The sequence below is a fragment of the Carya illinoinensis genome, chromosome 1 (assembly GCF_018687715.1).
Source record: "Carya illinoinensis cultivar Pawnee chromosome 1, C.illinoinensisPawnee_v1, whole genome shotgun sequence".
Classification (NCBI taxonomy): domain Eukaryota; kingdom Viridiplantae; phylum Streptophyta; class Magnoliopsida; order Fagales; family Juglandaceae; genus Carya; species Carya illinoinensis.
In genome coordinates this window covers 12,206,133-12,278,221 of record NC_056752.1, presented here as the reverse complement: position 1 = coordinate 12,278,221, position 72,089 = coordinate 12,206,133, and positions in this window count along the sequence as shown.

Genomic DNA, 72,089 nt, shown 5'->3' with positions numbered 1-72,089 from the left:
CTCTACGATAGAGTCAAGCTCTTCGGCACCATCTGGATGGAGTTGAGTTCTCTCTTTGACACTATCGAGATTTCGATGGAGTCGATTTCTTCTACACCATCTCGACGGAGTCAAGCTCTCTTGTTGACACCATTGGTGTCGAGCTCTTCGACCCCATCTTGATGGAGTCGAGCTCTATGACAGAGTGAAGCTCTTCAAAGCCATCTCAATGGACTCGAGGGTTTGGAGTCGCACTCTTCAACACCAACTCGACAAAGTTGAGCTCTTCGACACCATCTCGACGACCCCTCTCGAGCCAGAAGCAGGAACTACACTGCAAAGAAAATTTAACGTAAAATTAACCATCAAATGAAGAGTCCTCCAAGTTTTTGAAAGACAACTGATAATTGGTTGACTCTCCGGCCTGATCAACCTCTTCTGTTATAATCTTCTGGTTTTGAGATTGGTTTACGCTCTCTCCAGTTTCTTTAATAGCAATATGTTTTATGATCGCATTTTCCGTTGTTTCTGTTGAAGGATGAAGTGTCTGCTCATTATCCATTTAAAAAAAGGGGAAGGAGTATGGGTGAGAAATTTAAGAGGTATGTATTGACGTACAGAGTGAGTTGAGAAACAGAGTATGTTTAAACTACCACGACTAGAGAATAAGCGGTCTTTGCACAACCCAAGCCCTTTGTGCCCTCCAATTATGGAACTACACGTCATTATGCCTTCCAATTACGAAACTATACGTCAGCTTAATATAACACTATAAAACTATAAGAGAATTGGAAAAAAATAAGATTTTCACAACCTCCCTATACTCCACACTTCATATTTTTTTTTAATTTTTATTATTTTATCTTTTATCAAATATTTAATATATAAATAATGAATAAAAGAATTAAATTAATTTAAAAAGAATAAATTCAAAAAAAATATTAAAAAATATTAAAAAATTGAAAAAAAGTAGAGTGTGAAGTGTTGAGAGATTATGTAGCATTCCTCGTGTTGCAAATCTAAGGTGGGACCAAACTAATCTAACAATTAGGTTAGTTCGGTCCCACCTTATTAGTGTTGGTTCCCACCTTGTATTGTGGATTGAGCAGACCCTTAGACTGAACTACCTTTCATATCACTTGACTATGTGCACGGTTGAAAGAACATAGTAGATTTATAATTAGGGCTATCAGGAATTGTGGCAGGATTAGGATGGATTTAGGGGTTAATTCTACTGTTATTGCTTTAATTTCTAAAGTAAAAGAGCCTTATGTTGAAAGACTCTATGTAATGTTTTATTTAAATTGGTTTCCAAAGCATTAGCTAACAGGTTGAAGCATGTATTGCATCTCATTGTATCAAGCAATCAAAGTGCTTTTATTCTCAACAGGCTCATCACTGATAATAATAAGTTCGTGTTTTAGAGCTTCAAAGAGCTTTACTAGATCAACAGTATGGAAAAAGTTCAAACTTCAAAGCCCTGTTAATAATAAAGGTATACTTCTTAAATGTAGTAGATTGACATTCACGAATCGTATGGGGGGCATTGCATTTCCTCTTTTGATCCAGGTCTACCGGCTGACCAACAATAATCTTTTAGAATGAAACTCAAAACTAAGAGGGGATTAGGAAAGGGACCCTTATACTTTCCTGTTACTGCTCACCTTGCTCGTTAGTGCAATCTCACTTTCTTCAAATCTTTTTTAAACATCGTTAAATATATTTTTTTAAAATATAAAAATTCACTAATAGTAATTTAAAAAAAAAAAGAAAAAAAATTAAAATGTACTACCGAACAAACCCGGAGGCAAACTAGCATTTTCATTTGGAAAGAGTAATATGTCAGGAAAAATGATATTTACATTCTTAAGATATGCAAATCTTAGAATATGCAAATCTCACATATTCATTTTAAAAAAAATATATAGATATAGGATCCATATGAAAAAATTAAAATTTTAATAATAGACCAAAATATTTTTTAAAATGAGTATGCGGGGGCTTATATAGGTTTACAGCTTTAACCTGTTATAGTATTACTCATATATTAGATATAATTTTAAAGCGTCTAAATAATATTAGTATTGTGCAAGTCACATGCATGCCTTTTGAAAATACAAATAAGTGATGAACAAATAAAAAGAAAAATATCGGCTACAAAAACTGATGAAGTAATTGTTGGGTTCTCAAGATTGACTCGAACTCAACCCATAAGTTCATAACTTCACCTTTCCATTGAAAAAAAAAAAAAAAATCCAAATAAAGTTGATACAATCGGTGGCTGGGAAGCCAGGAAAATGGACCAAAAATGCAAGGAAGCTTAGCTAAAGCACATAGAATTTGAGGTGCAGATTAAAAGAGATCAAACCTAAGAGAAAGAGAGTTACAGGAATACAAATGTTAACAGTGCATTTTCTGGGAGAAAAAACCAATTGAACCAGAGATGTTAACAGGCTCTTGGAGGGGACTACCGATGCCAGAAATTCAAGAACAAGATTCACGCGCAAGCGTTTAGGTGTCTTGCTGACATGACGACAAGGTTGTGACACATCATATATTATACTATTTTTTTTTAAATATCACTCTTTTATTATTTATTAATGTAAAATCATAAATAAATAATAAATAATTTTATAATTATTTAATATTATATTAGAGATAATAAATAAAATGATGATGATAACATTAATCGTTCTTGTTTCATTAGTATGGTTTCTATATTATAGGTTAGATTATTTCATATTTTAGATATATATTTAGTATATCATATAGATCAATATATGTTTAATATGTTTAATTCTAATTGCATGTTCAATTACAAAACAATAATTCACATGTTTAATTCTAATGGTACAAAAGGTGAAGATTTTGCAAATTCACATGTTTTGGGAGCTCCCATCAAGTGACAATAATTAAACTACTTAGTTATGCACATTATATGTGTATTCTATCAAATGAACATGTCCCATTTAAATCATAATAACACACTCTTTTAATTTACTTATCATATTCAGATTGACCTATAAATTATTCAAAATCAGATGACCAATATGAGAAAAGTATTAAATAAAGAAAGAATAGTTGCCACATAATTTACAAGAGTTGCTAATGGCAACCACATTGATGGACAAGCTGAAGCAAAACTCAAGATAAGACAGATTGGCAGCACGAAAGTTCAAAACCAACTAGCCCCTTGGCTAACCCAACTGCATATTATTACAACCATACATATCTTTTTTACAAACCAGAAGAGTCCATCCTAATGCTAGGAATCACTCTGAATGCACCTCGCGATCAACTTTGAGGAGATCATTGCAGAAGATATAATAATTTTAGCGAAAGTCAAACGCTTCAAAAATTTGATAATATGATCTGAATAATCGCCTCATACGATTCAGTGTATTTACAAATACTTTCTTATATTTGTCCATTGGATAGAACGAAGCATCACAAAGAAAACATAGCATTTTTTTGCCTTGCATTCAAAGCAAACATTGTCCATGTTATAAGACAACTCACCACAGTAAATCTCAGCACCACCCACGTTGAAGGCTTGTTATTGTTGTATATATATTTGTGCAACCTCTAATACAAATGTCAAAACCGCGATAATGCAATCTATAGCTTCTATTTGAGCATTCAATGATCAACTTATGAACTCGTAATTAATTATTAATACTATTATTCTATATCTTATTATTCTTCGTCATACTTGCGGTTGTGACATATTTTAAGTAATTTGCCTATATCAACTAATTATATAGGCAACTATTAAAAATGCACCATTTAACAGATGTGATTAAAAACCATAAAATTTAATATTAGAACAATATTTTCCTAAACTTCTTTTATATAAAATCAATCTCACCACAGGGTATGTAGACCTCCAACGAGGACTTCGTAGGTGATCTTGTCTTGCTACTATATCAACATCCGAATGAATACTTGGGCTCCCACCAATGGAATTCAGATCAATTTCTTGAAAATTATGATTTGAAGTTTTTGGAAGACCATGGTCAAGTTCTAAATCATCATCTATTGGACAACTCAAAATCTCATCACTCTTGTCAACTGAGTTTGCCAAAGTCTCATTTCTGTCAATAATTTGTCTAAGTTTAAACAAATATATGTGATACTAAGAACATATGTGAATTGAAAACAATCGAACTCAATTTTTTATGAAAATCAGTTTACACAAACAGTCTATAAAAACCAGGAAAGCTCTACAACTCCGCCTCGATCGAGTCGAGATTTATGAGAGTCATGCTCTTTGAAACCACCTCGATGAAGTAGACTTCTTCGACACCAGCTCAATGGAGTTGAGCTCTCTGGTATTGAGCTCTTCGACACCATCTCGATGGAGTCGAACTCTAGGATAGAGTCATCAGTCAAGCTCTTTGGCACCATCTCGATGGAGTAAAAATGTATATATCATTCATATATATTTATATATATATATATCAAAAGTAAGTTTATATTAATAACTTAATATTAAAATTTATATGTTATATTAAAAATTATAAAATTAATGTTTTGTTATTTATATTAATTTTATGTTACAAGATTAATAGACTTGAATAATAAAATTATAATTTCATATTATATTAATTAGAAATTTAGCATATAATATATACAATATAATATAAAAAATTGTAAATATATATTGTTTATGTTCAATTTAATATTATATTAAAGATAAGAAATAATAATAAATAAAATGTTGATAATTATAGTTCTCGTTTCATTAGTATGGTTTATGTATTATAGATTAGATTATTTCATATTTTAGATATATAATTAGTATATCATATAGGTCAATATCTATTAATTATATAAAAGCCAAGTTTTTAATTGATGTCTTCGCATTTAGCCCATGCTATTCGGCTTGACCGCAAAGCCAAGTTTCATTTGACAAACCAACAAAACCATTAAATGCAAATTCAAGCGGTGAATCAGAACTTAACGTTAGACAATAGTCCTCTGTGCTCGAACGGAACCACCTTCTGAAACATTCGATTCCTCCACTCCCAAATCTCACAAAGCCTTTTCCCTGAAAAAGTCCTCGGCCCCAGTTCGATAATCTCTACCAACCACATCCCCCCTCTTCTTCTCTCATTTGATCTCAATCGGACCCTTGATAAAATCCTCTTTCAAATGGCTCGGGACGTCGATAATGATGTACAGCGATGGAAAAGAGGGAGAGGAAGGGAGAAATCTCACGGGACTTGACAAATAAGGGGTTATTGTATGAATTTTAGAGAGTCGAGCGACCACCTCTCGCATGTATTTGGAGATAACTCGACCAGATCATGTGGATGAAGGCTGAAGAGAGATAAAATAGAGGGAAAAAGGGTATAAGTTGGATAAAAGCTTTTTCTTTTTGTTTTATTTTTCCAAACAGTTTTTTATTTTTGGGTGAAAAAAACAGAGAGAGAGAGAGAGAGAGAGAGAGAGAGAGAGAGGAGGGGGGGGGGGGGGGGGGGGGTGGTTGGGAGAAAACGACTCGAGGGAACCGGTAAGAGGAGGCTAGGTGGGCCAACATGATTGGAGATATCCTCAAGAATAGAGGGGAGTATGCAGAGACGCTCAAGTGGCTGCGAGATCAGTAAGATGTAAGAATCTATCTTTCGAACTCATTCAGTTTTATTGCAAGAGTAGATTAATTTTTGGTCTTTCTGGCTTGCGGTAGTTTGCTAAGACTTCTCTGCTTATTCTACTTGCAGCAACTTGTCTTTAATTCTCAGTTTCTAACTTTATGTAATTTTTTTCTTAGAAGTTTTTGCATTTTCCTCTTATTTTTTCCTCGCATCATGATACATTTCCCTCTTATTTTTTCTAAGAAGTAGTTTGCATTTCACACAAGTCACAAGTAATATTGATGAAACTTGGCCTAAATTTCTATTTGTGCCTGATTTACAACCATACCACTTTTAAAAGTTGCTTTGTGGATCTTAAAACTGGCGCCATATAATGAATTTATTGGCTGTACCATTGATACAGGAACTATGGAAAGTTAATGGTGGAAAATGTGCCAACTTAGATATCTCTGGGCTGTTATTATTCATAGTTTGTATGAATATCTCCAAATGTCGGTTTGTGGTTTTTTATTGATAATTATATGTTGATTCGTCCGTTAATATGGGGGTGGGTTTTTAAAGTGTTATTTTTTCCTCATTGTTTTAGCAGTTCCTTTCATATTCATATAAATATTATTAGTAATTTTTGTTGTTGGTTTTGATCTTTGTGTTATACAATATTCGTTTGTGGGTAGGTTTGGATAGTGTGTTATGTTAGGGATCTCTTATATTAATTAAAGTCACCATATATCCTATTCAACACACACAGTGGCCTTTAAATCTCTGGATGATAGAGACCAACCTTACAATGTAAACTCCAACATTCCGAACCAATTCATTTTCCAATATGTTAAGAACACTTGCAACCTGATCAGATAAAAAGATTTGTGTCCATAGATTGGGAAAACTGGAAAATAATTTGTTATAAAACAACATATGAACATAACACAAAGTGGAAGAAAATTTGGAGAAATCTGAAAATATGTGGCCTGAAATCTGATACAGGGTCTCACTAGCCTGAAACAGAAGTCATTGGTGTTTTCACTTAGATCCACCTGGAAGATTGGTTATGAAAAGGTTTCTCTATAGATTGATTGGAAGTGTTGATTGGACTCTTTTAAATAGAATGCCATACATGTTTCCAGGACGAAGCCTTGAGGTTAAACTCACTAATGATCCATCAGTTTTGCAAAAAAGTAGGTAAATATAATAATTTTCTTTTATATTTTTCTCTGCATTTTTCTCATCCCTTACTTCATAGATGTGATTTCCTCACCGTGAGTGTTAGCCATAATGGGGCTCTATCATGGTTATATTGATCTAGATTAGCTCACATAGGTGTTAATTTAGTCCTTTATTAGGGATTATGCCCAGTGTTAACTTCTTTATATATTTCATTGATAGATCTCTATTTTTAGATGATAGCCCACCTCATGGTTTTTCTCACAAAAGGTGCCAACCAAGTATACTGGATGCATCCAAGAGAGTCACCTATCTAGGAGGAGAAAAAGACTCCTCATAGTGAGAATGCTATTTTCCACTATGTTTCCTGCTTTCCTGTGCGCCTATGTTGGTCTTCTAGGTACACATCTGAAGAGTTTGCCAACTGCCCCGAACTCTGTCTCCAAGCACCAAACCGATGTATATAGATCATGTCCCAATATTAAATTGGAAAATGTTGAGGGGGTAGATAAGAATGATGAATCATACTAAACATTCAATACTGCATAAAACAAATTAATTTGTATGCAGGTGGCCCTTCCAGCAACATATGCAGTTTATTGTTTCACATTTTATTGAGTAATTAAAGCTAATAATCCTCCAGGATAATTTGGCATTAAGATACTGAAAATAACAATAATGCATGCATGTAACCAAATTTGTTATATATATATATATATGTATATGTATATACTCAGTTTTACTTTTTATTATCTAAAATTGAAAAAAGAAATAAAAAACACAAACCCATGAGCATAAGCAAGTGCATAATATCAAAATTAGACGTTTTGTTTTTTCCTAATAAATTAACTTCTGCTTTAACACTGTCATGTGACGAAGTTAAATCAATAGAGTAAATGAAGGTTCTTAATGGATTCCAATTTGAGGTTGAGTTGTTTATGAAGAAAAAATTATAAAGATTAGGTTCACTCTGAAATGTCTCCATAGATGCTGGAGACTATTCCTGCACGCAGCATGGCTGAACATAGTTTGGCATAAGAAAAAGCAAGAAGACATTGGATTCTTTTTGAGTATGAACCTTGCCTACATTTCTTATTTTTAGTGAATGTTCCTGCCAAACTTTAGGGCCTTTTCAAGTGATTTTGTATTTGGCTTCAGTGTTTGTGCTTCTGTGGACTGTACCAGAGAGTCACCACCTAAAAAGAGCCACCAAAAATCATCAACTAGGTACAGAAATAATTGAATGTTTGAAAACTTCATGCCACAAGCCAAAAGAAATCTAAGAACCGTATGATACACTACCAGATTCCCTATATCATTTTGACTCTAAATTGATAAAATCCAACAACAAATTAAATTTAAGATCATTTTTGCACCATATATTTTCCAAAGATTCTACTGTCCATCAAGAGACTCACCGCTGACCATTTGAAAAATCAAGAATAGAATAAAAGATTTTTACTGATTAGTTTCAATAGATGCCTCAGATAGTTTTCAAACAATCCATTCATTTTCAAGCCCCTTTGAAAATTGAAGCCTGATATGGTGGTTGATTTGCTACAAACCAGTTTAATTTGTACACCTTACAAACCAGCAAACCGTTTAACTGCACAGGGTAAAGCGCCGGTACTGCATACCAAAGTTTCAAACCGTTTATTTGCAAAGAGAGCAGAGGTGAAATTATTCTGGATATTTTTTATTTGAGTGGAATATTGTCAAACGAATTTGACTTCTTATTTATTCTATAATATTTCAAAAAAATTTTGTTTTACTTGTAAAATTGGTAGGCTGCAAGAACTCATATTTAATTATATTTGTTGACATATACTGAACAATATATGCAATAATTTGGTACTGTCTTATACTTATACAGTACTTTCCAATCTCTTTCTGTTTTATTTAATTATTTTTCAAGATTACAAAAAATATTTTATATATGTAAAATTTTTATTAGTAAAGTATTTTATATTTTTTAATTGACTATAAAATATTTATTGATAAAGTGAACTCTTTTATATATGCATGTTCTATTACATATATTGATATACATTTTATTAATAGTTGTTGAATTATTTAATTATAAAATTCAGCATAAATAACTATCCGCGCATTGCGCGGGTTATAGGCTCGTATGTATAATTCAGATGTTTTGGTACAAAGGGTGAAGATTTTGCAATCTCAGATGTATTGGGACCTCCCATTAAGTGAAAATTAAACAACTTGGCCCAGTTTTGAATACAAAAAGTGTTTCATCTCATCTCATAATTACAATTTTCTCACATTTCTACACAAAATATAATAAACAATTCAATTTTTTTAAATCTCAAAATAATAATAATATTAAAAAATAATATTTTAACAATATTTTATTCAACTTTCCTCCCATCTCAACTCACTATCCAAACACCTTAGTTATGTGCATTATGTGTATTCTAGTATTTTATTTCGGTATAAATTTTGTTGTTAAATAGATTAATTTTGTCAATGTCAAGTCAATCTATCAAACAAACGTATCGTATTTAAATCACAATAACATACTTTTTTAATTAATGTATCATAGTTAAATTCAGAAGAATGATATGAAAAATGTAGTAGATCAAGAGAGAATAGTTGTCACATATTTTACAAGAGTTGCTAATGGCAGCCACATTGAGGGACAAGCCGAAGCTAAACTCAAAGATTGGCACTCTGAAAAAACCAACCAGCCCAGCCTCGGCTTACCCAAGAACACATTATTACAATCATACATATCTTTTTAACAAACCAAAAGAGCCCGACCTAACAGTAGGAATGGCTCTCAATCGAGGCAAACTTTGAGTAGATTATTGCAGAAGATATAATAATTTTGTAAAAAATCAAACGGTTCAAAAATTTTATATGATTAACAAAAATAATTGACAATATAACTTGAATAATTTTTCAATATGATTCTATGTATTTACAAATGCTCCTATATATCTACGGATAGAAAGAATCGGCCAAAAGAAAACCCAACATTTTTAGGCTTGTTATTGTTGGACATAATTTGTGCAACCTCTAATGCAAATGCCAAAACCCCACAATGCAATCTATAGTTTCATCCTGGACATTCAATCATCAACTTATTAACTCATAATTAATAATTGAGTAATGTTATTATTCTCAATCATACTTATTATGACACATTTTAAGTGATTTTATAACAATATTTCTCTGAACTTTTTGATACAAAATCAATCTTACCATGGGGCATATAGACCTCCAAAGATGACTTTGTGGATGATCTTTCCCATCTTCTATATCAACATCTGGATTAAATACATGGGCCCCTACTAACAGAATTTGGAACAATTTCATGCAAACTATGATTTGGAGTATTTGGAAGACCATGGTCAAGTTCTAAATCCTCTATTGGAGTATTCAAAATCTCATCACTCCTGTCAACTGAGTTTGCCAAACTCTGTCGTCTGTCAATAATTTGAAAAAGTTGAAACACATATATATCATATTAAAAATATATCTTACTAAATCCTCATTGAACAAAAAAAAAAGATGAAGGAAAAGGGAAAAAAAATATATATGTAAATTGAAGATCACCAACAAAGAAACAATCCAACTTACTTTTTTATTGAACAAGTACACGAGCAACGTTAAGGTGAATGAAAACCAGTTCAAAACATACAGTCTATAGAAATATAACAACGTAAGCAATATAAGCCAACAAATACTAGAGACTATATACAACAAATACATAGAAATTAGCTGTAGGAGAACTAGCTACCTACTACACCTTGGACATAAGCTAGCTAGAAATAGGAACACTCTACAACATAAACTATTTTGCACCAGTAGCTCGAGCATCTCCTTTAGATTCGTTAGGATAGTAAGCTAGTTTATACAAGTTTCCCGTAAAATTTGGATATTTTGATATCACATTCGGTACATAATATTACAATTGAGGCATCAAATAAATTTTTTCTTGCTTAACGAAATTTAAAGGATAAAAATTTTCAACTATTTCTTTATACAAAATATCAACTTTAAATGATTCTTCTGGTGTTTATTTCACTTAGATTTTTATTGGATTTGATTTGATAATTAGGATTAAGGTGGATTAATATTTTTATGGATAAAGTATAATCTATTTATATAGTAATTTGCCTAAATAGTTTATGGGACCATGCGCTATTTTTTAAAGTCGAGTCGAGTCCCATTAGTTTTTATCATATACTCGATTCATGAAAATATGGACAAAACAAAGAGATTTTTGGACTGGCCCAACCGTGAGACCCAAGGTTCAGTTTAGTTATAAACTACCCACCACCATGCATATCTTCCATTTCCGCTGGGATTAGTATTTGAGTGCTCATCTCAGATAATTGGTTGTGAGAATATATTGAGATGAATTCAGTTTAATTTAATTTTAATTTTAATTTAATATTTAAATACATAATTATTAAATTATTGGATTCATTTCAATTCAAAACCTCTTTACATTTATGATTCATAAATTTTTTTAACTTAAAACTTATTTATACGTAAAATTCATAACTTTTTTCAACTTCTCATAAATAATACTAAATTTATCTTAATATTTAAATACATTTAAACTCATATTAGATAAATTTCAGATAATTCACTTCATCATCTCAATTTACTACTATTTATAAAAAAATTCATATGAGCTCTGGTAAACATCCAATGCAGCAGATTCCTGACCCATACCAACTACTATACCCACGTCCTCATTTCTCTCCTCACCCTCATTTTGCTCAAAAACTCTTGTATCTCACAAATCTCTCCGTAATTCTCGCTTTATACTTCGTTTTATTTTTTTTCACTTCGAGAAGCAGCAGCACCGAGCCTTTCACCACCACGTTTCTGTGAGCAGTGTTGCTCCTTCACAGCAGCCCACTAGCGAACCCACCACGTTGCTTCCGTCTCCTTCCCAAACGGCCAGCCTCCATCTCACGTCGCTACGACTGCCCAGCCACCACGTTCAACCCCCGAGAACCTCTACCTTACACTGTCACCTGCACCAAGAATTTCCACAAGCCTCTGTTTTTAGCAACCTTAACAGAGCAAGCTGAATACCACAAGACCAGTAACTGCCACCTCCGTGAACCACCCTAAGCTACAACCCTCTCAGCCACGGAAACCACCCAGAAAAGCCACGGAAGGGCCGCCGAGTAGCAGCACATCACCTCCAGACTTCGCACGCATCAGTTTCGTTCGAAAGCTTCCAGCCACGCCGCACGCATCCTCCTCCTTCGGTAACTCAACCGCCACTCTCTCTCTCTCTCTCTCTCTCTCTCTCTCTCCGTGCGTTCTCTCTCTCATTTCTCTCTCTCTTAGCTGCACCACCACGCGAGGGCCGCCGTCGCTGACTTGGTTTGGTCACCTGGAACAGCAGCTGACGGTGCCCCATCTCCCAGAATTTCAACGTGTCTCTGTTTCTTCCTTTTTTTTTTTTTTTTTTTTTTTTTTGAGCCAGTGGCCGCAATACTCTCTGGTTTTGGAAAGTTAGGTTGCTTTAGGTTCTCCTTTACTACATACACGTGTTATTAAATTACAAAGAGGTATTTTTTTTTAAGTCCGGTTTGGTTCAGATATTCAACTCACATCAATTCAATTTAATATAATTTTAAATTAAGTTTAAATATCTAAAAATCTAATTTCTAAATTATTAAATTCATCTCAATTTAAAATCTTCTTATACATAAAATCCTAACTTTTTTTTTTTTTTAATTTTTATACATAAGACTTATAATTTTTTTAAATTTTATATAAATAGTAGTACACTCATCTTAATATTCGATCATATATAAATGAGTTTTGCTACTCATAAGCCCATACACCACACACCACATAATTTTTTATTTTTTTTATTTTTTAAATTTATTTTTTAAATTTTATTTAGTTTTATTCTTTTTAAAATAATAGAATTCTTCTATTAATCATTCATATACTACATATTTAATAAGAGAAAAAAATTTAAAAAATAATAAAAAGAGTGGTGTGTGGTGTATGAGGCTTATGAATAGAATTTTTCTATATAAATACATTTTAAATAAATCTCACGTAACTTACTCCACTTATTCAATTTATAAAAAATTTAATTCATGTCAACTTCTAAATACAGCATAAACCTTGCAACATTTTTCTTTCGGTAAAGCCTCCTTTTAAGTTTTTGGTATAATTATAGTTTTGTCCTCTAATAGTTCTGTGGGTTGTTTTCATCTCTACGACTTGGACGCTTGTGGGTTTGAGTTTTTGTTAGATTGGTTTCAGTTGTTTCTTTTTAATGGGTCTCGGTTAATGCCTAAGAGGATTGGGCTTAACCAGTGTTAGGCGTATTATTTTTATTTTTAAGGCTGCGCTCATTTCAAAAGCTTGTTATAAAATGCCTTAAGGTTTATTGGACTTGTGTTTTAAAATTAGTTTAAGTGAGTTTGCAATTTTTACAAAAACTATTCTAGTGATTTTTAAGTGGTTATTGATTAATTTAGAAAGTTATGGTATTTTTGTATTAGGAGAATTTTAAGTTTTTGAGGAATTAAAATAAGTAATTTCAGGATTTCAGGTATAATTATGTAGTAACTGTTCAACTAGAGATTTACTTAGGTTAGATGATTTTCTATAAGTGATGATTGATTTTTCCGTTAGCATTGTTATGAGGAAATTCCAAGAATCTAAAAAGTACAGTTAAGCGTGGTTCCTATACTAGACTTTGTATAAAAGAAATGAATTGTGGTTGATTTTAAAAAATATACATGTTTTGTTATGAAAAGAAATTTGAAATAAGCTCAGTTATTTGTTCTACATTACTAATGAAATCTGTATGAAAGATAAAAGTATTTTTGTCATGATAGATGTAGACATGAGCAAATTTTTGACATTTTGTTTCTAAATTATGCAAAAAGAGCAAACATGAAATTTATGAAAATTTGTGCATGTGATGCGAAAATGTTCTAAATTTGTTTTTGAAAATGTGAAATGATCTAAATTTGTTCAGTATTATGTTTTGATATGATGTGGCCTTTGAAAACTTTGGCATGAATTTTTGATTCTGTATCTGAATATGATCTGGTTCTAATGAAGTTTCTATTCTGTTTCCATTAAGGCCCTGCCATGTGTATAATAGAGGTATAAGACCTCGCCATGGGTATAATAATTACATACGGCCCTGCCATAGATAGAATAGTGGCAAACAGCCCCATTATGGTATAATAGTGGCAGACGGCCTAGCCACGAAAAGAATGATGAGGGTTAAACATGAAATACAACCCAATCACTAGTATAAAGGTGGTTTATGACTCTATCATGGGGGATAAACCACGGGTATAATAGTAATTTATAACCCTATCATAGGGGTTAAATATGGTATTTGTCCCAATGTGATATTCTAATATGATATAAAGATGATGGCTCAGATTTTGATATGGCAAAGGATTTTTGAATAAGAATGTTTCTGAAAGTTTCGTTCTGATATTTTGATAACATGTTTTGATTCTGCATTTTGAAAAGGTAAATATTATGTTCTATATTCTGAATTATATAAATGTTCATAGTTACATACTAGTATATGTTTTCTGCTTACTGAGTTATTGATAATTCAACTTTCATGTCTATAATATTTTTTAGATATTTTAAATATTTTAGCTAAGGATCAAGATTATGGAGCATGTGTGAGATGATTTAAGCATAGTGGATTAAGCATATAAGGTTTTTATGAGTATTGGCAAATTTTATTAAGTGATTTTGTTGTGTTTCTAATGACTCGGTATTTTGGGAAGTTGATTATACTGAGTTAGTTGGTTTGAAAAAGTGGTTTATATGTGTAATTAAGAAATTAGAGTCTATATATGCATTATGAGATGTGAATTTAAGTAACAGGAAGTAACTCTTCAACCCCTGTGGGACCTGGGCATTACATGAAATAACTGAAATTGAAATCCTGAAATCAAGAGGTGAAAAGTTTCCATCTTTTTGGCTTTGCATTCTCTACATTGCACGTTGCTTCCTTGAACCTTTCATTCCAATACGTAGATTCTCTAGAAACAATTCCATTTTATTGCCAAAAATCTTTCAATATTTAACGGGTGTCTTCCAATGGCCAACTCACATTAAATTCCTAACAGTAACAATCGGTCAAAAGTAGAATTTGGTGAGGGATTTGAAATGATTAGTACCCGTTGTTCCAATTTCCACGACACACATAATCTCATTCTTGTGCTCCTATTCCTCGTTCACCCATGCGTTCATAAACTAATGAGCCAGGTACGCAAAATCTAGAATACAATAGCAAACCGAACCAATGTCGTGAAGGTTTCGAACTCCATGAGTTAAACTAATGAGCTAGGGACGTCTCTTGCGAAAAAGAATTCATAAACTCCATGAAGAAGAGTTTCTACTCCACCTTCAACTTGGAGCAGCATTTGGAGTAGAACACCAATCAATTTTCAGCATTTTACATTTATTTTGCATACAAGCCTAGTGATGGGTTTTATATGTTTTTAAGCAAAATCAGCTTTATTGATTAATCCTTTGTCATCAAGGAAAGAATACATTCCTCCATGTGAACAATGACATCTTAAATAAGCAATGCATTTTTTGCCAAAGTATGAGCTACTTTATTGGTTTCTCTTTCTCACATGCTTCACTGACCACTTGTCATAGCTCCCTAGCTTCTTCTTGACATCACCAACAATCATGCCAGCACTAGTCTAGGATTCCTCTTATTTAGTAATATCTTGGATAATGTGTAAAGAATCTCTCTCTAAAATAACATGTCTCACTCCCAACTCCAAACCAAGAATAGTAGCTTGAAGTGCACCATAAGCTTATGCTAGTTTAGGATAAAAAAGTAGAGACCAATTCATCCTTATAGCAGTTATGACACTAGCACTCCAATCTTGAGTTATGATTCAAATTCTTTTTTTGTAGTGAGTTTATCAAGGGCAAGATCCCAATTAATCTTAAAAAACTCTATGGAGGAGGGGATCCCATTTCTGTGCCACATTGCTAGATGTTCCAGCCTCGTCATTTCTTTGAAGTCTTGCAGAATCTCATTCAATTGCTTCATCATTGCATTAGGATGTTTAAATTCTGATTGGAAAACAAATTCATTTATTCTTTGCCATATTCTCTGTGCTAGAGCTGTTATTTCCTCCAATTCTTCTTTATTAAAAAGCAATACACATAGCATCTATTGTTTCCAAGAAAGATTTCCTCCAAGTATTGCTTTTTTAGATTCTTATGGAATGCTGACTCTAAACATCTTGTGCTATTGTACACTTCCACAAAGTTTAAACTACACATTCTTCTTCCTCAATACATATTGGACATTTTGGCTTATCCACCACTTTCTTCTTGAACAAGCTCAAGTTGGTAGGAATTGCTTCGAGACATGCTTTCCACAGAAAAATCTTATCTGTTATAGGAATGTTCAACTTCCAAAGTCCAAACCATAATTGTCTCTACTGCTACTAGAAGTCTGCCCTTTTGAATGTTCCTGCGATTCTTTATGCCTATGGTAAGCACTTCTTACTCTAAATTGGCCATTTGAAGTTCCTTTCCAGATTAACTTATCCTGACTATTGCAGTGACTTATTGGGATCTCTTTAACAATAGCAATCTCATCATTTGAAAAAATTCTTTCAATCAAATCAATTCTCCAATGACTTGTATTAGGATCAATGAGTTCTTTCACTATGGCAATTTCATCAAGAGTCTTCATTGCACTTTGGATTTTGAATGACCTAGGTTGGGATCCATTTGTCTTTCCATATCTTTACCTACTGGCCATTCCCAATTCTGCACAATGAATTTTCCTGTCATGCTCTAGCTGTCCCCACCAAGAATTCTGTATTACTCTATAGATATCTTTGATGAGGATTTTTTATATATTGAGATGCGAGAGAAGTAGCTTCGTGAGTAATATTTTCTACTTTTTACAAAATTTGATTAAAGCCTTTATAATTGAATTTGATCTTTTGATTCAAATCCTATATCTTATGCCAGGAAAAAAAATTGACTAAAAAAGATCCAAGTCAATTGGGAGGGCTGAGATTATCTTGGAGGCCTAGTGATTAGCAGTACTGTCGGCCCATGAATTGTGCAAGGAAGCAGAAGGCCTAGAGCCTACATGGGTTTCTAGTTGACGTGGAAAGATAGGATGCCGCCTACCCTGACACAACCATGCAGACCTATGTCGTGACAGAGCCACTTCGCATTTAAGGATCGAACATGAGACATGGACAAAGATCACGACCAGACCTCCTGTCCCTGAAAGAGTGCACGGAAGGTGGCCAAACCTACCCACTTGCCCCTGAGCCACACCTCATTGACGACATGGTATCTCTTTGTCATTCTTTTTTTAAAGAAGAGGACAGTACCCAATTTTATTGATTTCCCTCACTTATAGTGGAGGAATACAGTGGTAACAAGCAGGACATGTGAAATTTACAAATATTCAAGAAATTCATCCCAAGCATCAAAATCCAATAAAATAAAAACAACCTATACATTATACTAAATAAATCAATCAATAAAACCAATCTAAACATGCCTATTTTTAAACCAAAACCAAGTAAACCACAACTTTACGTGTAAACAACCTACGTCAAAGGCCAATCCTAACAACTCTCAAGTTTGGCAACCCACAACGATCCATTCACAAAATTCCTATAAGCAGGTGAGGAATATTTCCTTGTATAAACTCTTCAGTACATCCCCTACTACCCAATCACACAAGCCAATCAGCTGCAGGATTTCATTATCTAAAAACATTTTGATATTACACATTCATCCCTCTAAGAAGATCTGTAATTTCTTCCCAAAATTCCTCCAAGTATGAAACATTACATCAACCTTTTAGCCAATTAACTATCAAAAGCGAATTCAATTCAAGGACAAAATTATTAAAACCAAATAACTTACAACGTCTCAAGCCAAGAGGAAGCACCATCAACTTGGCACGAATATTAGAACCAATACCAGTAGATGCTGCAAACACAAATTGAGTAATGCCCTCATGGTTTCGTAACACACCACCTGCACCAGATTCACCTAGATTATTAAGACTGCTACAACTCACATTTAATTTAAACCATCCCGAACGTGGCTTATACCAAGAAATTGCCTGCACCTATTTGGGATGAGCATGAGCAATCGGCAACTGCAACTCTTGCAAAATAGAAATGTCCCTTTTATTCAATCAGTAAGAAACTCTCAGTCTACTACTAGCCCAACCAATCCAGTAATTAACTGACATCCATAGAGCATCAAAATGCTCCCTACGATCTTCCATATGAGCAGAGCACCTACATGACCCCAAACTCCAAGTCAGAATTATTGGAACCAACCCAACCAGATTTCCAACCTATGAGGAGTTTTTTGTTCTTCTAAACCATACTTCTACAGTCTGAGACCAAGAACAATTTGGCACATATGAGATACCCAAAATATTAGAGCAAGTCTTCCATAGTTTAGAAGCAATTCCACCCCTATATAAAACATGATTCAAATCTTCAAAGGTACCTTCTTCGCAACATTCATATTTGGACACCACAAGAATTCCAATGCACCTTGTAAGGTCATCCACACTTAAACTATGTGAAAAGGCTTTCCACATTGCAACACAGAATTTCTTGGGCAAAGTTGAATGCCATATCCACTCAAACTGTTGCCGTTTTGGAGCAACTCCACTAACCAATTCCCAAGCATTCGAGGAAGTAAATTTGCCATCCAAATTTTCCAACCAAATCAAAATATCAAAACCAGTTTTTGTACCCCTATCTTAGACAACATCTTGTCTATTAACACGCAACCCAAAAGGTACACCAAGAACTCCATATCCCAGCTATTTTTTACCATACATTCTTTAATTTTCAATTTCGAAGAATCCACAATTCTGAAACCATCACACATCAGGCTTGGCTCTAACCACTTATCCCTCCAAAATGAAATGTTACCTTCTTTAACAAGCCATGTTGAATGACTAAGCACAAAAGGAATCGATTCCATAGTCCTCTTCCAAAATTGGGTCCCCTTCAAAGGATTAACTAAAGAGATATGCTAGTCTTTCAGATACTTGGGCTTAAAAAAATTTTCCCACAAAGAATTTTCGATAAGAAATTTCCAAGAAAATTTAAGATGCAATGATTTCTAAACATCAATGAGACTACGTAGGCCAACACCGCCTTCATCAACTGCTTTACACAACAAATTTCATTTCACCCTCTTTTTTTTTTTTTTTTTTTTTGCTTCCCCCCAACTTAACCCCAAAAGAAGGTGATAAACATTTGATTAATTACAGCAAAAACAGACTTTGGAGCATGTAACACAGCTAACAAATGAACCGGCACACTTGATAAAACATGCTTTAAGAGTATTAAATAGGCCCCTGAAGATAGAAACTCATCTTCCATCCCTATATTTTCTTCCTTATTTTCATAAGCAAATCCTCCAAATATATAGTCTTCATTTGACCAAAAATAATAGGTACACCCAAGTATTTTACAGGAAAACTCCCAATCGTAAAACCTATCATGGACAAAATTTCTCGTCGTTGAGACGAATAAATTTTTTAGAGAAAACTTCGCTACATTAACAACCTGACCCAACCAGCTGGCATAGACATTGAGCATGACTCTTATCATCTTAATAGACCTTTTCCCATTATTTGCAAAAGTCACAATGTCATCTGCATAAAGTAAATGAGATATTAATGGTCTAGTACATGATTGAGAAAATAAACCAATCTGACCATCTTGAAACTTACCAAGCAAATGACGTATGAATACTTCCTCAACAATAATAAGTTAATAAGGTGAAATAGGATCCCCTTGACGAAGACCCCTTCCACCCTTAAAAAATCATTTTGCCGTACCATTCGTGACCACCGAATATCAAGGAGTAGTAACACATTGTTTAATGAGATTGCAAATAGCAATCGAGAACCCAAATGCCTGCAAAACCTAGAATAGAAAATTCCAATCAATCATATCACAAGCCTTAGCCATATCTATTTTCATCATAACATTACCACCTCTAACCGGCTTATTAATATCGTGAACCAGTTCTTCAGTATATTAATATCGTGAACCAGTTCTTCAGTAATATTGATGTTTTCAAAGATACTTCTTCCCGACAAAAAATCACATTGCTCCATAGAAATTAATCTACTCAAGATTGACGTAAGTGTTCCAACCAGTAGTTTAGAGCAAATTATATAAACCACTGAGCATAGGTTGATTGGTCTAAACTTTCCAAATGAAGAATGATTAGGAACCTTTGGAATTAACACAATGAAGGAAGAAGTATAATACCTAGGAAGAGAGAACCCCAAGAAAAATTCCCACACAGCCTCTAGAAGCTCAAGATTCACCAAAGACCAGTAATGACAGAAAGAATTGAACCCAAATCCATTAGAACCTGGATTACTATTCACAGGGATTGAAAATAAAGCATCGTTAATTTCTTGTTCCAACAGGCACCTGCAGATACTCTGATTCTCCACTTTTGATACCTCAACTTGAATTAAATGCGAAATAGATGGAACTCAAGTGCTTGGACGAGCCTGAAGAAATTTCTCAAAATACTGCCCGACTTTATCATGAATGGCTTCTGGAGAGGATAATATCCATCCATCACTAAGATGCATATTATGAATTGCAGTTTCCGTGCTTGTAATGATGTAAAAAAAGACAAATTTGTGTCCCCATGATCAATCCATTTTTCTTGATTTTTTGAGCAATTCAAATTTCCTCTCTTTTTAACCAATACGTAAGTTCCAGCTTTAACACCAAAACATCATTTTCAACGTCTTTCGAGAAATTTTCTTGCAGCCTTGCCTTGCCTTCCTCCACTCTCTCCTCCAATCTTTTAATATGACCCCCAATCCATCCAAAAACCTCCTTATTCCAATGTCTAAAAGCTATTTTAAGCCTTTTACGCTTAAAAGCAAGCTTTGACAAACTGGAACCACAAATACCTTCCTGCTAGGCTAGTGATACAATCCTCTAAAAATCATTATGCGTTGTCCACATCTATTGAAACTTAAAAGCACTGGGTCCATAGTGCACTAGCATGTTCGCCAACCCAAGTAGTAACGGGGCATGATTGGATGACCTATAAGCTAAATATTGCAAAGAAACTGATGGATATAAGTCTAACCAATTGGAATTACAAAGTGCTCTATCCAGCTAGCCCAACTTCTTGCCAACCCACCTTGCCCATTGAACCAAGAAAATATTTTTCCTGTAAAAGGAACTTCAATCAACCCCCCAACATCTATAAAATTAGAAAAATCCTCCATTGGACAAGGCAACCTAGGATTCCCACCCCTCCACTCATCATCATGCCTAATGATATTGAAATCACCAATAAGGACCCATAGGAAAGCCAAAGAGCGGAAAGAAACAAACTCAGACCAAAGAAACCTCCATTCCAAATACATACATTTTGCATACACAGCTAAAAAAGTAATTGTAGAATTTATCAACAATGTAACTTGTTGATTAGAACTCCATTAGAAAAAGATTTGTTAAAACAAAGTAAACTTTGCCAACACAAAAGCTTGCTATCCCTTCTAAAATGCTTCGCCACGATTAGAATTTTTGGTTTATGATATTTTAACAAAGACCGAAGTCTTTTTTTCGAGGGTCCAAGACCTCGAGCATTTCAAAATAAAATTTTACCAATCATAAATCCAGGTGAGAGGGCCTGCTCGGAGCCCTAGTAGAATTGCGCAAAAGACACCCTTGAGACACCACCTTCTTCCCAAGTTCAGAATCTGAGACACCATCTTTTTTTACACCAAATAATGATTCACTTTTCCTCAAAAGGTTTTGGAAATCCCACATTCGACAGTTGCATCTCGTGCTATTTCCAATCCTAGCTGTTGAACATCGGCACACCTAACAGAAGGATATGGTGGTGACAAATCTTCTCCGTTTGGGCCCAAGTCTTCGACTAGAGGCACTTCTTCACAAGGGTCCCTGAAGTTGTAGGCCCCACTAGATTCCCCCTCCACTAAACCACCCTTCTCACACAGAAACACATGCACTTGATTCTGGGTACCATGCAATTCTTGGACATTCTTATGAGCAGCAATAATTTGTTCCAAGACCTGAGACTCTTTCTTTAATGGTCTTTCCCCAAAAATCATCACCCGATTTTGTTCAATGATTCTCACCATCAAGTGTTTTTTCATTCATTTCTTCCACTTGAACTACCTGAGCGTCCTTCAAACAATCTGGTTTGTTCGGAATCCATACATCCCCTGACTTTTTCTTTTTCCCATCTTTGTCAGTCACTTTACAAGTCAATTGATTTTGCCCTTGGACCTTGCATCTTACACAAAACGTTGCTAAAGTTCCATAAACCACTTATTAACAAATACTTGTTTGTTTTTTTGGAGTCCCAATCCAAAAAGATTGAATCAACGGCTATGCAACATTCATAAGAACACACACTCTGGCTCCATCTATGAACATAGCAAAATGCATCACATTGTCTCTACACAGATATGTGCCAATCGGTGCTGAAATGCTCTTGAGAAAAGCCTCATGATAAAAATTCGGTTGGAGTTTAGGAAGCATGATCAAACAAGAGCCAAATCTGGGTCTGATTCCTCAAAAAAATTGATTGACCATTGAAACACACGATAAAGAACACCATCAACATCGCAACTCTCCCTTGTCATAGTCTTCATAAAATTGTTCTAGTTAGAGAAACGAACAAAAGCATGCTGAGGCTTTCACATCGCAGATACCACTAGGTGGGACCCCAGACCCCATCTTCCATGAATAAAGCTTCTAATCCAATCCAAAGATGGCTTCTGGCACAAGAATTTCATGACTATAGCAAATTGAAAAGGTTGTGTCGATTGCTCTAGTTCTTCTTTGGAGAATTGCATGAACACTTCTCCATCCAACACCTTAGGATGGTAGAAAGGCACTATCACCTCAGGAAGAGCCTGAGAGTTTGCAAATCCAAATCCACAAACGTTCATTGTCTCCCAGCCGACACCGACAACAAGGGGCTTGGAGGACCCCCAAAGGCAGCCAGAGCAACGTCGCCTGAAACAGTAGAGACATAAATCTCCCTTGGCCACGTTACCCTAAAGGATGGAAAGCTTTATACTGGAATAGAAGTCATGTTCATATGGATCCCGAACTCTATGAAAACCTAAAACAATTTCGACATGGTATCTCATGCAGGAGATAAGGGACTTTGACATGGGATACAGAGCACCATCTAGACAAGAAATATAAAATTCAGGCATCTGTTCAGAATTCAGGATTTACGTTCAAGATACAAAAAACTAACTTAGGCATTAGGGGTGACCCTTAAACCTTGAGCCCCTCATCTTCTGTGTTGTAGGTGACTAAGCCTAATACCCTGTGTACAAAATATGTCGTCAACAATGGCATCGTATGTAGGATTTGCATAAAAATAACATCCTTTGTATGCTGATTACACCAAAAGAATAATACGGTAAACAAATTAAAAGAATAGTACAAGGAACAAGGAAACTAAATAAAAATATTAAATAATTAATGGAGAACAAAAATTAATTTTAAATGCAAATTAAAGTGAATCAAAGTAACTAATGAAAAAAGTACTCAAATTTGACAAATAGTAAAGCGTCGGGAATCCTTTATACAAATCCGGTATTTTAATTACTCTTAATTCATTGAATAACTCTATTGGGAACTCAATTCTCAAAATTCCTAATCAGAAGGTATAGAATTATAAACCAAAATTAAACCAAATGTAACCCTTTGAAAAATCATTCACTACTTTTAAAATACGTAAATTATTATCACTATTGAGAAAATCCAACGACGATAATATAGTCAGAGAGCGATATTGCAACAAAGAATTAAATCAATATAGATAAATAATTGATCCGAATATAATAAAAAAATAAACCTTAAACAGAATAAATTCTATGATTATTTAAAGAAGAAAACATCAACAATGAATTGAGAATGATAAAACAATAGAGTTTTAGTAATTAAAAATCAAATACATAAATTAAAAATACCATATAATATGCAAGTTCATTTCTAGCCTCACCAAGGAATTAGTTCCTCATTCGAAAGAAGAAGAATTCTTTTTCTGGAAGATGAGTTTCTCCAAACCCTAGCATTATCTCTCCCAAAAACCAGAAGAGTCTCTTTCTTTTCTGCCTCTTGTGCCTCTCCTCCCCCTCAGTTTTGTGCTAATGATATACTTATATAAGATAAGAAAGAAACCCTAATGTATTTATGATTCCGGCATAAAAAAATTGCCTAAATTTTAGGACTAATCTTAGCAGCCACGTATTTACTTCAGGAGTTTGAATTTAGAAATCCTTATTGGACAAAACTTTATAGCTCTTAGCCCTTTAAGATAGATTTCCAACACATCAAGAATTTCATCAATCCGTTATGTGAGCGGAAAGTTATGATTGAAATACTAAAATATATGCAGTCTGTCTCCTAGCGAATTTCGAACATGTACTTCTTGTAGTTTTCTTTGGTGATTTTTTTTAATTTTTTTTTTATCCAAATTGCTCTCAAACCCCATGACAGTCCCCCTTTGAATTTGACTAGGCTTTGACTTGCCCTTTTATAAACTCTGAAATTAAACATAAAAATTTGCTTAGAAGTATCCCAAAGTAAATAGAAACTCAATTTAAGAATATACATTAATTTCTATTCATATTTTAGCATTTTAATCCAATAATAGAGTATTTAGAGTGCACTTTCATGCACTCATCATATGGTGATTGCAATGCACTTTCAGAAAACCCACGGACGGGAAGCTTTGTCAACCCACAAGATAGGAAGCTTCGTAAACCCACAGAGTTGTGCCGCTACCTCCAATGTTTTGAATTCACCAAATGGATATGTATGAATGGTCTAAAGACCCTCTTGAGTATCTGGAGACCTTCAAGGCCTATATGACCCCTGCATAGGTTTTCTGGAGAGATAGCTTTTTGGCTGACTTTGAAATGAGCCGTGAAAGGGTGGTTCAAGGCACTACAACCCATTTCAATTAATAGTTTTGGTGAGTTGTTACGACTATTTCGGACATAGTTCATGGCAAGCAAAAGAAGAAGACGTCTGGCTACTTGCCTCATGACCATTAAGCAGTGAGAGAATGAGAGCCTGAAAGCATACTTGGCTAGGTTCAACAAAGAGCGCATGACAACAGACGATCAAGATGAGAAGATTAGACTAGTGGTCCTCCTTGGAGGCATGTGGCCTCAAAACCCGTTCATCGTAGAGTTAGCAAGGAAAACTCCCACGACATTGCAGGAGTTCATGGACAAGGCGGGTGGTTTCATCAATGTCTAGGACCACCCTGAATAAAACCGAATTGCAACAAGCTGACAGAAAGTCCAACTCTTGGGAATAGTGAAGGCTCTGGAAAAAATCAAAAGGGGGCAACCAGACAAGAGACGGGTGAGGCCACCTCCTAAAGTGGACAAGGTTCCAAACACCCACAGTCTAGCCTGAGCATTTAGGAAGAGAGTTAACTAGACACCTGAGAAGTTGACAACTTTGATCGAGCTAATAGTTGTTTTTGCACCAACCACCAGAAAGGAACCCACAACATCAAGGAATGCTATACCCTTAGTAGGAAAAGGGATGATTTGGAGTGTCTTGCTGACTAGTATCCAAAATACCAAAGGTGGGAGTTGGAGCAAGGTTGAGAAAGGCCCAAAGGGCCAAGAAGGAGTGAGAGCCCCAAAAGGAGGAGGACAAAATAAGAACCCACATGGAAACCCCCTTGCCAAACCCTAACTCGAGGGAAATTGTCCTATGGGTGAGATCTATATCATAGCAGAGGGGTTTACTGAGGGCGGCCCCACCTCGTCCAACAATAAAGCGAATGCCCAAAGGGTGCACTATGAAGAAATGTATTTGGTAGAGTGAACCCCCACCAAGTAGAGGAGGTGCTCAATGACATCAGCCATCTCCTTCAACGACGACGACGAATGGCTTCTATACCCCACGATGACGTGTTGGTAGTAACCATGCTCATAGACAACTTCATGACTAAGAGGATCCTGATCGGTAATGGCAACTTGATAAATGTCCTCTTTTGGGATGCTTTCACCAATATGAGGTTCGATCCCAACCGCTTGTGATTAGCATCCACGCCACTCCCTGTCATCCTACAATGCCATATTGGGGCAACCTAACTTCAACAATCTAAAGATGGTAACTTCAACTTACCACTTAGATGAGCTTATTGATGTGGCACCACCATGTGATGCCACTTGGTTTATTAAAAAGAAAATCTAAAAACACAAACATAAAAGGGGTAGAGTGAACTAGAGTTTCAATCTTTCTCTTTTTGTATATTTGGATGCCCTTTTGGTTTAAATATTTTGTTGTGTTTTTATTTTTATTTTAATAAATCATTTGGTGGTGCCACACCAAAAGGTTCATCTGAATGGTAAGTTGCAGATGGCTTAATAGTAGTACTCTTATACTATCACGCCATTTACCTCGGCTTTAAATTTCTATACATAATTTATTCTCATGTTCTATGTTTGATATAACCAATGACTTTAAAGTTAGAATGTATGCATCTATACATACAAATACATGCATAAAATCATGCAAATGATATGAGTTGCTTATAAAATTTAGTACGAGCACCGTTGCTAGGGATGCACTGAAGACCATTGCATTTCTTCTTCCTCAGTATTTGGATTTACGTGATTTGGCATAAAGCCTACATCCATGAGATGGTTAGGGGGAGAGGAAGGGGGAGAAAGAACTAACAGTGTTGGTTGGGAAATCTCTTTTAATTGAAGCCTCCACAGTTGATTTCTTGTCAGTCTTATGTCTCTTCACCTTTCCTTTTTGCATGTCTGACTTAACTTCTATCGCCTTTCACCTCCTTCAACGTCTTTTCCTTGTCTTCCTTCTTTGTCTTTGATGATGGCTGGGCCTAGTTTATTACATTTCTGAAAACTAAAATCCTCTTTAAGTTTCTCATCCACGTTCCATTTTTTCTTTTCAGAATAGAAAACGAGCAAACACTTCTGCCTCCAATAGAAACAATGGAAAGTCCATTCTTGAAACATATTCAGTGGAAGAAAAAGGAGACAACATAAACTAGTCTCAACTAGCTGCAGTAAGGAACACTCCCTACTATAACAATAAGCTAGTAACAGACATTCCTTGCACAACTTACAACATAAGCTAGAACCACAACTTGTCCAACCAAATGAGGATTTTCAGTATCGTAATTGTTTAAATTTTTTAAGATCATTGACAGATGAGATTCTAGCAAACTCTATAGGTGTGATACGATTCTACGAAGTCCAAAGAGTTGATTTATAGAAACTGGCCATGGTCTTCTAATCATAGTTTTCAATGAGATTATTCCTAATTCAGTTGGTGGTAATAGGTGATCACAGTAATTGTGCATATCAATCTCCCTTGATTTCAGTCAAGCATAATTCATGGAGTTAATTTTTGTTTATTTCCTCAATTCAAGCTCTTGTAATATTCTGTGTAGCAAGCAACTTAATTGCTCATTCCTTTTATGTAAACAATTAGTTGTGAATAAATAGGCATCTTTCTTGTAATACAATTTATAAGTTTCAAATACAACACCAACGTGTTCAATAATCTTATATGGTATCACGAGCCCTTTCCTCTGATCCACTATCATCTCCTTCTGCTATGGCTCCAACACCTCCCTCTGTCACCAACTACAACAGTTCTATTCATTCTTCCCAAACTAATATCATTGTCATCAATGCAAATGCTAAGCTTCCCTACAAGTTAACCTCTTCCAATTTTCCTGCATGGCATGCCCAACTTGACAGTCTTGTCATTGGGTATGATCTCCAGGGTTTCATCAATGGTTCCAACCCGTGTCCTATGCTCAGGAGTAATCCCACTGCTGAGGCCATTGTTGCTCACAGTCGTTGGATTCGCCAAGACAAACTTCTCCTCAATGGCATTTTTGCTTCAGCTTTTGAAAGCACCATGCCTTTAATTGATGTCTCAAGCACTTCAAGAGAAGCTTGGCTCAAACTTACCCGTCTCTATGCAAATTGTTTTTGAACGAGGGTCATACAACTCAAGGACACACTTACTTCCTTGAGTTGTGGCTCCAAGAGTGTCACAGACTACCTCCAGCAAGTGCAATCCATTGCCAATGAACTGGCACTAGTTGATTCACCCCTCACAAATGATGATCTCACTATCTACATTTTCAATGGATTGGGATTCTACAATATTGCAGGATCAATTCACACTCACGAAAATCCTCTACGTTTGAAGAGCTCCATGATTTGCTTGTTAGTCATGAAACCTAACTCCATCGTCTTGAGACATTGTAGCAAACCACAATTGATATTGCCAATTATCATCAGAAGAAGGCTTCTCCTTCTTCCTCTCATAGAGGCTAATCCCACAGAACCAACAACAACTCAAGGCCTCATCAATGGTCTTCCTAGTCATAGAATACAAATCATTTAGATCATATGTGATCTATCAATTCTGTGCTACACTTGGTCACATGACTCATCAATACAAAAAATTCTGGACTCCACCTTCTCCGACTGCTAATTGTGCTTCCACTAGATCCTTTGTAGAAAAATCCTGGGTGGTTGACTTTAAAGCCTCACATCATATCACCTTCGTTATGTCCAAGCTTTCCATCCATTCAAAATATGATGGAACTGATGAGGTAATAATAGGTGATGGACCAGGTTTGAAAATTTTCCATGTTGGCACTGTCAAATTTCAGTTACCTACTCGAAGTGTTGGTCTAATCAATACTCTTTGTGAACCTGAAATTCATAAAAACTTAATCATTGTTCATGAATTCACCAAGACAAATAACCTTGTGCTTGAATTTCACCCTTATCACATCTTTGTGAAGGATCCGACGTCGGGGGTGACACTAATGCGAGGGCCATGTGACAAAGGCATCTACACATTGGCAACAACATCCTGCAATGTTGGACATCCAAAGGCAACTTTTACCACCGAATGTGTCTCTTCTAGGAGTGTAAAAAAAAAAAAATATGGTAAAACAGACCGGACTAGACTGAACAGGTGGGTTTGATTAGTACCAAGTTTGGTTTGGTCCAGTACTGGTTTTATTTTTCATAAAATCGGTCAAAATCAGTTTGTTTTTGGTTTTTATTTTTTTTTAAATCGGACCAGACCGGACAGGACCAGTTCATATATATATATTTTAATTTTTTATATTGTATAGAATTTTATATATAATATATAATTATATATATAATAATTTTGTATTATATAATAAATTACTAATTAATATAATATTAAATTTTAAAATCTTATATCACTATAGTTTATTGTCTTAATAATTATACTAATATTATATAGTGTATATGAATAGTTATACTAATACTATATCACTAAATATTATATATTATATATTAAGACAATATATTAATACTATATCACTATATTATATATTATACTGTATCACTATAGTCTTTAATACAATTATAATATATATTATAATATATTATCACTATAGTATTATATACTATAATATACTATATTATATAATATATATTTTAGTATATTAAAATTGAAAAACCAGACTGAACCGGATCAAAAATTAGTAAAATCGAAGTACTGGTTTGGAGGGTAACTAGTGCATAATCGTTTTTGAAAAATATAAAACGGTGCATACCAGTTCGGTCTTAAATTTTGTCTAAAACCGGACCGATTACACTTCTAGTGTCTTCTGAAATCTGGCATAACCGTTTGGGTCAACCCTCTCGGTAACTTGTTACTCATTTAATAAAAGATTTTCAATTGCCAGCAAATAATTGCATCTCTACTTCTTTATGTTCTTCATGCTCTATTAATAAAAGTCATAAATTTCCTTTTCATGCTTCTAGCATTTCGAGTTCTTTGCCTCTTGAGTATTTGTTCACTAATGTTTGGGGTCTTGCCCCTCACCTTTCTCTTGAAGGTTATTGTTACTATGTCTTATTTGTTGATCATTATACAAAATATTGTTGGTACTTCCCTATGAAATTAAAATCTAAGGTTTCTAAGATTTTTCCACAACTCAAGGCCATACTTGAAAAACAATTTTCTTTACCCATCAAACACCTCTACTCTGATAATGGAGGTGAGTTTGTTGCTCTTAAAGGCTATCTTAGCCAGCATGGAATTAGTCATCTCACAACTGCTCCACATACTCCAGAATAAAATGGATTGGTTGAACGCCGTCGTCGACATATTGTGGAAACTGACATGACTTTACTCCATCGAGCACAACTTCCATCCTCCTACTAGAGTTTGGCATTTCAAGCCATCGTCTACTTAATTAATAGAATGCCAACACCTTTACATTCTCTTAAATTTCCTTTTGAAATCCTATTTCAGTCCCATCCAAATGATCTCAAACTTCAGATCTTTGGATGTCAATGCTTTCTACAGCTCAAACCTTATTCCCAACATAAATTGGACCCAAAGTCACGACCATGTATTTTTGTTTGCTATTCCACCTCAAAAAGTGCATACAAGTGTCTTGATCCAAACACCAATCGGATATACCTATCACGTCATGTTCATTTTGATGAATCTATTTTTCCTCATAGTAAAAAATCACCAGCTTGTTCATTTTGAAGAATTCCTTTCGGATATAGATTCATATCCAAACACCAATCGGATATACAAGCTTCGTTCAATCGCTTTGAAAAATTGTGAGGCTTACTATTAAAAAATTAATTTTTTATATGGATCTTATATTTATTTATTCTTTCAAATTAATTGCGCGGTGCTTGCACATTTATAATTGCATGTATAATTTATCTTTTAGAAATTATGTCGAGCAATAACATGCCAATGAAATGGCTACGTTGGTGCTAGGGTTTACTTTGATATAGAAACTCATATATTATTAAACATCATTAATGCCAAGTACTTTTACATCTTAAAATTTAGGAAGTTAAAAAATCAAATGTTTAATATAATAATTAAAATAAAATAAAATATGTCTCATTTTAATTCTCCGCCTAAGGCTTCAATAAAAATTGGACCGCCCGCCACTGGTGCAATTGTTTTGTAGATCATATTGTCAACTATTTCTATTATTCTCAAGTTTTTGAAACATTTGATCATAATTGGAATAGTTATGATATATACTGCAATTATCTCAAAATTTAGCATGAGTTGCTACTAAAGTCATTTCTTATATTAGGTTGGGCTCCTTATGCATGTTGGTGAAGATATATATGATTGTAATTTTGACATTTTTGTGTTGGCTTTAAGAAGGTTCATAGTATCAATATAGCATTGATCATACTCAAGGAAAAATGACACTATTTTACGAATTGACATGTAAGTAACAAATTCTAAAATAGTCATATAATTTTTGTATTTAAAAAGATAAATATTATTTTCTTATGAACTAAAATAATATAGAAATAAATAGATTATTCTTTTCTTTCCCCAGATTTCGTTTAGGAAAATTATATAAAATTGATTCCTTTTTTTAAATAATAATATATAAAAATATTATTATTATTGATTTATTGAAGTTCACTTGTGTGCTAGCTCTTGATCACAATCACTGAAGGGGCGAACAGGCTGGATGCCAGGTTTGGAAATGATATTATTTCTTATAAATGATATTAATCTAAAAATATTATGAAATATTTATTCGATAATTCTTGAAAAGTAATATAGCAATAAATATTTCTGTTTTCAAAGAAAATGTAATACTGTTTTTTTGCCTCGTTTTAATTATTCAATATCTTAGAATATTTTAATAATTTTATCTCATATCTAAATAATAAATTTATTTCTCTAACAACAAAATAATATAAAATAATATTATTTATTTTCTTTAATCCCTTTTTCAATATAATATGAAGAAACAAATATTAATATTCTCGTAGAGCCATAGGAGCTCTTCCAAAATTTCAAATGCTTGATTGCATTCGTCATTTCAAGATCAAAACTTCTGAACCAAGTTTAGGGACTATGTTTTGTTGGATGGGGGGTGGCGAGTCTAGAGACTTGGCCTTCAGCGAGTTTAAGAATCCGATTTCGTGGTGAGTTTAGGGACTTGACTTTGTTGGATGGGGGGTAGGCATTCTGATTTCCACAGGAATTACTACTTCACTTCCCTAAGTGAGGGCAAAGGGTGTTTCTCTAGTAGGGTTCCGAACAGTCGTCCGGTACGCCCACAGCACGCAAGGGACCTCCTCGATCCATTCCCTTTTGTGTGCCCCGAGCTTCTTCTTAAGAGTGGAGAGGAGAGTTTTGTTGGTCGCCTCGGCTTGGCCATTGGCTTGTGGGTGTCTCAGCGAGGAGTACTTGACCTTAATCCCGAGTTCTGTGCGCCATTCTCAGTAGTGTGAACAATCGAATTGTTTGCAGTTGTTTGCCATTGTCTATTTGCCATCCTCAGATCTTGGCCCCACTGGGCAAAAGGCCACGGTGCAGTGACCGATGTTAGCTCCTCTAGGGGGCAGTGCGGCACTGGCCTGTGCTCTTGACACTTCAGGCATTTCCTCGCGAAGTCTTCTGCATCCTTGAGGGAATGGGGCCAATAGTATTCGACTCGGGTCACCTTTGTGGCTAGTGCCCTTTCTCCCAAGTGGCTCTCGCAAATTCCTTAGTCAATCTTCACTAGCACGTACTGCACTTCATTTGGTGAGAGGTGCCTGAGAAGTGGTTCGGAGAAGCCTCTCTTGTATAGAACCCTTCTAGCAAGGTGAATCGAGCCGTGCTTCTTCAGGGTTGCTTGGCAGTTTGCCCTTCTATAGGAATTCCTTGATGTCGACAATCCACTCAAGGGGCACTAGGGTGGTGACAGATACCTCAACCTCGACGGACGGGGTATTGATCATTGTGATCATGGTGTGTTCCGGTAGAAGGAGCTCCTCCTTCCCAAATGCGCCCTTTGCCAATTGGTCCACCTTTTGATTCTCCCCCCTCAGGATTTGTTGGATGCGGAAGTAATGAAAGCGGTTGCACTCGTTGTAGATGAGTTGGAGATACTTTTTAAGCCTTTCTCTTTTCGTGGCAAACTGCCCCAGTACCTGGCTAACGACAACCTAGGAGTTTAGCTTTACCTCTATTTCCTTGACTCCCAGCAACTGAGTGCCTGACATCCCAGCCAAGAACACTTCATACTCGGCTTCATTGTTGGTTGCTTTGAAGGCGAGCTTGACTGTGTAATTGTGCTGCTCTCCGTGTTCGGTCACTCTTTGCACCCCTACACCCCGCCATACTAGCTGGACGAGCCATCTATGTAGACCTACTAGGGCTTACCTAAAGGTGCGATTGGGACTTCTCCTAGAAAGCTGGTGAATTCTGCGATAAAGTTCGCCAGTACTTGTCCTTTGATCGCGGCGCAAGGCGGTACTCAATGTCGAACTCGTTGAGCTCGATTGCCTACTTAGCAAGTCAGCCCAAAGTATCCGGCTTCTACAGGATGTTCTTGAGGAGTAGGTTGGTGAGCACTTTCATGGGATGGGCTTGGAAGTACGGCCTTAGCCTTCTTACTGTGATGACCAGTGCGAACACCAACATTTCAGTCCACAGGTACCTAGCTTCCGCTGAAAGGTCCAGCTCGTGTAGTAGACTGGCCTCTGCCCTTCCTCTATGTTCCAGATCAGCACTACCAATACGGCTTGTGGGGACACAGCTAGGTACATGGTTAAGTCTTCACCTAGCTTCGTTTTTTGAGAAGTGGGGGATGGGATAGGTACTTCTTCAGGATAGCGAAAGCCTATTCACAGACCACATCCCATTCTTGGACCTTCCTCAGAACCTTGAAGAAGGGGAGGCATTGGTCAGTTGACTGAGCGATGAAGCGGTTTAGGGATGCTGTCTGGCCAACCCGCCTTTAGACTTCATTGAGGTTGGGGGGGGGAGAGCATCCCCATAATTGCTTCAACCTTTTTCAGGATTCGCCTCAATCCCTCTCTTAGAGACCATGAACCCTAGGAACTTTCCAGACTCCACCCCGAACGTGCACTTCACCAGCTTGAGCTTCGTTTGGTATCATCAGAGAGCTGAGAAGGCTTCACAAAGGTCTGCCAGGTGCTGCTTGGGTTTCTTGCTCTTCACCAATCGGTTATCCACATATACTTCCATGTTCCAACCCATCTGTTGCTTAAACATTCAATTGACCAACCGCTGGTAAGTAGTGCTAGCATTCTTGAGGCCGAACGACATGGCCTTGTAGTAGTATAGCCCTCGATCTGTGACAAACGCCATTTTCTCTTTGTCATCTGGGCTCATCGTGATTTGGTTGTATCCAGAATAAGTGTCCATGAAGCTGTGGAGGGGGTGTCCCACCGTTTAGTCCACAATTAGGTAGATCCATTGCAATGGGGAGCTGTCTTTCGAGCAAGCTTTATTTAGGTCAGTGAAGTAGATGCACATCTACTATTTCCTGTTGGCCTTCTTCACCAAGACCACATTGAAGAGCCATTCCGGGTAGTGAACCTCTCGAATGAACCCTGCTACACCTTCTCGGTTATCGCCACATACTTCTTAGCACTGAAGCTCCGTAGTTTTTTCCTAACATTCCGAGCCGCTTGTTCAATGATCGAGTTGTCTATCCTGAGCATCTCCTTGTGGCTCCAAGCGAATACGTCTTGGTGCTCAATGAGAAGACATTTCAAGGCCTGTCTCGACTCCAAGTCCAGCTTGGTCTTGACTTAGATAGTCCACTCAGGTCTTTGGTGGTTGACCGAAACCAGCTCCAAGGGCTCATCGGGCTAGGCCTGCTGTAGGGCTTGCTCATTGTAGACTTCTTTATCCTATTTAGCTAGGTCTGGAGGTAAAGGGTGTTTCTTAGGCTTCTCCCACAGTCGCGGCCACCTTAACCTCATGTCTCAACTCTTGAGCATAGCACTCTAGAGCTATGACCTGCTCATCGCGAACCTTCCCCACTCCCAAGTTGGTGGGGAATTTCATTTTGAGGTGGTAGGTGGAGGTCACTGGCCTCAAACTGTTTAGGGTGGGATGCCCCAATATTGCGTTGTACGAGAAGGGGCCTTGACCACCAAGAAATCGACCATGGTTGTAGAGGTTTAGGGGCTCTTCCCCACCAAGACAGACAAAGTGATGACCCCTTTTGAGTGGCACTGGGGTAAGACGTAGCTGGTCAAGGTTGATCCCCATTCTGACAAAGGCTTCCCAGAATAGGATGTTCGTTGAACTCCCGTTGTCAACCAGGATCCTCCAAGTCCTAAAGTTCGCAACCTGCAGCGTTACCTCCAGTGCATCATCGTGCAGGTGAAGTATGCCTTCTTCGCCCTTCTCACTAAAGGTTATTGTGGTGCCCCTGGAGTGCTGCCGGGATCCGACTGGAGCTCTCTCAGTGGCGAACACCTCTTCATAATGTGCTTTCTGGGCATGTGCTCTCTAGGCTGACAAGGCGGTGCCTTCCCCTGCATATCTTCGTGCAATCGTGTGGATCTCCCCGATCGATCCGTCTGCTCTCGAGGGGCTCCTGCGGTACGGGCTTCTCCGAGCCGCCCTTCTCATTCCATGCCTTCCCAGGCTCGTACCCTACCGCGGGCCCTGATGTCCATCTTCACTCTAATCCTGCCGATCCATTAATTGACACCTTTGGCTCCGTAGGTCCTCCTTCCTTCTTCTTTTCAGGGCATAGCAATCCTCAGCATTGTGCCGGTCGATCATGTGGTATTAGCAGTACTGGTGACCCACCTTGTCATGGCCTGACTCCCCCTGTGGGCCCGATTCTCGCTCCCCTTCCACTTCCAAACTCAAGTGAGCACAAGGTCCCCCGCGTGGTTGGGCTGGGGCTTCTCCCTTTCTCTTCACATCTAGTGCCACCCTTTTTCCCTTCACGGCTGTGGCCTCTTTGCCCAGCTGGCTTCTGATCTACTTGCTCTATCACGGACCATCGCGGGGTCGTCAGGACCTCAAGAGTATCTTCGGCATTAATGAATCTATTTGCCTGGTTCATGAACTCCCTCAGTGTGGTGGGGGTCCTTCGCGCTATCTCAGCCATAAATGGGTTTCTCGGCCAGATTCCTCCCAGAAGGGTTGCCAAGGTGATCTTCTCATCTTGGTCATCAGTGGTCATATTTTTGTGATTAAATTGGGAGAGATATGACTTCAAGCTCTCGCCATCCTGCTGTTTAACCCTGAGGAGGTAAGCAGCTAGGTGCCTCCTCTTCCGACTTGCCATTAACTACGTCATGAAGAGGCGAGCCAGCTCATCGCAGCTATCTATAGTCCTGGGCGACAAAGACCTGAACCAGACCTAGGTGGCTCCTTTTAGTATCAAGAGGAAGGCTCAACGGACAATTTCTCCCGGAAAGCTGTGTAAGGTCATGTGGGCCTTAAACATCTCCAGGTGCTCGAGTGGGTCCTTGGAGCCGTCATACACTTCCATTCAGGGGACCTTGAACTTGGGTTGGAGGGGTACTGCCATAACTCCTGCGTTGTATGGCAGGTCAGTGCTAAAGAGCAGCTAGTCCACGGTGGATGGCATGCCCATCCTCTTAGCTATTTCCATGTAATTATCCCCAAGTTCTCGAAGCTCAAGGTGCATCTTGCACCTTTCTTCCTCTCCAGTGGTGTTCACGGGGATACGTAGTGAGTCTACATGTTCGTTGCCGCTTGGTTCATCTACTCTTGCTGGCTCTTCGTTAATTCTTCTCAAGCAGTGTTCTACTGGCAAAGCATTCCTGTTTCCTCCTTGAGCTTCTTTATCATCTCCTCTGTCTCTGCAAGCCTCGCCTCTATTGCTCTGTTCTGATTTTCCTCTCTCCGCATAGTTTGGGACTGTGCTACTACTGGCATGCGAAATACACGCTTCTATGGAAAAGAAGATCCCACAAACGACGTCACTGTTGATGTCGTGTTACACGACTTGAATAGCACCACGGCAACCAAAACATCAGTACCTGCAACAAGGAAGAAGAGTGGGCTCCGGTAACGTCCAGGGTCCCTTCGATGCCAAAGTTAGTGAATGATACTTGAATAGAGAAGAAAGCTAAGAGAGTAAAAGTGAAGAAGAGTTCAGAGAGACTTCCCCTGGGCAGGTATGGGGTATTTATACCTACTCAAACTCAGTTATCGAGGGAGATGATGGGGTGTCAGGTCGCGGTTAGGTCAGACTTGCCACCAGCCTCCTATGATGGCAGGGTGTCAGGCCAGGGTCGTGTTGTCCTACAACATCTGTACACCATCACGTGTTTGGGTTCTCGGACACTCATTTAATGCAATGTGTCTTTGGCTTGGCACGCCAGTGGCCTGTGCTCTGTGGCGGTTGTCTACCATGTGCCCTCTTGCAGGGCTCAGTATGTCGCCAAGGTCCTAGGTAATCTCTGCCCTGTGATGGGCTCTTTGACTTGGTCGGGCCCAGTGACCTAGGCCTCTTTAGATGAGAAGATGTGTTGTGGGCTCTGCGCTTGACCCCCATCTTGGGCCCCTAGGCCATTTCAGTTCCCGCTAAAGGGACTCGAATCCTCTGTAGCTTGATCCTTTTGGGCCTAGACCTCTCTCCGGAGGGCCTCCACTCACAAATTAAGAAAGTGCTTTTTGATGTAGAAAAGAATATCATTTGATTTTTTTTTAAAGATAATAACCATATTCTTGAAAATTTAAAAGTTGTAATTATTTTAAAATTGTATGAGTATTTTCACCAATTGATAGTGTTTTTAACATTCGAATTACATTTCACATTATCTAGAAAAGCACATTTGAGAAAAAGTTCCAAAATGATGTTTTTTCTCAAACGTACACTTTAGTTTATTAATTGGGACGAAGAAGTATGTTAATATATTATACTCAAACAATATAATTTGTTTATTAAATAACTTTTAAGACTATTTAATCACTTTTTAAAACTCTTAACGCAACTCCAAAGTGGCCCTAAATCCTTTTAGATATTTAAAACTACACGCTAGATCATTGATAGTGAACATTAATGTGTGAGGTGCATATAATGCATCACTACCATTTTTTATTTTTTTATTTTTCCATTCAATAATCTTTTGATGCATATTGTTTACTTGCAAAAAATATCTCACGAAATAAAATGCAATGAAATGGAGAGAAATCAAAGAGGACATGAGGACACTAAACATCAAAGCTACAACTCACAGAGAAGTACATGCAGCAGCCAAAGCAGACCTGCAACAACGTGCAACACTCAAGGAAAGCATGCATGCAGCAGCAAAAGTGAATAAAGTGAGCTGCAATACACGAAAAGAAGAAAGCAACAGAAAGCAGAAAGTGTTGGCACAAAAACACAAAACATCAATTGACGAGATATATGGCTGCACACAAAGAGAAGTCAGAGACTCGATGCATAAAGCACTGAATGCACCATGCTGTCCATAAAACTGTTGTTTAGCACTTGCAATTCAGTAGCAAATTAGAAAGTTGAATTTTAGGAGTTTTCTTTTCCTTTCAGTTCTTGTAATGGTGTATATAAGAGTAATTCCTGTAACATGAAAATCAATCAATGAGACAAGATTTTCACCACATTACTTCCTCATTTCACATTTCAGTTTCTTTTTTAACGAAATATATAACATTTATATTTCTCTTTTCAAATTTCCTATGATTTATTTGTTTTGTTTATTACTATATAACAAATAAATTACAAAAAAAAAGCATAAAAATTTCTATGAACGGAGTAAATAATTGCTTGACCACACTGTAATCTGACAAATCTGAAGCAAAAATGAATTCCAACATGAATTAAGGAAACAACATTCGAACAACAGTCAAAGAAGCAGTACAGATCAAACTATGGCATATTAATAAGAGCAAACTTAAACAGGAATAGATAAGTTTTACAATCGTCCTGATCTGGATTGTTCCCTGTAACGTTGCTTTCCGCAGCAGTCAAAGACCGAACGGTCCACCACTAGCTCTCTGCAAATCTTAGCTTTATAAAATGCAGCATCCGCCGCAGCATTTTCCTGAGCATTGGGTTCAAACCAATTTAGAACCAACATTAGTTCCAATTTCTATTTTACTTTTTTCTTGGATGATCATATATAGAGATATTCACAAAATAGTTTCGAATTTGAGTAATGATAGAAACACTGTCATTTACATGACTACGTTATACTCTTTTTGAAATGGATGAAATTTACATGACATCACTTTATAAATGAGGGGAGTGTTAAATATATAAAACATCACAAAATAAATACAAATAAATAAAACTGTAAAATTGGGATTTAGTGACATACTCTTCTTCTCTTTTTGGGGTGGCCGACTGTCAGATTTCTTCGGGGGCCCTTCATAAAACAGGATAGGTAATATATATAAATATATATATTTATATATAAAAATTAGGTCTAGAATTATTGGCTAGATTAGATATTACTATAAGGATATTACTATGTCTACATTTTTCTAGCTTTGGACCGTAAAGTTGGAATAGACAATCAGAGAATTTTAATCCATTCTCAACAATAAAAGTAACGTCATACTTTGAGAGAGAAAAGGGACAAAGGAAACATCTGCTTCAATCTCTTATAAGGAAAAAAAAACCTTCGAATGTACGCGGCACGTCTATTATACTGAGTGCCAGATCAGGTGAGGACAAAACGTTTACAGCATCTTTTGGCCCTGGACTGTTATCTCGTTTCGCTATTGACGCCCAAGATTGCATGGTCAACTTCCAACTTGTTCAGTGTTTGACTTTAAATATTACGTGTCTTTTCCTTATGACAGTAATTCTCATTTTCTCCCATTCGATGCAAAAGTGATGTTTCACTAATTTCATTATATTTCAGTTGCTGAAATATAATGCCTTCTATAAGCAACTGAAATATAATGAAAATTAAAATTAAAATTAAAATCCTCCATTCCGATTGGGGAGGTGAATATCGTGTTAGACTATTTTAATTTTCTAAAAAATCATTGGTCTTCTCTAAACTAGTTCACTTCATTTAAGATGGTTCACTTTATCTATCAAAGTTAACCTTTACTATTTTTTGATGGATAAAATAATGAGAATAGCACAAAAATTATAGGAGTAATAAGTAAGGGTCACTAGTTTTACCTATATAAAGGGGTTTATATTTTCTATTAGACTTACTCATTAAGTTCTAAGGCAAAAGACTAGAAGTCTATTATCTATAGAAAATTTCTACTCTTTTGTAGGTTTTTCAGCTCTTAAACTCAAATGACTGGAGGTAAAAGATCCTGTAGATCTCTTTATTCTTTCAAGATATTTTTTTCCGTATCGATCACTCCATAAAGTTCTCACCGAAAATGGCATCGCTCATCGTCTCTCTAGCATTCCCCCTCACTCATCTACAGAACAGTGCGATATATTGAACATAATCACAGTCATCCTGTTGAGACTAGCCTTGTCCTAATATTGTCACTCTCACATCCCGCTAAAAGTTTAAAATTATGCATTTCTTATTGCATGCTTCCTCATAAATCGCTTACTTACACCAATTAAAAGTTACAAACTCCCTTTGAAACTTTAATTATTTTCTACCAAACCCGATTATGCATCATTGTGAGTTTTTGATTGTGCTTGTTGACCAAACCATGGTCCCTTCAACTCTCATAAACTACAGCCCTGGTAGCAATGTTGTCCTCCTAGGATATATGTATATATATATTATCTTTTATATGATTTTTTGTGTTATTTATAAATTTTTATATTATATTATATATATTATATGCTAAATTGCTAATTAATATATATAACATAAAATTTTTATTTTAAACATGAACATTAATATTAATTGATTAATATAGACCTACTTTATATATATATATTAAGGATAAATACATATTTGAAATAATAATAAATTATAATATATATTCTTTTCAATAAATAAATTTTTACACATTTGATCATATATACTCATATAAAAAATCTATAGTCTAACTTATATATATTATAGTTAAATTCAATACTATACTAGTATGTATTAATTATTATAAAATAATGTAGATATACTATAATATAAATAAACTAATAGTTCTAGTGAATGTAATCATCGTATTATCATGACTAACATCACATAAATAGACTAATAGTTTTACTGTTTTAGCATATGTAACCATCCTATAAATAGACTAATAGATTTTCTTTTTTGGAATAAAATTACAAGGTTCTAGTTCGAAATTTTCTAAACTAAAAAAGTCGAAAATTCCAATTTCAGCGATGAATTGGTGTAGTATCGGTTTTTTAAATTTCAAAACCAGTATATATCGATTCAGTTATAAAATATATCCAAATTTATACTAAACTGGACCAATTAAACGCCTACCAACACGTACACATTGCAAAACACATAGTCCCAAATTTAGCGGTGCGACTTGCCAGAACCTCAACCCAGGGATACATTCCTCAATTAAGTTATACGTACGTGATGGTGGATTTGATATCATTCCAAACTTGTCTATACTCTAGGATATGCTGACTGGTAGAGTACACGTACAGTTCTCGGATGACACGTCCCCACGACCAACCTGGATATTCAAAACTCGGTTGTACGCTCCCTTGTAGTACTCTCCGAGTAAAGCTTCTTGTTATCTTGCAACTCTCCAAATTTAGACCAACTAAGGGCAAGTTTCCTCGGGGCCCAATCTTTGGAGGCCACTATGGGGATCCCATATGGCTATGGACAAGTCTCCTAGCTACAAGTCCCTTCCTCAGAAGCCTCTGTTGACATCCCGAATTGCCAAGAGCGAATTGCCTCAAGTTCCTTTCCATGGACATCCCGAAGATCACAATGACCAGTACTCAAACTAGCCAAGTGCCATATCTACCAGCTTGATGGGCAAGATAGATGATGAAGAATGAAAAACATCAAATTTATAAATAGTTGTAATGAGAGCCCCAAAGGAATGGTAATAATCGAAAACATTGACAGGCAAAAGATCGTGAACAAGACGAGATTCTCATTATATAGCTTTCGAGTAAGACAAGCTGATTATGAGAACAGGGAAGCAACTGTGGCGGATGTCAACGGACCATGGGGCTCACGAGAGCGCACTCTTTGCAAAAATGGCTAAGGAGTGGTATACAAAGTCACCCTAGCTACATCTTAACTCATAGCTTGCAAAAGAATTATTGGGAAGGGGGCCCTATATCATCTAGAGGGGGATTGCCCCTCAATTTTCTTTACTTTCAACTTCTGGCCTCCTTCACATTGTAATAGAGAGAAATGTAGATGGGAGCTTGTGATATGTAAAATATGTCTTGGTAGTGGAATATTTTCCTAGTCTCTATGTTTTTGCAATCTTTCTTCAATTTCCCACGTTCATGATTACGCATCTCGTCCATCAACAAATTACATTGCCCACAACCAATCCACCTAGCTTCAAAGAACCTGTGCAGGCATGCAGGCAGGAAGCACAGGGAGCCCTTGATCTTCTAACATCAAAAGAGGAGTCTGCCGAAGTGCACCGGCATAATGAAAGGGATAGGAAGTGACACTGTATTTATTGCACCATCCTAAAAGTCGTGCCACATTAAAGGATTTTGACCAAAGATACATTTCAGGGGACAAATCTCCGATCCCTGACATAGGGTATAGATAGTCCACCCCCCTAAACCTCGTATAAAAGCCAATCCCCATGTATAAAGAACTCTCTCTAATCTCTCTACTCTCTCGCATGAACTACTAAGGCAATACTGACTTAAGCATCGAAAACTCCCAGGCCTTCACTAAGGACCCTAACTCTCTGTGTTTACTCAAAGTGTGTAGATCCAAGACCGAACACTTGAGTCGTTGGAGCCTAGCCCAATGCCGTACGAAACACGACGTTAACAGTGACGCCGTCTATGGGATTTACCTAGACTTCACATGTCATTCGTATGCCTGCGACAACCCGTTCTCAAACGACCTAGGAATAAGAAGAAGCAGCATTGATAAACATGGAATTAAGGCTCGTGGCGATGGAACAACTGGTAAGAGAGGAGAACGTGGTGCTCAGAGGAGCCCCCAATGAGCTGAAAAATGACGTAAAGCCAAACAACAACGAACGCGGAGGCTTCAAGAATGCTGGAGGGGGAGGCAACACGAAGGAAGAAAGGAAGAACGTGCAGAACGTCCTTCCACCTTCGCTTGAGTGCATCCTAACAGATAGCGAGACCTGAGATGAGCAAGTGCTTAGGAAGGTGGAGCTAAACAAGCCACTAGATTTGGTCCTTCTTGACCTAAGCTTCCCGGAAGCCATTGCTAGGATCGGCATCAGGGTGACTATCAAAATGAGGGGTGCCATGCAATAGTTGCTCATGGAGCACCAGTATGTCTTTGCCAGGAGTCACGAGGATATGCCTGGAATCGACCCAAAGTTCATGCAATACCACCTGAGTGTGGACCCCAAGGTTAAGGGGGTAAGATAGAAACGTTGAAGCTTCAATGCCGAGAAGAATGCTGCCATCGCCACAGAATTTGACTGGTTGCTCATAGTAGGATTTATACGAGAAACCCATAACCCAAACTAGTTGTCTAACATGGTGTTGGTGAAAAACCAAAACGACAAATGGAGGATATGTGTAGACTTCACTAACCTGAATAAGGCTTGCCCGAAGGACAACTTCCCACTTCCTTGCATTGACCTGATTGTTGACTCCACGGTGAGTCATCATATGCTGAGCTTCATGGACGTTTACTTTGGGTACAACCAAATATGCATGAACCTGGATGACGAGGAGAAGAAGTTGTTCATCGTCAACTGAGGGCTATGCTGCTACTCAACCATGCTATTTGGCTTGAAGAATGTAGGGGCCACCTACCATTAGCTAGTCAATCGTATGTTCAAAAATCAGATTGGGAGGAACATGAAGGTCTATGTAGATGATTCGCTGGTCAAGAGTGGAACTCCCGAAGAGCACTTAGACAAACTCCGAGATGAAGTTGAAGCTAGTAAAGTGTACTTTCAGTGTAGGCTCCAGGAAATTCTCACGCTTCATGGTGTTAGAGCGAGGGATTGAGGCCAACCTGGAGAAAGTGGAAGCTATACTCAGCATGCCCTCCCCTTGGAGCATAAACGAAATACAGAAATTCACAAATCGAGTAGCAACTATTTCATATCAAGATCTATCGACAAGTGTCTCCCTTTCTTTAAAGTGTTGCGGAAGGCTCAAACATGGGATGATGAGTGCGACCAAGCATTAAATGCCCTAAAAAAGTATCTCACTAGCCTTCCGCTACTCAGCCAACCTAGAATGGGAGAAGTTCTGGTCTTGTACTTATCAATCTCCTCGCAAACGGCCTTCTCAGCTTTGGTACGAGTCAAAGGTGGGGTCCAAAGAATCGTATACTACACCTGCCAAGCCTACCAGGGAGCGGAGGCTAGATACCCAAGCATAGAGCAGCTCACCTCCATCTCAGTGGTAACTATTTGAAAGCTTCACCTGTATTTTCAAACTTACCTGGTAAAGGTCCTCATTAAGACCCGCTAAAAAAGATCCTGCAAAGACTAGACACCTTGGGCAACCTCACAAATTAGTCCATGGAGTTGAGTGAATTCAACATCGAGTACATACCACGGACTTTGGCCAAAGGGTAAGTGTTGGCAGATTTTGTTGCAGAATTCATCGGCTTCCCAGAGGGGCTTGAACATGCACCTCCCATGAAATCTTGACAAGTCTTTGTCGACGACTCGTCTTATTGGGCTTGAGGGGGAGTGGGAGTTCATTTTATTACTAAGGTGAAGAACATAATTATGCCATTAAGCTGGCATTCAAGACTAAGAATAACAAGGCAAAGGAACTCCCCAGAGTTCTATGGATGTATTGGATTATGGTGAGGACATTGACTAGAGAGACCCCATTCACCCTCACTTACGGGCATGAGGCAATGCTACTAGTTGAAGTTGGGATCCCCACTTACAAGGTGCAGCACTTCAAGCAAGACTCGAACAAAGAGCGACGAGAAAAGAAACTTGACTTTTTGGAAGAGGTCAGACTAGAAGCAAATGTGAGATAAGTCGTTAACAAGAGGAGGGTAGAGCGATGTTTCAACAGACGAGTATGCCTGAGGACATTCAATTTTGGGGACCTTGTACTAAAGTAGACGGGAACCACTACTTGAGATGAAGGGAAGCTAGGCCCTCAGTGGGAAAGCCCCTACGTGGTAATCACCAACAATCGCCCAAGTTCCTATTGGCTTCGAGACTCCCAAGAGAATGAACTGCCACACCCATGGAACGATATACACTTATGGAAGTTTTATTGCTAAATGTTTTATGACTTGTAATTTACATTTCCTTGTCAACAACACAAACTCCATTAATGAAAGTGTAAATTTTCAGGAATAAAATGTTTGAACTCTCAATCTCCATCAACATAATCTCTACCAATGAAAATCTCCTTCAGCAAAATCTCAATAACTACTTACCTCCTTCCGGAGTACCAAAGGAATGAGTGTAAAGCCTAAGGCTACTTTATCCCTCCAGCAGCAAAGTGCGGGCCAGCCCTTGGTTTCCCGACAACTTACCTTGCTCCTAGGCATCAAAAGGCAAGAGTAGGTCCAGTCCCGAACTACCTTAACAACCTACCTCCCCACGAGGGTCAACAGGTGGTCTAACCTCCCCACTGAAGAGAGCAGATTCAGCCTCTTGTCTACCCGAATAACTTACCTAACCTCCACCACGATGAAGAGTAGGATCAACACCAACCTGACCCTCACTTACACTCATTGTGATGTAAACGGGCGGGAGCAGGTCCAGTCCTGAAGTGCCCAAACAACCTACCTCCCTGCGAGGGTCAACATGTGGGTCCAACCCCTATGGTGGCCTGACTTCCCCCATGGAGGAGAGTGGGTTTAGCTCCTCGACTGCTCAAACAACTTACCTCGTTCCCATCATGGTGAAGTGCGGGACCAACTGACAAATTACCTCCACAGGAAGATTGAAAGGGAAGGCTTAGCCTAAGGCATCCCTATCCATCCCCTGACAAAAGTGCGGATTTAGTCCTTCGACTACCCGACACTACTCCAGATTGCCATCTCCTGCAACGGAACACCTCAGACCTTCACCGAACTTCATCAAGACAGCTCAGGTTTGTGAATTTGAGAGATTGTTTACATTGATTGGTTTGGCTTTCGTAGCATGGAAAAATGTCCCTTGCTTACCTTCCCATGGAAGGCCAATAGGCCAGTTCGACCTATTTCATGGTGAAGTGCAGGTTCAGTCTCGCAACTACCTAACGTTACTTAGGGCGAGTTCAGCCTTAACGTGCTGCTCAGCTCCCATTGCCAAGCATAAGGGTCAACAAGGTGAGTCCAGTGTGAACGTGCTGCTTGACCTCCACTAAAGACTCATGGAGAGTTCAGCCTTCATGTGCTGCTCGGCCCCCCTTGCTAAGTGCAAGGATCAACGAGGCGAGTCTAGCCTGAACGTGCTGCTCGACCTATTCTAAAGACTTAGGGTAAGTTCAGTCTTAATGTATTGCTCAGTCCCCTTACTAAGTACAAGAGTCAATGAGGCGAGTCCAGCTTAACATGCTGCTCGACCTCCTATAAAGACTCAAGGTGAGTTCAGGCTGAACGTGCTTTTCGACCTCCTCTTAAAGACTTAGGGCAAGTTTTGTGCCTTTCGACTACCTGACTTTTTGCCATTTCTATAACAAGTTAATAGTCAGGAAAGGTCAAGGACCGCTCGATCTCCCAAGTGCCCGAATGGGCAGGCAAGTAATACCTGCCCGACCAAATTCATACATGCTCTATGCGCTCGAGCCCACCTTCTTCCTAACTCTAGCTATGTGTTAAACTCCCCAGCTGCAGGAAAACTCACCCTCTGAAAAAAGGGAGGGATTAGCTCAAGGCATCCCAACCTCTCTCCCCGCGGAATGGGGTCACAGTCTATTCACAGTGTGGCGTAACTCCCAAAGAGTTCCATTAGATTGGGGTTACTTGACTACGTAAAGAGGGCCAATTCCACTTACGAATTATCCATAGTGCAGATGACGTCGTCCCTCACCTAATTTGCTCCCCCAAAGCACTCAAAATGTATATACAAAGTGCAAAGAAAGGAAAGTGAAGGAGACAAACTCAAAAAGGGCCAACAAGAAAATTAGGGAGCCAAGTACCATGTCTCCATGAACTTGCCTCAGCCCTTGTCTCCATGGACTAGGCCAATGAGGAGATTAGGGGCTTTTCAGATCCATTAGGCTAACCAGTGAAAAAGTAAAGGAAAAAGTATTAATTTAATATGCACAACAAAATAATGAAGGAGAACACACATTTATTTATGATTGAAGTCTTTACAAAGGAAATAATAACATCTTTACAATGAACTTTACAACTAAGGAAAGCAACTATATACATTAGAAAAAGGAAAATGTTCAATTGGTGACGTTGGAGTTGGTAGGGTCTTCCGAGGGTGCACTTAAGATTAGCTCCTTCCTTATCGAAGCACTTTGTTTCTTAGCCACCAGATCAGGAGAGAGATTTCTTAGTTTCAATGACCTTAGATTACTACGGGGGGGCACGTGATCCCTCATCCTCTCAAAGCCCTCTAGAGAGCTGTAATTCTAGGCATTGTCGTGAACCAAACAAACGTGAGACAACTCCTGGCGCAACTGGAGAAGGGTGACTTCGGCACTATCGATGCAAGAGCCTAGGTCCTGGATGGTCGCCTCATGAGTGGCTATCGCCAAATTGTCCTCAGTCTTCTCGAGCTCCAAAGCCTTCACTTTCTTGGACTGCTCCTTGAGAGCGTCCTTCTTTTGCAGAGAGATTCCATGCCACCCTCAAACTTCCCCTTGATCCACTGTAGGATTGAGCATCGGAATCATGATACTTATTTAGCCACACCATCTCAACTTGAAACTTTCCCACTCCTCTTACTGGCAATCGAAGGACTCATGAAGGTTGTCCATTGTCTATGCAGAAAGCGTCGCGTTAAGATGTTGTGAACTGGCCACCTCAGGGAACCTTGCCAAATCGTCCTTGGGCTGGGTCTTGCATTGGTGAAGGTGGAGAATCCTCTTCTGCCTCTATCCCTAGTTGAATCCTCCAACTCCTCCTTCCTCTCCCTCTCTGATTTGGCACAATGCAAACTCAACCGCGCCAAAGATCAAAGCGCCCAGTTCTCGCCTTCCAACTACTGGTGGTCATCTACGATGAACGCAGCCAACTGCTCCACGCCCTATATGAAAGATTCAAGTTAGATTGGCGAGAAATATGCAAAGAAAGTTTGAAGGGTAACGAAAGATAGTGGATAGCTAACCTTTCGTAAAGAGCTCTCTCAACCTTCGAGCCATCACCTGGACCTCTGAGTCTGGGCAGTTCTCATTTGTGGCCAACTGTGAGGTAGTGCTACTCCTATTTTAAGGAGGAATCTCAGTCTCCATCGTCTGCTAGGGCCGTAAAACCCATCACAAATTCCACCAAGGAGGGGCCTTCCTCTCTTTTGCCTTCCAAGCCATGTTTGAAAATCTCACTGACCCTTGGGTTTGTGGAAATTGCTGGCGTCTCAATAGTTGCCAAAGTGTCTATACCAAGGTCAAGCAAGGCATCCTGGGGTCCCTCTACAAGTTCTGTTCTTGATCCCACTTTGACACCTGCCCTAGACGACACAAGGCTAGGATGGCGTTCGTGAAGGGCAAGGGAGTGTCAGCACTCGCTGAAGTGGCTGGGACCTCACCATCCTCACCAACTCCAACTCCAACTCCAGCCTTTGCCGAAGCTGAGGCTAGGATGGCGTAAGTGAAGGGCAGTGGAGCCCTAGTGTCAGCCGCAGTAGCTGAAGCTTCATTGACCAACACCAATGCCATTGCGGCCTTAGTCTCGAGTGCATCTACCTAGATCTCCTTGACCCATGACATGGCCCACGTTATCTCCCTCCTGTCCTCTGCATCGTCGCCCTCCAAACTAGGCTCAGTCGAAGAAACCTTAACCTCTATAGAGTAAAAGGTGGGGTAATCCAAGATGGACACTCGGTCAAGGAGCTCTTCGCCCCTAGCAGGATGCTCTTTGGGCGAAGGTGAAGGGACCATTTCGGGGTCAATGTCCGGTGACATGGGCACTACCTGCGACTCCTAGAGGAAGAAATCTAGAAGAACTCTATGGAATCACATGGAGAGAAATTCCTCCCTTGGGGAAAGCTCCATGACCCCCTCATTGCTAGGTGGACGAAGCCTCCAAAGTTAGGTGGAGCATTTCCTTAGGCTGATCTGGACTAACCATAGGAGGGTCAACACAACTTGCTAAAGGGGGTTTTGTCGACTTATCTTGGGAAGGAATGGAAGAAGGTGTAGCCCATGGAAGCAGTATGGACACCACCACCTTCTTTGGCAAAGTTGGCCTAGGCTGCTAAACGATCATCTCAATAGAAGTTTGTCCCGGGGGAGGGAGATGGGTGCTTCATTGGAGTCAGCCTTGGTGGGAGACCCTCTTCTAGGTTTCTTCTCCTTCCCTTCCATAGGCAGGCTAGGGAATGCTTGCAAACCTGAGGAGCTTCCTCTTGCATCGGGATGGCCTAGTCTACAAAACATAAGTTGGGTGAGGGAGGCAGGTACAATCATAGGCTATTGTCATCCAGCAAAGCCTCTGAGAGGGCATCACTTTGATGGCCTTCACCCAAGCCTAAATGATCTCGATGAAGTTGATTTCTTTGGGAGTCACAGTGGGCCTGGCACCTTTATTGTCCTTCAGGACCCCCCAGATGGCTTGAAAGGGGTACTCACACCGGTTGGCCTGCCCAACGGGCAACCCCCACCCTTTGCCAAACACAAAGAAGCTCCGACTCCATCCTTTCACCCTGTTGAGACGAGCCAGTTCCTGGATAGGGCAGAAACTGTAGGTGTTCCCACTTTTCCTTAGAAGGTTGTGGGTAAGGAAGAACTCGCAAGCGGTGAGGTCGAGGTGATCAAAAGCCAACCTCCTTCAGAGTGTGCTGCCATATGACACAACTGCACAATAAGATCCTTTATGCATTTGAATGGATTTGGGTGGGAGCCAAACCCAAAAAGTCCAGCGCATCATGGACTGGATGGCAGAAAGGTAGCCTGAGGCTACTAGAGAACATGTCAAGGTACAGGGCCACCTTCAACGCAAACCCTTTAGAATCCAAACCTCCTTCGTTAGGCAATGGCGCCTCCAGCTCAATGATACCTGGTACCTAAAACTGTGTCTTCAATGACTCTAGCTCGCTGGGGGTCACCACTGACGGCCACAAGAAGCTGTCGAACCTCTGTGTTTCGGTATGGACCTTAGGGTCTATGTCCCCGGGGGCTCAAGGAGAACTAGAAGGCTTGGCAGACTTAGGGTTTTTAGGACTTTTTGGGACAGGACGCGAAGAATTCTGAGGATCCATGAGAATTCATGGATAGAAGAAAGGGCACACGAAGAAGAGTGTGAAGAAGGAAGGAAAGGAACTAGAAGTACTCAGAGAAAGGAAGAAAAGATAAAGAAGGCACTAACAACGAAGATAAGGGGCTTAAATAAGCTCTAGGCAATGGTTGGCATCTCAGAGTTGTGGGAACACATGCGCCCCACTAAGCCAGCAAGCCTAGCTCGAATCTTGTAGCACATACTGCATGATGCAACGTGGTAGGAGCCACCTGACACCATCAATGCTGAGGAGACGGAAAGGATGCAACAAGTACCAGAATTCAATCGTCCAAAAGTGTGCAAATAAAGTCAGAAGGTGAACCACCGCATGATGCATTAAATGATGAAAAAGGCCAAGCAAGGAGGCTCGATGACTTGACACGTGGAAGAGCTAGGAAGTAAAATGGCCGTCCTCTTAAAAAACAGAGGATATCAAATGACATCAATTGCAGGAAGGCATGAAGACAAAGACAAGAAACAATTTCCCATCAAACCAATCCGATAGGAATTGATGGGCTAATTGTAAGGGAATTTTTCTCCTCGGGTCAAATGCCCAGAAGATAGGCTCAAATTAGGGGAGCCCAAGCCTGCTGAATTGCCCCTCAGCCTATGAAGGGCCCCCAGCCACAAAACTGAGGTCGGTTCATGGCCATAATTGCAAAGGAAGCCCTAGAGTGCAAAGAAGGAAAGGACACATCACCTCGGCATTCCCCTACGATGCCTAGCCTCAGAGAACTTGTGCAAGTAGGCAGGTGGGAAGTACGGGGAGCCTTTGATCTTCTGACAGCAAAAGAGGAAGAGTCTAGTGAAGTGCACCTGCAAGGCAAAAGGAACAAGAAGTCACGCCCCATTTATTTCACCACCCCAGGAGCCACACTGCATTAAAAAATTTTGACCAAAGATACAATTGAGGAGACAGATCCCCCTGACACAGGGTATGGGCAATCCACCTCGAAATTTGGCATAAAAACCAATCGATAGGTACAAAAAACGATCTCTAGTCTCTCACACGAACTAGTTAAGCGATACTGATGTATGCGTAGGAGACTTCTCAGCCTCCACTAAGGCCCCCGATTCTCTATGTTTACTCTAAGTGTGCAGGTCCAAGACCGAAAACTCGAGTCGTTGGAACCTAGCCCAAAAACGTATGAAGCATGACGTTAAGAGATAGAAACAGTATGTTATACCCTTTTTGAAATGGATGAGATTTTTTTAAATAACTTGTAAAATAATTACAAAAGTATAATTATTTTACAAAAATGCTCTCTATTTAAAACTGCATTGTAAAATCATTGTATCCATATACTTTTCCTTCACACTTTCGCATCAAATACAACGTAGATATTTAACAAACCGCATCACTAAATTGAACTTATTATTTAAAATAATTAAATAAAAATTGATGATTAGACTTATTGTAAGATCTGATCACCTCGTTCACACTCGAAAGAAATTATTTATCATATTGAGGGGTGACATCACTTTGTAAATGAGGGGAGTGTTAAATATATAAAACATCACAAAATAAATACAAATAAATAAAACTATAAACTGGGATTTAGTGACATACCTAGTTTCTTATCATCTTCTTCATTATGCTTTTCCACTGGATGGATGTTTGAATCCCTAGGTGGTGCTGGCTGACTGTCAAATTTCTTCGGGCCAGAGCCTTCATAAAACAGGATAGGTAATATATGTATTATTGACTCATGGACCAAGTAACTCTATGGTTTATAAACTGTATGTGGTTTGATGTGGTACAATAAATTTATTTTACAATAAAATAAATTTTACAATCAAATACACCATAACAAATTATATTCGTTTGTAAATTTTTTTTTTTCTTTTGTAATTTTTCTTGAGAACAAGATATTTTTCTTTGAAATGTTTAGATGACTATCCATAATGTTTTGTTTAAATATTAAAATGTTTGTTCGGGTTTATACTCAAGCTAGCTAGGTTTAGACACCATTGCAATAAAATCGTCCCCTTTATATTTTGTCAAGTTATTTAACCATATCTTTGCCGCATGTTCCAAAACACCAAAACAACAAAATAAAATAATTAATAAAAACAAAATCAAAGAAAATAACCCACTCTACCCTTCACGAGAGGGGTGGACGAAGCGCTAAAAGGGGAGACTGGAAAGCACGCTCCCTTTGTGCCAATTCCAAACCTCTTAGTTGTAAGTTTGTGATGGTCTAAAATTTGTCCATTGCATGGCCCAAGCCACCCACGACCCGCCCCCTCCTAGGGTGGATCAAGCCACCCATTGAACTTTGGTAGCTCACCGCCCACTCGCCTAGCAATGGGATAGCTCACTTGCTAGCCATACCTATGTTGGAAATTTGGACCTCCCAAATTCACCTCCTGGGATTTACCCTTTGTAGAAATATCAAGAAAAATAAAAAAATAATAACAACACAAGATTTTACGTGAAAATTTTTAAAACATGAGAAAAACCACCAGATCCATAGAAGAAAATCCATTATGTGAAAAATTGTTACAATCACATAATTTCTCTCATCACCCCAAACACACCCACAAAGCTTTCCCCACTAGCAAAACTTTAACTCACACATTTTTCCATTTTACAAAAATAGACAACAGAGGAATTTAACAAGAGTTAAAAGTTACTAACTAAGTATTTGATTTGTACACTTTACTGAGGAGGCTGAACCCCCTTTTATAGGCCTTGAGCCTTTACTCCTCCTTCATTTCCCACCCATGTGGGACTAACCAAAAAGGAGAAAAAAATTTAACAATCTCCATCTTGTGATTTTGACTAGTCCCACATCCACGCTCCGCCTTAATGAAGATATTCATAGCTTCCGCTATCATGCTCCACAAATTGTCTACTGATAAAAGTCTATGTAAATTTCATGTGGAGTAACCTTTGAACCTCATGAAACTTCCTTAGGCAAATACCCCATTTCTTGTAAGGTTTTCACATTTTATCCCAAGTACACCATTTCATCCTCAGTTTCCTATTAAATTCTCACCAAAAAAATAAAAAAATGTTGAAAGCAAAGAGTTGATTTTTTTTAAAACCTTCAACGGGACATTAAAAAATGCCAAGAGATGGGTTGCTATACATGATAGAACATGTTTAAGAAGAGTGAGTCTACCACTTGGGAAAGTAGCTTCAATTTCCAGCCTGCCACCTTGTTCCGAATCTTCTCAATAAGTGGTTCTAAATCCCTTGATATGAGACGACCTGAGATAAGAGGGAGTCCCAAGTAAATGACAGGGAACTTGCCTTCAACAAACCCAGTCAATCTCATTAGATTTCTACGCCTAGAAAAGGTAATGGACTTGGAGAAGAACAAAGCTAATTTATCCTTATTAATTAATTGGCTTGAACACTTCTAATAAACCTCAAGCATTTTTGTCAATCTATGTATCGAGTGCTTGCCACCATTCACAGACTAAAATCTCATAAGCATAGAGTAATGAGAGACTAACGGCGCACCCATGGGATGTGAAAAACAACCAATTTGACCATCTTCAAAATTCTTTCAAAGTAATCTTGACAACATCTCCTCCATAATAATAAACAAATAAGGTGAAAGTGGATCACCTTGTCTTAGGCCCCGAGATGGTTAGAAGAAACCCTTGAAAGTTCTATTCATCATAATGGAGAAGCATGGAGACTAAACACATTCCCTCACTAAATTACAAAACTGAGAAGAAAAACTAAAGCACTCTAGCACCTTTAACAAAAAATACCAATCCACTCGATCATAGGCTTTGGCCATATCAATTTTCACCATAATATTTCCGCCCTCCATCTTCTTATTTAGAAAATGGACCAATTCCTATGCCAAAATAATATTTTCAAAAATACTGTGGCCCAGAATAAATGCACCTTGCTCATGAGAAATCAATTGAGGTAAAAGAAGGGCACAAGTATCTTAGAGAAAATTTTATAGGCAACTGAATAAAGGCTGATAGGTTGGAATTTATCAAAACTCTTGGGATCCTCCACTTTTGGGATCAAAACAATATAAGATGCCGTATAAAAATGAGGTAAAGGAGAGCCTGAAAAGAAGTCCTTGGCTACCTCGACCACATCCTCTTTAATAAAATCCCAATAGCTTAAATAGAAACCTGAGCCGAACCCATTCGGTCCAAGTGAACTCTCTTTTGGAATCAACTTTAAGGTTGCAAAAATCTCTTCCTCAATAGGAGCAACGCCAAGTGACAAACTATCCTCCTTAGAGATAGAACACTAAATGAGAGGCAAAAGATCAACCTATTGAACAAAAGAGTGAGTCGGAAGATAATTCTGAAAATAATTGAGAGCTCCTTGGTGAACCTATTCTGGAGACTCTAGGAGCATGCCATCCTCTAGCCACATGTTTGAAGTAACTTTATTTATCCTCCATTGATTAACAATAGCATGGAAAAATTTGACATTCTGATCACCTTCCATAAGCCATTTCTTTTTTGCCAACTGAGATAGTCTGGTTTCTTCATATTGCTCCCAATAGTCTAGCACAAGTTTAGTAACCAAAAAATCACATTCAACCTCGGGATCATATCCACCTTGCAAACGACTTTCTAAGACCTCTAATCTCTCTTCCAAGTCCTTAATTGTTTGCCCATAATGCTCGAAAACTTGTCTATTCCATGCTTGGAGAGCTACTTTGGTTTTCTTAAATTTTTTCGCCAACCGTAAAAGGCCCAATGCTTGAGTAGGTTCCTTCCAAACATCCTCCACACATCGCTTAAAATCTACATGAGAACAACACATATTTTGAAAGCAAAATTGATGAGGGCCGTAGCTTACCACCAATTTTTTAAAATGAATGAGCATAGGGCAATGATCTAATTACTTCCTCTCAAGATATTCAAAGAAAGCTAGAGGAAATCGAGTCTCGAATGGAATATTAATGATCGCTCTATCTAGCTGAGCCCAACTTCTTAAATTACCCTCATGGCCATTACACCATGAAAGTCGACGTCCCACAATCTGGAGGTCCAGTAAACCGTAGTGAATTCCTCTATCTCCTCCCTTGATTTCTTCTTCATGTTCTTCCCAACTTTTACCGCTTGTGTCATCTCCTGCCCCTCCTATTAATATTCACCCAATGCCATATGGTCAAAAAATAACATTATGAACCCAACACTCCTCCCTGATGGTTCTACGTGGTATCCAGTTCGTGATCATCATGCTCTACTTACCATGTCTGACTTGGATTTTTAGGAACCAACGTACTACTCCTCAACCACCAAACATCCTGACTGGCTTTCATCAATAAACTCAAAGTTTGATGCACTCCTCCACAATCAAACTTGGCGTCTTGTTCCTCCTTTGCAGGCCAAATTAAAATCTCATCAGTTACAAGCTGATGTCTTGCCTAAAGCACGAAGCTGATGGCACCATTGATCAGTACAAGGCATGTCTCATTACCAAAGGCTTCCATTAGCAAGCCGATCTTGATTATAGTGAAACTTGACCTCATTTGGTTACACATTTCAGATAAGATGAAATTATATATTTTGTTGAACGTTGAATAAAATATTGTTATAGTATAATTTCTTAATATTAATTTTGTTTTCGCATTTGAAAAAGTTAGATTATTTATTATATTTTGCATGAGAATTTGGAAAAGTTATGATGATTATATGAGAAGAGATAAAATAGTTATGTTTTGTGTAACCAAACTAGTCCTTACAGTCCTATTATCAAGCCTACCATTGTGCATTTTAATTTGTTCTCTCTGAGGCTCTCTCTACACATTGGGTAGTCTGCCAAAGTGATATCAAAGAAGGTCTATATATTGCAATCCCCTGGTTTTGCACATCCTCAAATATTCCAAATATGATTGTCAACTGCGCAAAGAACTTTACAACTTAAAATAGGCTCCTAGAGATTGGTATTCTCAGTTATAATTACCAGCCTTCTTGAACCTGACATCCAGAACACTATCTGATACCTCATTATTCATCAAGTTTGTAGCTACCTTGACAATGCACTCAACTATTGGCTACTGATGATCTTCTATCATTATTATTCAAAGACTTTTCCATCAAGGATTTGGGTGATGTTCACTTCTTTCTAGGCATTGAAATCGTCCATGAGATTAAAGGTATAATAACAAACTCTCTTGGGAACATTATGCACTCGACATTCTCAAACGCACTAATATGTTGGTTGCAAAACCTATCAACCCCCCTATGTTGATAATGCATTATAAGAAAACTGTTTATTTGTAGTTAATTATTTATACGAAAATGACTATTTTCAGCTAAAATGAGTTTGTTTTCGTTCCAAATAGTCATTCTTGTCATAAATAATATGTTGCAAATACTCGTTTCCTTTGCAACTCTTTTCACGACCCTACTGATCTCTACCATAACACATTAGGTGCACCTTAATACCTCTACATAGCTCACCCTCATTTGCATTTAGTATCAATAAACTAGCTTAATTAATATATAATCTAACAATTCTTCATGATCAATCAATCAAATGGTTACTATGCTATCTCAAGCAAATGCTCCACTTTGGTCTTCAGACATCTGTTTCAACGTTGCTCATCTACACAACTTCAAGCATTTACCAACTATGATTTGGCTGACGGCTGTGATTGGCTATCAACTGGAGGCTATTGTGTATTTCTAGGTCAAGATTTTGAATCTTGGAGTTCGATCAAGCACTGATCCAAATACAAGACTGTCGTAAATGCAATAGCAGGGCTCAAATGGACACAATCACTTCTCCATAAACTTGGACTTACTAGTTCTCATCCGATTATCTGGTGCGATAACATTGGTACTTGTCAAAAACTTCTTTCCCTATGTAAAAGATATGATGCATGCACTTTAGAACTCTTGAATTCGTATTGTTTTAAGCTGAGACCAACACATGACGTCCTCACTAAGCCCTATAAGGTTCTCTCCCTTCTCTTCTATGAAGCAAGCTCAACATCCATACCTTACTACAAGAAAAATGAATATTTGTGATGGAGACAGACTCGTTTTAATAAAAAATAGTCGTTTCGCAAGAAATAACTGGCCACAAATATATATATATATATACCGTTAACTTGAGGGGGCATGTCAAGGATATCACCATTACTCCTAAAGATTCATTAGATAAAGAGTAGCAACTGATCAACACTCAATCACAAGGCAGTTGGTATAAGGCAATCGGTCAAGACTATAATTTATCCTTATCTTTTGTATAACCTATCATTTGAAATTCAAACACTTTGTGTAACTGTACAAAGTTTCTATATAAATGAGTGAGCCGAAACATAATCAGATGTTACAAACATCAACATTTTAATAGTAATATTGATGATTTCGAATTTACAAACATCAGATGTTATAAACATCAACATGTTGCTCTTCATATGTAAGTCACATGACCCGTGAAGACAGATCAGTACTAATTAATTAAGGAGATAAGAAGCCACGTTGGCTCATTATTCCTAGTAAAAGTTCTCTTTCATCATTATGTTATTTTCCTTTATTTACAATCTTGCCACATTTATCGTGACAATTGAAATGCATGGGGCACATGGGGCACCTTGCCAAGTGTGCCACCCCTGGGATCCCAAACCGAATGTGGCCCTTACTAGGGGCGGCATCCACTGGCAAAATGGGAGCTGATGAACCTCAATAATTAGTGCCTGCTAGTCCCACTAAGGTAAGTAGTATACCGAGTAAGTCACATGCTAAAACAATTTCTTCTTTCATTGAAGAAATTCATTTGGGCCAATTCTAAGCATAGGCAATACAAATTTAGGGGATGTTTGGAAATTAATTTTATCTCATCTCATCAATCTCATTTAATCTCATTTCCTTTCCAAACACTATTCAAATACAAATACTTTCAAACCAATCATTATAACATTTTCAAACTAATCGTTACAACTTTCTCAAACTCTCAAACAAAAAAATAAAAAATAATTCAATTTTTTCAAATCTCAAAACAAAAATTATATTAAAAAAATTATATTCTAACAATATTTTAACTTTATAATATTTTTAATTATCAATTTTTTCTCTTTCTCGAAACCCCATAAAACATTCACTTAAATTATCTCACTACTATTCACAAACTATCTTATTACAATTGACAAAATTCTTATATAATTTTATTCCCCAAACATCCCCTTAGACTACTTAATTCTTTATTTTATCGCATTCTAAAAAATTCAAAGACTAATTCCTAAAATTGGCCTAACAAATATAAATGATAAAAGAGCTAGCTCATACACTTATATGTAATAATAACCACATGTTCAAAATAATGGAATAGTAGATAAACATCCAAAAGTATTCCAGCTCGATGGCTGAGCCAGTGCATAAACGTGGCGCATGAGGTCTTGGGTTGAAAATTGCATCCAACACTTTTGCCTCAAAAGACTTAAGGAAGAAATTGAACCTGGAATAGTGGATGGGCTGGATGCCCACCAGACTAGGCCGCGAGCCATATGGCCCAATCATACACATGAGGGGCCCTAGCCTACTCTACCTTTTTTAAAAATAAATGGGACTGCAATCTTTTTTCAGTAGACTGGGCCGAACCAGATTGGACTGCCGTCTAGCAACCTCGCAAGCCTTTTCTTGCTTAACTGAAGGCCAGTACCACAAAGTCTCATTTTTTTTTTAAATAAGGCTTGGGTTTTGTTTTTAAACATAACATGGGCCGGTTTAAACGAATTGAAAAAACCAAGTCCTCACAAGGCCCAAGCACAAAAACCCAAACCCATTTAACCATAAAACAAAATCCCAACTGTTACTACGAACTGCGGCGTTGCCATTAATGGCCGCCGCCATGGCGCTGCACCGTGGCAACGTTACACAGGCGCAGCCTATTCGCAGCACCATGGGCAGTGCGCTTCACCCAGCTGGTGCCGCGTAAGGCCACGTGCGGTGCTGCAGCTCCACATCCGGCGCTGCACGCTGGTGCGGACAGAGCCATGAGCAACGCAGCACGGTGGTCGCTGTTGCCTTGCGTGTGCAGAGGTGCACCCATAACCTATGGTGGGCGCCGCACCGAGGCGGAGAACAAGGCACCCGTGCATGCAATGCCCATGATGTGCGTTGCCATTCATGACGGCCGCCATGGCGCTGCACGAAGCGGTACAGCGTGCAGCGCTGCACCGTGGCAGCATCGCTGCCTATGCGCAGCACCATAGGCAGCGCACCATGTGAGGCGCTTGCTGAACCCATCTGGTGCTGCACAGAGCCACTTGCGGCGCTACAACCAACTGGTGCGACGCTGCTCCAAGTCAGGCGCTGCACGCTGGTGCGGGCAGAGCAATGAGCAACGCAGCAGGCTGCTGCTGGAAGCTCTGGCTCTCGGTAGAGCTGTAAAGAAGCCCTTCATGGCAGCGCCGCTGCTTCCCACCGCTGTTTCACCAGGGCTCATATCCACGTGAGACGGGGAGTGGCGCGGACCACCTCATGTGCTCTGCACCGGATGCACTGTGCACCGCCGTGTGCACATGAGTGCGTCACAGCGGGTGCACGCACCTCTTGGTCTGCTGCATCAGACCTTGGGTAAACGCCGCTGTTGCCTTGCGTCTGCACCCCCGAACTGCACCCATTACCTATGTTACTAGGCGCCGCAAAGAGGTGGTGAACACGGCACCCGGGCTTGCAGCATCCATAATGTGAACTGCGCACAGCGCCCATGCGGTGCCCACTGCTGGCTCAGATAGCGCAGCATCAAGATTTGTAAAGACTTTACGTGTACTGGTCCGCGCTGCTTTCGGTTTTGGCCGTAGCCCCTGCTTGTGTACGATTGTTACTGCTCATGCGGTGGAGTCGAGCTCTTCGATACCATCTCGTCGGAGTCGATATAAAAATAACCAACAAATGAATATACTCCTCCAAGTTTTTGAAACTGACCTGAGAATTGGTTGAATTTCCCCCCTGATCAACTTCCTCTATTTTCATCCTCTCGTTTTGAGACTGGTTTATGCTGTCTCCAGTTTCTTCCGCTGCAATATTTTTGAAGATCGAATTTTCCTTTGTTTCTGTCGTTGGCTGAAGTGTCTGCTCATCATTTGCCATTCTGAACAAGAAAAAAAGGAACACGGGTGAGAAACACAAGAGGAATGTAGCAATGTACAGATTGTGTTGAGAAACAGAGATGCTGAAAGAGAAAGGCCACGCACAGAAGACGAAGAGAGCAATATAATCGGAATGAAATGGCGAGATGATGACTCTCACAGGGAAGAAAAATAAACAGCTAGAGAAATGCAATGGTCTTCCCTGTGCGAGTTCTCATCGAAGGGTGTAATCGTGTAAACATGCCGATCAAACAGGAGATATTTTGGCCGCCACGTGTCTCTATCTAATGGGATTGTGTTAAAGGGCAATAGCTGAGAAATGACACTTTTTCTACGATCATAGAACAAAATAATATTGTTTAAATATTTATGAATTTTAAATCTGATTTGATATTCTTAAATTTTTTAAAAAATATTATTTAATTAACAAATTATATTTGAGTTGCCATTCCATCGTCGCGTTCTGTAATTTTCTTTGCGTAGTAACCTACAACGCGTTTCTTTTCCGTGATTTTCCGCGTGGGTCCCGAACTTGGGTTCTCTATCGGCAACCAATTTCCGTTGTGTAAATTATTGTATATATCATTTCTCTTTTTTCTTTCCTATAATAAATGTATACTCAAAGTGAATTAATGGCAAAATAAACGGAGGGAGGGTCCACGAACAAAAGTTCCTGTTTGAGTTCCATTATTACATAAAAATAAAAATAACATAGTAAAAGAGCCACAAAAAAAAAAAAAAAAAAAAAAATTACGGCAATTTTTATTTCGGACGATATGAAATCAAAGTTAAACCCATACACTACAACAAAAATAGGTTTTAGTGACAGATGAAACTGTCACAAGAAATGAAAAAAAGGTCACGAAATATATTTGGTGACGGTTTCTGACCGTCACCACCACTGTCACGTAATGTGCGTCACGGATTACATTTGGTGACAGTTTACTGTACAAGCGTCACAAAAAATATTTTTAGTGACGGTTGGAAGTCTTCCGTTTGATGTCACGTTTGAACGTGGGATTTTTTGTGACAGTTGAAATCTGTCACAAAATGTAACGTTCGAACGTCCAACAAAACGTTCGAACGTTAACCCGACTGATTGACATTCGAATGAGAAAATTTGACGTTCGTTGGTTATAGTTCAAACGTATCATATTTACGTTGGAACGTCAAACAAAACGTTCGAACGTAAATCATTTAAACATTCGAACGTTGTATTCATTTTGAAGGTGAACATGTTTGAACGTTGGGTCGTACATTCGAACGTTATTTCGTAATTTTGTGTAATTACATTCGAACGTTAGTTCTAATGTAAACCAATATTCGAACGTTTATTATATACATTCGAACGTATAGATCAAAAATACTATTTTCATAAAATTAAAAAATATACAAATTGTATCATCATATTATACCATCAAATTAGCAACTAACAATGTTTTATATAGTTGCAAAATTAGATATTAAAAGTTCTATACAATGAGAAAACTGAATTGATTTCATTTCTTCTTCTTTCCTCGTCCACCACGATTCTACTACAGTGACATAACACGCCCTATCTGGACTCTCATCTCCCTTTGCACTTGTTCTTAAACTTCACTGCACATTCTTTCCTCCTGGTCTCTATGTTGCTCCTGCAAACGCATTTCTAAATCAGACTGTTGCTCCAAGAGAGACTCCAACTCTTATTATCTTGATCTCATATACTCATTTGATAAAAAAAATGCTGCAAAATAAGTAACATTTTAAAAGAAATACAAATAAAAATTAAATTAATGACATGTTGCATAATTTAATAAATTATTCCCAACATATTCAATAAAAGTTCACAAATTTTTTCAAAATGATATCATATATTTCCACAATATATAAACATATTCACAACTAAATTTACAATATTTTACATATTCCCAACAATTTTAATAGATACTGTAATATACAAATTCACAATATATAAACATATTCCCGATAGAATAAACTAATTCACAAATCACATATACATATGCACAATAATAACTAATTCACAAATACCAAAACATAGTCACAAAAAAATAACCATAACATATGCTTCAAATTCCCATACACAATTGTAAAACATATTCATTTTAATCTATAAATATACACAAATATTTATATTTTCATTTTAAGAATAAGCATACACACAACACAAATTTTCATTTTAATTCATCATATTTCATAATCCATATCACAAAGATTTTCTTCTAATTCATTAACATAAACAATTCAATTCCTTCTAATTCATCAATAATATTCAATTCAAAACATATTCACAATATATACAATCAAAATTCACTACTCAATTCACAATATTATATCCATATCTAATCCTTCAAAATCCACAATCAACTCACATTATACACATCAAAATATTCATCATTATCCACAACAAAAGCACAACAAAATATATAAACATATTAATAAAGTTTAGAAATATACCTATCACTCACAATATCCTCTTACAAATCACAAGTTTTGAACAAGTCACAACAACCAATCCTTCAAAAAAATCACAACTCTAGTTAGTTAAAAACATATATATAAAAAGACACAAAATAAATATCATAAAATTGCAAAACATTTAAAGGAAAAAAGAGTTTTTCCTTATCAAAATCAATGGAGAGAGCAAAAATATTAATCATCTCTCACTCTACTCTCTCTCTCTCTCTAACCCTCTCTCACTCTAACACACACTCTCTCTCTAACCCACAACCCTCTCTCACCCTCACTCTCTCTTTCACGCACGGGAGAAGCAGAAGAAATGATTCTGCTTCCTCTCGTGCGTTTATTCATTAAAACTACTCTGATTTGATATGACGTTCGAACGTTTAAAAAGTAACGTTCGAACGTTATTTAACTAACGTTCGAATGTTAAATTTTAACGTTCGAACGTCAGTTAAAAATGTGTGGGAAAATTCTCGCATTTTTTCACGTTCGAACGTATATGCATATACGTTCGAACGTTTAAAAAGTAACGTTCGAATGTTAAATTTTAACGTTCAAACGTTATTTAAAAATGAGTGGAAAATTTGACGCATTTTTTCACGTTCGAACGTATATGCATATACGTTCGAACGTTTAAAAAGTAACGTTCGAATGTTAAATTTTAACGTTCGAACGTTATTTAAAAATGGGTGGGAAATTTTTCGCATTTTTTCACGTTCGAACGTATATGCATATACGTTCGAACGTTTAGAAAGTAACGTATATAGCACTAGACTATATATATAATATATATTATATACTTAACTAGTATATAATATAGTGTATTATATATTATATATATATAGTATATAATATACTGCAGTTAGCTTATCTAATTTTAATATTAAATCATTGCGCTTCAAATTTCAATCTCTTTAAATTTGTAATAATTGTTCACAAAGGATGCATTATTTTATTTAAAAATTACATAAAATTTAAATTATAGTCATATTTACTAAATACTTTATCTAACGTTAGAACTACACCCACTAACGTTCGAACGTATGTGAAAGAAATATACTCTATTATTATAAATAATATATAATAATATATATATAGTATATTAAGTATATATAATATTAACTATATACTATAATATATACATAGTATATTAACTATATAATATATTATATATTATAGATTATATGTAATGACTATATATATAATATATAATGAGTATATATATACTATATATATTATATAATATATACTAGACTATATATAGTATAGTATATAGCACTAGACTATATATATAATATATATTATATACTTAACTAGTATTTAATATAGTGTATTATATATTATATATATAGTATATAATATACTACAGTTAGCTTATCTAATTTTAATATTAAATCATTGCGCTTCAAATTTCAATCTTTAAATTTGTAATTTCACAAATGATGCATTATTTTATTTAAAAATTACATAAAATTTAAATTATAGTCATATTTATCAAATACTCTATCTAACGTTAGAACTACACCCACTAACGTTCGAACGTTGACGCCAAAAAATATTACGTTTGCACGTAAAAATCTTTAACGTTCGAACGTTCATGTAACGTTCGAACGTAAATTTGCTTACGTTCGAACGTCATACGAATTCTCATCTAGATTTAGTGACGGTTTGTATAAACCGTCACAAAAACTGATTTTTTGTGACAGTTTGGGGACTGTCACCAATTCTAAAGCGTCACTAAATCTCAATTTTGTTGTAGTGATATAAAATGAATTTTATTTATAAATTTATGTTTTATTGTGATATGTTAAATAATATTGTGTAAAACTTAAGATTAAAAAGTGATGAATTTCAAATATGTACCTTGAGGTTATTTTAATGATACTGGCAAACAAATATAAATTTATCCAAATATAACATTTTTTAATTTATTAGCAAGTAATTACCTATCATAAAAGAAATAAATATCAAGAAAAAAACCACAACAAAATGTGGAAACAATCTGGGTTAAAGCATTTATGGCAAAAATAAGCCGTCAGAATAAGTAATATGGCGAGTTCCAAAGTGCTAGAATGTGATTCTAGCCAATGCAAAACAATTTTCTAGCGAAACATAAATCACCGAAAATAAATTTGGCAACCAATCGTAAAGTGTAATCAAACTTTTTTGCAACGGACTTTTATCTTATTTCCGACGAGTGATTATCATCGAAAATTATGGGTGTTTTTGTCAATTTTTTAAAATTGTCGAAAAAATCTTTACTTGGCTCTTTATAAGCGACTAGTCGTGAGCAATTTAAGGTAGCTGGAATAGATCAATAGCGACAATTCTTTAGAGTATTTTCCGCGACTTTGAGCACCGAAAATGAGCTTATTTTTTGTAGTGAACCATAGCTCTTTTGAGCTACATCGTTTAGTGTATATATATATAATTTATTTCTACATATTAATATTCTTATATAAATATTTATTGAATAATGTCAGGACAATAATATTTATAATTAAATATGTAATATGTAACCTAATTGCTTATGCCTAATTATTTATGATTATATATTGAATATAGTCTATAGTTACACACTAGTTAGTTTAGTATATGAGTGATTAAATTATAGTTGCTATTTTATAATATGTATAATAGTTAGTAGGTAGGACCTAGAATTTTTATATACTGATATGTAGAAATTATATAAGAAATTAATTTGATATATGCTATTGTATTATGTATCTACTAACATATACATCATGTAACTACTGAAAAATTGTTGGGCTGTTGTATGTGGAGCTTGGTTAGAGAGCTGAAAAGTGCCAGGCAGATTGCTCGCTCAACTTTTGCTTGACTTGGCGCTCAAGCGAAGCTTGAATAGAGAGTTTGCTAGAGGTGTACTCAATAGTTGGCTCGAGCAAAACTTAGATAGATTGTTCACTTGAAATGTGGGTGACAGTGGCCTCGAGCGAAGTAATACCCTAGTGTTTGCTGGATGGTTGGCTCGAGCAAATGTTCACAGGTTGTTCACTCACAACACGCTCGAAACTCCGCTTGAGCGAAGAATCCAGATTTTTCCGCCTTAGGATTTCTCACACCTTGCCTATAAACATGTAATGTTTTAAAGAAGGAAATATGAACAGATTGAACTAAGAGAGAGGCAAGAAGAACTATGTAGAGTGATTTATTGTGAAAGAAAAAGCCCTGGAGAGAGAGTTGAGATTGTATAAGTAGAGTGAAGCTCTTGTAACTTAGTATGTGTTGTAATCTCCTTTTAATAAAATCCTCTACAGCTGTGGACGTAGGTAAGTTGCCAAATCACGTAAACCTTATGTCGTGTGATTATGTGTGTGCTTAAATCCTATGTTTCCGCATTTGTTTCACTGTCCATCTCATTATCGTTGTTCGTGGGTGTGGTGCTACCTACTTTTTTATTACCGCAATAACTGGTTTCAAGCTCTAAGGTTTAAAATTCAGGATAAACGATGACAGGAGAAGACATGAAGGATGGAATCAAGAAGTTCGATGGCACAAATTTTGAATACTGGAAGATGCAAATTGAGGATTCTCTCTATGGGAAGAAACTCCATATTTCTATGTTGGGACAGAAGCCGAAGAGCATCGATGATGCTGATTGGAATCTGTTGGATCGGCAAGTTCTATGGCTAACCCTTTCAAATCAATGGCATACAATATTATTAAGGAGAGAACTACAACAAATCTCATGGCAGCTTTGTTAGATATATATATATATATATATATATATATGAAAAGCTGTCGGCAAAATACAAGGTATATCTGATAGAAAACTCTTCAATTTGAGAATGGTTGATGGTATGTCTATGGCCCAATATTTTAATAACTTTAATAACATCACAAATCAATTGTAGTCAATCAAGATTGAGAAATTTAGGATGCGCACAATTCAATTGATGATTAGGTGTTGGATTCAAGGGCTTCGTTCCATACCATGTCACATTGATAAATTGAGCAAAATTATGTTGCTAGTAATTTTGTAAAGGTGTACACGATTGCTGGAGAAGCATTGGATGTAGTGGGAGTGGAAAATATGCACATCAGACTCCCGAAAAGAAGAGTGTGGACATTGCAGCAAGTCAGACACATTCTAGATCTAAAGAAATACCTAGTCTCTATAGGACAACTTGACAACATTGATCATTCAGTAGCTTTTTCTGGATGCGAGTGGAAGGTCACTGATATTTGATATTAGAGTCCATTGATGTGCAAAAAAATACAGGGTTGAGGCATAACATGCTTCGTCACTCGAACAAGATAGGGAATCAAAAGGGAGTTAGCTTTGTAGCTACGCATGTAAGCTTGGGGAAATCTCCCTAGACAAAGGTGTGAAGGAGAGGCATGAGAGACAGTAGTAGAGCGTCTGGTATTCCTGGGACACCTACAGTTGATGTTTGCAAAGTTGCCAGGATGGCCAGACCTCCACAGTGGCACCTAACTTGAACTATTTACTGCTGATAGAAGGTGGTGAACAAAAAAACTACAGGAAGATCATGTGAGATGAGAGATCGAGCAAGTGAGAGTTAGGTGAAGAAGCTTACTAGAAGTCCAAGGAGGAAGCAAAGATTGCACAAGAGATAGGCATGTCGACTGAAGACAGAACAAGCTATTAGTAGGAGGTGTGATCAGTCGCTTAGACCACAGAAGGGGACATCAACAACAAATTCTCTGATGTTTGCCAGAGTCGGTTCGAGATCGGATATTCTCAGTGTAGTGGGAGCATTGAGTTGTCCAGTAGATGTGCTGACTAAGAGCGATATACGTGAGATATTAGTTGGACTCGACTTCAGTTTGTCTTCTAGCTTGTAGATAGGAGATGTGAGCTACAGAGTGATAAGACTTGTGCTGGAGACAGTGGCTGGTATGTGGAGAACTAGTCTGCAAATATATATATATATATATATATATATATATATAGATATATGAGAAATACCTAACCACAAAATAAAATTGTGAAAGAAGAAGTATTGTTGATCTTCAATTTATATATTTTTCTTTTTATTTTTGTTTCCCTGATCTCTTGAAACGTGGTTATAGTTTCAATCTCGTGCTTGTTAAAGTCTTTGCAGTCAATAGACAAGATTTTGCCAAACTTGGTTGATAGAAGTGATCAAATTTTGGCTACATTTGAATGTTAAGATGAGTTGAGTTGATTTGTGAATAGTATATTTTGTGAGTTCCATTGAGATAAATTTAACTTTTTTAAGTTGAGATGGTTTTAACTTTTTAAATTAAAATATATAAAGTAAGTTGATATGAATTTAACATTTTTATGAAAAGTTTTAAAAAATAATAGATTCTATCAATAATTAGTTTAAAATGAGTTGAAACGAGTTGAAATGAGATGATTTAAAACGTGACATTGTTCTTCCAAAAGGTGCAAAATTGCAAATCATAGTTAGGACATTGTCTTCGAAAGCCCCCATGGGCTTATGGGGAGCCCAAATAGGAGGCTAGGTATTAATCCAGATGCCACTAAGTCCTCCTTCGAGGTATATTTTATGTTGTGGTAAGTTTGATTTTGTTTCAACAAAGTTGAAATAAATATTAATTTTTACCTTAAATTTTGTTATTCCCAATCACATATATTGTTCAGCCATGTTTGTTTAATATTTGAACGATTCTTCTTATCTATGGCCATCATCATCAACCCTCATAGATGGAGTACCCAAACTTGTAAGATTCTCATGTTAGATTAGGTCTTTATTTTTTATCTACATATTTATAATAGTGTCGATATTTTTCATGAAGAGGTGCAATATTTGACGCATCATGATCAAAAGATATAACCTTTAATAAGTAGGTCACATTAACTCTATTCATAGCCCCCTTTTTTTTTTTGGCTGTTGATATTCACAATAGAAAAATAAACCAAGAGTCTTATAGCTTGTCGTTCTCCTATCCAGTAATCAATAAATTTCACTAAAAAAAGATCTGTTTTTTAAGGGAAATTGTTATTATTCACTCATCAGAGAAACTTACGTACATTCATGATCAGATGCATTTTGGAATATTTCCTTATCAAACATGATATCATAAACTAAAATAATACATTTGGAAATCCCCAGTACACTATTTCCTTTTGTGACTGGTCTAATCTTCACTATTGTTGATACTCACTACAGACAAATGTCCAAGAGACAACACTCTCTACATAAACAGAGACTCAACCTCACTCTTCATAGAAAGAGAGAACTCGACCTCTATAGATAAAAGTTCAAGAGACGAATTCTTTTTTTTATTTTAATTAACAATAAGGAAACTAAAATGGAAAATAGTAAGATAGATGTGAAAAAGGACGGATTCCAGTTTGGACAAACTGCAATAAACTTCAGAATCTATGACAGCCCATGAAGGCAACACACTTGTCTCTTTTCAGCCACAAAAATAAGATATGAAAGGTTTGGTGGTGGTGAGTCATGTGATCTGGCGCATGTATTAAGAAGAGTTGCCAAAAGAGGTGGCGCGAGAGGACCACGCGCAAATGTGGGTGGCGCATGGGAACCACACACGGTAATTTTTGTAAAACCACCACTTTCATCCAAATGATTTTTAACCTATGAATCTACTTGTGCTGCATATGTCTCTCGGGAGTTGTTGAAAAGCTCTAGATTTGTTTTTTTTCAGCTTTGAAGAAAGTAAAATAAAACTAAGTAAAAGAACATTAATAAAAAAGGTGTGTAAATGGAGGAAGAAGGGAAGGAGAGGGAGGAGGAAAAGAAGCCGAGACCTCTTCCCCCTCTGGCGAAAATCAAATCTAGAACCCGTGATTTTTTTTTGAGAGGGGGGGGGGGGGGAAGGAGGCTCCTCTTATAAGAAGTTATTGATGTTGTTCTTTTCTAGTTCTGATAATATTGATGCTATGCTAAGTACGTCTGCGCTTGAAGACAAAATAGCCATGAATCCTATAAGGAATAGCATCAAATCAATAAGTGGCACTAGCACGAGATGTCTCCAAGTATCAAGTCTAGAATCAAGCAAGATTAGTTGAGATGTATATAGTCAGTTTCCAAGCATATTTTTCTCATTTATTGTAGCATTTTGTTAATTGCTTTATTTCTATATAGTTTCCTTATATAGTAGATTGTAATCAGCTATATGACAGCTTAAAAAGCATCTATATATGTGAATAATATACATCCTCTCTATCTCAACATGTGAGATAGTTTCATCTCAAAATTTCTATATGGTATCAAGAGCCACAACGTGAAGAAAGAGAGGTTGTTCTTTTTTTTTTTTTTTTTTTTTTTTTTTTTTTTTTCAGAAATGACTTCATCATCATCTTTTGTGTCTTATGATAATTTAGATCCCTACCCATATCTTGTTTCACAAAATGTTTTAAACTATGTTTCTCTCAAACTTAATTCCAACAATTTTCTATTATGGAAAACCCAAATGTTAAATATCCTTGAGAGTTATGATCTTCAAGGCTTCATCATGGGTGAAATTCTTGCACCACCAGAAATTATTCTTGATAAATCCTCCATCCCTAAGCCAAATCCACTCTATCAGAAATGGAGAAGGTCTGATAGGTTGGTACAAGGTTGGCTAATAGCAACTCTTTCAGAAGAGGTTATAGGCATTGTTGTAGGTTTAAAAACTGCCTTCAAAGTCTGGAATGCTCTTGTTCAAGCTTTTGCAGAGTATCTTTAGATCTAGGTCTTGCTCTTAAGCAAAGACTCACTTCCATCACCAAAGGATCTGATTCCTTAAGTGATGATCTGAGAAAATTCAAGACCATTTGTGATGAGTTTGCAGCTATTGGCAAGCCAGTTTTTTATCACAAAAAAGTCTTGGTGGCTCCTCAATGGTCTTGGCAAGGATTTTGAGGTCTTCACAGCCACAATGATGAGGCCCCCTATCCCTTCATACTCTAAGGTAGTAACATTACTTGAAAGCTATGTTGACAGGTATAAACTTGATGCCCCTTCGGCATTAATGGTGCTCTATGGACAAAGGTCTTAAAAGAACAAGAAACAAAATGATTCCTTCACTTTCAAGGGACGAGGTTTTGCTCAAGGAAATTCAACTGGGTCCAAAGCACCAAATCAGGGCCAAACTTCAAACAATAACTCTCGAGGTTTAAGCAACATCATACCTACACAGAGAAGAAATTGTCTGTAAAATCTATCATAAAAGAAATTACACAGCCCTGAACTATTTTGATAGGTTCAATCATTCCTTTACACATGATAAATTTCCTAAAAGTTTTGTAGCAATGAAGTTGGAAGAACCAAAACAAGCCTTTTGGCATCCAGACACTAGAGCCACAGATCACATGATAGCAAATCAAGGTACTCTTCAATCGGTCACTCCCTATACTGGTCATGATGGAATAATGGTTGGGAATGGAAAAAGTTTGCCTATTACTCATACTGGTCAGGTCATGATTCGTTTTGCTCAATCTAAAATTCAGTTAAACAATGTTCTTATGGTACCTGACATCAAGAAAGATTTGTTATCAGTCAGTAGGCTAACATCAGATTATCCTTTAAAGTTTGGGTTTGATGGCAATGGTTTTGTGATAAAGGATAGGATGACACTAAGGACGGTGGCCATAGGAAGGAACCGGAAGGGCCTATATGTTTTTAATGCTGCAGCGTGGACTTTTCCAGAAAAAAGAACTACTTTTCCTCTAAAATTTGAACAACAAATAAAGAGAGTTGGCACTTGAGGCTAAGACATCCAAACTCCACAGTTCTTGTGACGCCGCCAAATTTCTTTTGGGATCGGACGGATATTTGAAGCGTCGAGACATGCAACACAAGTTTACCTGCCCCCGTTCTTGACATATAAGATGCAATGTTCCTAACATGCATATAACATTATGCAATATTCACAGCGGATGAATTTTTTTCTTTAGCAATACTATGCACCAATTGAAAATATCCCAAATGCTTAAAACATACTTCATATATAAAGACCCATTGAATAACTAAGATCACAACACTAGTCCAAAATGGTTATGATCCAAAAAGTACTGGAGATGCAACTCCATCGTACAAGTAGTAATTTACGTTAACTACTATATTAACATTGATGTCGTACCGTCGCTCAGTCAACTGTGTCTAGTTGGTCAGCTCCTGATTCTCCTTCAGGTCCTGTAACAAGATCTACCATTCGGGGGGAATGGTAGTTGGGACTACCATAGTGAGATTTTATTACAAATCTCAGTAAGTTAATAAAAAACTTCCCCACAGGCTAATGATGCATGGATGACAGTAAAAGCATGAATGCATAATCAAATTCATAAGTAATTAAAGCATAACTTGACGTACAACATAGCATAACTTAAATTGAAACATGAACTGAACTTGACTTGACATGAACTTGATCTGAAACTTGACTTAACATGAACTTGCTCTGAAACTTGACTTAACATGAACGTGATTTGAAACTTATTCTTTAACTGCTTAAATACATACTCCACAGTTGTTATGACCCCATGTATTCTACGTGTAAATACATACTCTACAGTTGTTGTGGCCCCATGTATTCTACACGCCACAATGCAGATAAATACATACTCCACAGTTGTTGTGGCCCCATGTA